This window comes from Triticum aestivum, chromosome 7B, assembly GCF_018294505.1.
Source record: "Triticum aestivum cultivar Chinese Spring chromosome 7B, IWGSC CS RefSeq v2.1, whole genome shotgun sequence".
NCBI lineage: Eukaryota > Viridiplantae > Streptophyta > Magnoliopsida > Poales > Poaceae > Triticum > Triticum aestivum.
Window position 1 is genome coordinate 284,218,656 of NC_057813.1, and position 72,089 is coordinate 284,290,744.

The following is a 72,089-nucleotide window of genomic DNA, read 5'->3' on the forward strand; positions in this document are numbered from 1 at the left end:
CGGTGAGGCACCCAACCATTCCCCTCTCCTTCCCGTGCGGATCCGCTGTCGTATTTGTCACTCTGTTTAAGGTCGAAGCCATCGTCCGCCATGGCCACGAGCTCATCGTGGCCGTGCTTTTTCCCCGCGTCACTGGCCACCCCAGTTCGCCCCCTCGCACGTGTGCGCCTGCCCACGGCCGCGCCCCGCCCGCTGCCTTGCAACAGCTGCTGCTGCGCGCGCCTGTAGCCGCCACTGCCATGGCCCCTATTGCTCCAGTCGCTACTGCCAAGTGCCACAGCCGCTGTTGTTAGACTTTGAATCATGCTGCTTCCTTCTTCGGTTAACCCAAGTGTCAATTTTTTTTCAGTTTCGTCAGAATAAAAATGTACAAGGAGTCATTCTTGTATGTGCTCGTAGTCTTTGTTTTCTGCATGTAGTAGCTAGTGTTGCAGTGTTCGCTCCCATGGAATGGTGCGGCCATTAGCTCAAACATGGCCGGTAGGCCAGGAAGAATGTGTTGCTGTAACAGCAAATAAGTAGAAGAGAAGAAAACACTGCAGTTCCAGAGCGACGAGAGAGTGCGAGAACACCGACTACAACTACAGTTGCTATCTGCCACTGCTCGTCGCCTGCTCGCCGCGCCATTGCTCGCCTGGCCGTGCCCCCCGCGCACGCCCACCCACGCGTGGCCGCGCCACCGCCGCGCCCGTCGTCGCGGTCGCTGCTTCGCTGTTGTGCTGCTCCTTGCGTCGTTGTTGCTGCTGCCGCTAGCCGCTGCTCTGCGTGCCTGCTACTGCGTGGCCGCTGCTCATGCCGCTGCTGCTCAAATACTGCTGCTAGGTGCTGCTGATGATGCTTGGCCATGGCCGCCAGCAGATTATGTATGTGCTCGTGCGTGAGCTTCACGTACAGCCACACAATGAGTTTGCCTAGTGCCATTACCATATGGCCTAATTAGATTACTGTTAGTGCTATCCTACTACTAGTAATCAGTGACGCCGGGCCCAGCTGCCTAAATAAAACAACTAAAATCATCTAATTAAAGTAAAGGGAATGACACACGAGACCCACTTCTACTATTCATATATTGACCGGTCAACCTTTGACTGGGTCAACCCTGGGTCAACACAACCCCACTGGCCCCATTGTCATACAAATGGGCTAGAGAAGCACCAGGTGACAAAAGTATATTTTGCTTTTAATTTGAATTATTAGAATTCTAGAAAATCATTTAAACTTTGGGAAAAATATTATAAAATAATCCGTATGTCGGATGAAAATACTTTGAACACAAAAGTTGCTCAGAATGATGAGACGAATCCGAACACGCGGTCCATTCGTCTGCCACACGTCCCTAGCGTAGCAAACGTTGAATTTTTTCCCTCCGGTTCATCTGTCTGACGGATGTCCGGAACCGGGAAAACTTTCCCGGAAGTTATCCCACTTCACCGATATTGTGTAGCACCGCGTTAGAACACCTCTAGCAATCGCTTATTGTCATGTTGTGCATATATTTGCGTGTACTTACTGTTTTCTCCTCCCTCTTTTCTTCGGTATACCCCGTGACGGCTGCCGATGCCACTGTGATCGACTACGTCGACGACGACCCTCCTTGTCTGAGCAACCAGGCAAGCCCCCCCGTTTTGATCATCCCGATATCGCCCATTCTATACTCTCATGCTTGCATTAGATTTTGCTGCTGTTATTGATTGCTCCTATTCTGATGCATAGCCTGCTTTTGTACCTGCTTATTGTTACCTACCTGATCATCCTAAACTGCTTAGTATAGGTTGGCTAGTGATCCATCAGTGACCCCCACTTGTCCTTGTTGCCCCTGCTTCATCATCGACGCCTCGATCGACGTGATCGACAACCAGAGCCCGACACCTCACATCACATCACGCCCCTTTAGTTGCTCGACTCTGCAGAGCTACTATTGAGTGCCGAGGGTGATCCCTCATAACGCACTCTTGATGATAATTCTGTAGTGTAGCTATTCAGTCGTGGTCATCAAGGGTGATTTCCTCTTTCACCATTCCCGATACGGCTCAGTCGTTCAACACCTCAAGTGTGAACCTCGAGGGTGGTCCCTCTTACGTTCACCTTGATGATTACATTGAGTGGAATCCTCCGTGGGTGATTCCTCGGGTTTTCCCCTTGATGTTTGGACACACAGTTACCTTGACTTTACTTGAGACCTTGGTGGAAGTCGGGCGGGCCCGAAGAGCACCCGCAAGATGGTTACGTGGCACGGCCGGGCATTCTAGGCCCTTGTCGTAAGTCCACGAGACAGGGCGACGGGGTCACTTTCGATCGTGAGTCTCTGCTCGTCTCTGCAAGCTAATAACACACTATGGTTTGGGTATTTGTTCTGAGTTGGCCTCTGGCCTTCACGCACCAACCACCACGTGAGAATAGTTATGGGCGTCGACGTCGCATTATCAGCCGAAGTTTTGTCAGACGTCCAGTTCAGCAGTGCGGCACGGCTGGGCCGGCACCATCCTGTAGTGGTGGAGCCTGGACCTGCCCTGTACGCAACGACCCGGAGTGCAACGGGCGATGGGCCCAGACCCCGGAGTGCTTAGGAGGTAGACCGGCGGGGACCTCTCTGCTGAGCCTAGGTAGGGCCGCGACGTGTTGATCTTCCGAGGCCGGGCATTGACCCCAGAAAGGTGTTTCCGGACAGAGTGATCGAGCGTGTTGGAAAACGTGGTGCACCCCTGCAGGGAAGATTATCTATTAATAGCCATGTCCACGGTAACGGACGTTCAGACTTATATCCTGATCTTATACAACTACAAATGGATACTTGAGATATGTGGCTCCGGGATTGCTTTCTCGCAGGGAGTCGAGGAAGGATCTCTGGGCCTTAATGTTACAACATGCTTGTTAAATATAAACTGCTATTCCTTACTCTTCTACATGCTGCAAGATGCTCGGAGCTGCGTGAAGATGCTAGTCTTCGATAGGCTAGGCTTTCCCCCTCTATTCTGGCATTCTGCAGTTCAGTCCACAGATACAACCCTTCCATTTGATACAAATGCATACTTAGTATAGATCTGATGCTTGCGAGTACTTTGGATGAGTACTCACGGTTGCTTTGCTACCCCTTTTCCCCCTTCTATCTTCTTTCCGGTTGGTGCAACCAGATGGTGGATCCTTGGAGCCAGATGCCACCGCCGATGGATGCTACTACGTGGAGGCCGTCGACGACCAGGAGTAGTTAGGAGGTCCCAGGCAGGAGGCCTTGCCTCTTCGATCGTTGTTGCTTTTGTGCTAGCCTTCTTAAGGCATCCTTGTTTAACTTATGTATGTACTCAGATATTTTTGCTTCCGCTGACTCTTGTGTATCGAGCTATGTATTCGAGACCTCGAGGCCCCTGGCTTGTAATATAAAGCTTGTATTATTTTAATTTGTGTCTAGAGTTGTGTTGTGATATCTTCCTGTGAGTCCCTGATCTTGATCGTACACATTTGCGTGTATGATTAGTGTATGATTGAATCGGGGGCGTCACACGTGGATCCGTCAACGGCCCAGTATGGCCCAGCTTTAGCAACAACAACTCAAGACCCTCGCGAGGGGCCAAGCCTCGTGAGGCGGATGACGCCAAGACCTCCCTGGGGGGCAGCCTCACCAGGCTGGCTCCCGAGGAGCAGAGATATCTATGCAAGGCCCACCTCACGAGGTTCATATGACATGAGCCATGAGGACCAAGGCCAGGCGGGTGCCAGCGGGCGTAGTGTACCAGTTTCCCCTTTGGTGCTAAGGAAGCAAGCGCAGGCATGAAGTCTCGAGGAATCAAGCTAAGGTTTCCATTTCGGTGCAACAAGACTAAGACCGCCAGGATGGCAGGACGGAGATCATCGCCGAGCCCACCGTGGCGTCACGACCAGAAGCTTTTGCAGGCAAAGACTACTTTTGTCAACATAGCATGTACTAGCTGTCCTCCTTCGAATTTGGCCGTTGTGGGATCCCTTCCCGCCTTACATTTGGGAAGAGGACCAAGGCCACTATTAATAGGACTTAGCCACCACCATAGAGGAGGATGGATCATTCAGATCATCCACTCACCCACCAGCTCGTCCGAGCCCAAGAACACCTCTCCTGCTGAGGCTGTTAAACCATTGTACTAGTTCATCCACAGCCCCTCAAGGCCAATAAACCACAAAGCAGGAGTAGGGTTTTACACCGCAAACTGGCTCGAACCTGGGTAAACTGTCATGTCTCTTTTCCATCTGGTTCGTCGAGCTAGGTCGTGAGATTAGCGAGTAGGCAGACTGGGGAGGACAAGTTCTTCGCACGCACCCCAGAGTTCAAACCTCTTAAGGGTCTGTGGAACCCTGAATCCGACATCCGGAGGTAAAGATTGATATATAGGACGATACTATTTGGTCTCCGAAAAGGTTTCGGAATGCACTGAAGTATTATTGGATCATCGGAAGGGGTTCTGGGAGGCCACGGGAGCATATTGGGCCAAACGGTCCAATAGGGGAGAGCACACCAGCCCACATAGTGCTGGCGCGTCCCCACCTCATGGCAGGCAGCCCTAGGGAAGGAAGGGCGAGGGCAATCCCCCTCTTTCCTTCCCTTCCACATGCAGGGAAAGGAAAAGGGGGGCGCCTCCCCTCCTGCCTTCCCCCCCCCCCCCAAGCGCCAGGAAGGAAAGGAAGGGGCCCGGCCAGGGCAAGCGCCTAGGGTAGCCGTCGGCCCCCTTGGGGGCGACCTAGGCTGCCTCCCTCCCCCCTCCACCTATATATATGTGAGAAGGGAGAGGGCAACAGACACCACGATTCCCAAGCCGTGTGCGGCGCCCCTCTCCCTCTAGTTCCTCCTTGGTCATTATTTTCGTAATGCTCTGCGAAGCCCTGCAGAGATAGCTGCACCACCATCGTCACCATGTCGTCATGCCGCCGGAACTCAACTACTACTTCGCCCGTCTTGCTGGATCAAGAAGCCGATGACGTCATCGAGTTGAACGTGTGCTGAACGCGGAGGTGTCGTACGTTCGGTACTTGATCGGTTGGATCGTGAAGGTGTACGACTACATCAACCGCGTTAATAAACGCTTCCGCTAAACGGTCTATGAGGGTACGTAGACATACTCACCCCTCTCGTATCTATGCATCTCCATGGATAGATCTTGCGTGTGCGTAGAAATTTTTTGTTTTTCATGCAATGTTCCCCAACAGTGGTATCATGAGCCATGTCTATGCGTAGATGATATGCACGAGTAGAACACAAAAGAGTTGTGGGCGGTGATGTTAACACTGCTTACCACCAACATCTCATTTTGATTCGGCGGCATTGTGGGATGAAGTGGCCCGGACCAACCTTACATGTCCACGCACTTGAGACCGGTTCCACCGACTGACATGCAACTTGTTTTGCACAAAGGTGGCTGGCAGGTGTCTGTTTCTCCTACTTTGGTTGAATCAAATTTGACTATGGCGGGTCCTTGAAGAAGGTTAAAACAGCAAACTTGATAATCACCATTGTGGTTTTTGCATAGGTAAGAACGATTCTTGCTAGAAGCCCGTAGCAGCCACGTAAAACTTGCAATAACAAAATAGAGGACGTCTAACTTGTTTTTGCAGGGCATGTTGTGATGTGATATGGTCAAGATATGATGTGATATATGTTGATGTATGAGATGATCACATCTTGTAATAAGTTCACGACTTGCATGTAGATGAGTATGACAACCGGCAGGAGCCTTAGGGTCGTCTTTAATTATTGTATGGCATGCGTGTCAATCCCTAAGCGCTTTGTAATTGCTTTACTTTATCGCTATGTGTTAGCAATAGTTGTAGAAGCAATAGTTGGCGAGATGACCCCGACACTACGATGGAGATCAAAGTGTCGAGCCGGTGACGATGGAGATCATGTCGATGCTTTGGAGATGGAGATCAAAAGCACAAGATGATGATGGCAATATCATGTCACATATTTTGATTGCATGTGATGTTTATCCTTTATGCATCTTATTTTGCTTAGAATGACGGTAGCATTATAAGATGATCCCTTCACTTAATTTCAAGATAAAAGTATTCTCCCGTAGTATGCACCATTGCTAAAGTTCGTCGTTCCGAAGCACCTCGTGATGATCGGGTGTGATAGACTCTACGTTCACATACAACGGGTGTAAGACAGTTTTGCACATGTAGAATACTTGGGTTAAACTTGACGAGCCTAGCATGTACAGACATGGTCTCGGAACACTGGAGACTGAAAGGTCGAACATGAGTCATATAGTAGATATGATCAACATAGAGATGTTCACCATTGATGACTACCCCATCTCACGTGATGATCGGACATGGGTTAGTTGATTTGGATCATGTATCACTTAGATAACTTGAGGAATGTTAATTTAAGTTTTATTTCATTAGTAATTTGATTAATTGAACTTAATTTATCATGAACTTAGTCTTAATAGTTTTTGCATATCTATGTTGCAGATCAATGGCATGTGCTACCGTTCCCTTGATTAATGCGTTCCTAGAGAAAGCTAAGTTGAAAGATGTTGATAGCAACTACATGGACTGGATCTATAACCTGAGGATTATCCTCATTGCTGCACAGAAAAGTTATGGCATTGATGCACCGCTAGGTGACAGAACCACTCCCGCTAATCTAGACGATGTGAACGTCTGGCAAACACGGTCTGATGACTACACAATAGTTCAGTATGCCATGCTTTACAGCTTAGAACCGGGACTGCAAAGGTGTTTTGAATGCCACAGAGCATATGAGATGTTCCAAGAGCTGAAGTTGATATTTCAAGCTAACGCTCGGGTTGAGAGATATGAAGTCTCAAACAAGTTCTATAGTTGTAAGATGGAGGAGAATAGTTCTATCAGTGAACACATACTCAAATGTCTGGGTATCATAACTACTTGACTCAGTTGGGAATTGATCTTCTGGTTGAGAGTGTTATTGACAGAGTTCTTCAAGCATTGCCACCAAGCTACAAAGGCTTCATGATGAACTATAATATGCAAGGGATGACGAAAACAATTTCCGAGCTCTTCACAATGCTTAAGGCCGCGGAGGTAGAAATCAAGAAGGAGCATCAAATGTTGATGGTTATCAAGAACACTAGTTTCAAGAAAAGGGTGAGGGAAGAAAGGGAACTTTAAGAAGAATGGTAAGAAAGTTGCCGCTCCCGTGAAAAAACCCAAAAGTGGACCCAAGCCTGAAATTGAGTGCTTCTACTGCAAAGGGAATGGTCACTAGAAGCGGAACTGCCCCAAATACTTGGCGGATAAGAAGGATGGCAAAGTGAACAAAGGTATATTTGATATACATGTTATTGATATATACCTTACTAATGCTCGTAGTAGCCCCTGGGTATTTGATACTGGTTCGGTTGCTCATGTTTGTAACTCGAAACAGGAGTTGCAGAATAACCAAAGATTGGCTAAGGACAAGGTGACAATGCGCGTCGGGAATGGTTCCAAGGTCGATGCGATCGCCGTCGGCACGCTACCTCTACATCTACCTTCGGGATTAGTTTTAGACCTCAATAATTGTTATATGGTGCCAGCGTTGAGCATGAACATTATATCTGGATCTTGTTTAATGCGAGATGGTTATTCATTTAAATCATAGAATAATGGTTGTTCTATTTATATGAGTAATATATTTTATGGTCATGCACCTTTGATGAATGGTCTATTCTTGTTGAATCTCGATCGCAGTGATACACATATTTATAATGTTGATGCCAAAAGATGCAAAGTTGATAATGATAGTGCAACATACTTGCGGCACTGTCGTTTAGGTCATATTGATGTAAAGCGCATGAAGAAACTCCATGCGGATGGACTTTTGGAATCACTTGATTTTGAATCATTTGATACTTGCGAAGCATGCCTCATGGGAAAGATGACTAAAACTCCGTTCTCCGGAACAATTGAGCGAGCTAATAACTTATTGGGAATAATACATAACAATGTATGCGGTCTGATTAGTGTTGAGGCACGCGGCGGGTATCGTTATTTTCTAACCTTCACAGATGATTTAAGTAGGTATGGGTATGTCTACTTGATGAAACACAAGTCTGGAACATTTGAAAAGTTCAAAGAATTTCAGAGTGCAGTGGAGAATCATCATAACAAGAAAATAAAGTTTCTACAATCTGATCGCGGAGGCAGATATTTGAGTTACGAGTTTGGCCTTCATTTAAAACAATGTAGAATTGTTTCACAACTCACGCCACCTCGAACACAATAGCGTAATGGTGTGTCCGAACATCGTAACCGTACTTTATTAGATATGGTCCATTCTATGATGTCTCTTACCGATTTGCCTTTATCGTTTTGGGGTTATGCATTAGAGACAGCCGCATTCACGCTAAATAGGGCGCCGTCTAAATCCGTTGAGACGACACCGTATGAACTTTGGTTTGGCAAGAAATCTAAGTTGTCATTTCTTAAAGTTTGGGATACGACACTTATGTCAAAAGGCTTCAGCCTGATAAGCTTGAACCCAAATCGAAGAAGTGCGTCTTCATAGGATACCCTAAAGACACTATTGGGTACACCTTCTACCATAGATCCCAAGGCAAAATCTTTGTTGCTAAAAATGGGTCCTTTCTAGAGGAGTTTCTCTCCAAAGAAGTGAGTGGGGGGGAAGTAGAACTTGATGAGGTAATTGTACCTTCTCTCGAATTGGAAAGTAGAACATTAGAGAAAATCGTTGTCGTGATGCCTACACCAACTAGAGAGGAAGCTAATGATGATGATCATGAAACTTCATATAAAGTTACTACTAAACTTCATAGGTCGACCAGAACATGTTTCGCACCATAGTGGTACAGTAATCCTGTCCTGGAAGTCATGTTGTTAGACAACGGCGAACCTACGAACTATGAAGAAGCTACGATTAGCCCAGATTCCGACAAATGGCTTGAGGCCATGAAATCTGAGATAGGATCCATATATGAGAACAAAGTGTGGACTTTAGTGGACTTGCCTGATGATCGGCAAACCATTGAAAATAAATGGATCTTCAAGAGGAAGACAGACGCTTATGGTAATATCACTATCTACAAAGCTCAACTTGTCGTGAAAAGTTTTCGACAAGTTCAAGGGGTTGACTATGATGAGACTTTTCTCACCCATAGTGATGCTTAAATCTGTCAGAATCATGTTAGCAATTGCCACATTTTATGATTATGAAACCTGGCAAATGGACGTCAAAACTGCATTCCTTAGCAGATTTCTTAAAGAAGAATTGTATATGATGCAACCAGAAGGTTTTGTCGATTCTAAAAGTACTAACAAAGTGTGCAAGCTCCAGCGATCCATCTATGGACTGGTGCAAGCATCTCGGAGTTGGAATATACCCTTTGATGAGGTGATCAAAGCATATGGTTTTACACAGACTTATGGTGAAGCCTGTATTTACAAGAAAGTGAGTGGGAGCTCTGTAGCATTTCTGATATTATATGTGGATGACATATTGCTGATTGGAAACGATATAGAATTTCTGGATAGCATAAAAGGATACTTGAAGAATTTTTCAATAAAAGACATCGGTGAAGCTGCTTACATATTGGACATCAAGATCTATAGGGATAGATCAACATGCTTAATAGGACTTTCATAAAGCACATACCTTGGCAAAGTTTTGAAGAAGTTCAAAATGGATCAGTCAAAGAAAGGGTTCTTGCCTGTGTTGCAAGGTTTGAAGTTGAGTAAAGACTCAAAGCCCGACCACGGCAAAAGATAGAGAGAGAATGAAAGTCATTCCCTATGCCATAGTCATAGGTTCTATAAAGTATGCCATGTTGTGTATCAGACCTGTTGTGTGCCTTGCCATGAGTTTGGCAAGGGGGTACAATAGTGGTCTAGGAGTGGATCACTGGACAGCGGTCAAATTTATCCTTAGTTACCTAAGAGGACTAAGGAAATGTTTCTCGGTTATGGAGGTGATAAAGAGTTCGTCATAAAAGGGTTACGTCGATGCAAGCTTTGATACCGATTCAGATGACTCTGAGTCTCAATCTAGATATGTATTGAAAGTGGGAGCAATTAGCTAGAGTAGCTCCATGCAGAGCATTGTAGACATAGAAATTTGCAAAATACATACGGATCTGAATATGGTAGACCCGTTGGCTAAACCTCTCTCACAAGCAAAACATGATCACACCATAGTACTCTTTGGGTATTAATCACATGGCGATGTGAACTAGATTATTGACTCTTGTAAACTCTTTGGGTGTTAGTCACATGGCGATGTGAATTATGGGCGTTAATCACATGGCGATGTGAACTAGATTATTGACTCTAGTGCAAGTGGGAGACCGATGGAAATATTCCCTAGAGGCAATAATAAAGTTGTTATTATTATATTTCCTTAATCATGATAAAGGTTTATTATTCATGCTAGAATTGTATTGACCAGAAACTTAAATACATGTGCGGATACATAAACAAATATCGTGTCCCTATTGAGCCTCTACTAGACTAGCTCGTTGACCAAACATGTGTTGTCATTTGATAACGGGATCACATCATTAGGTGAATGATGTGATGGACAAGACCCATCCGTTAGCTTGGCATATGATCGTTCAGTTTATTGCTACTGCTTTCTTAATGTCAAATACATATTCCTTCGACCATGAGATCATGCAACTCCTGAATATCGGAGGAATACTTTGTGTGCTATCAAACATCACAATGTAACTGGGTGATCATAAAGATGCTCTGCAGGTATCTCCGAAGGTGTCTGTCGAGTTGGCATGAATCGAGATTGGGATTTGTCACTCCGTATATTGGAGAGGTATCTCTGGGCCCTCTCGGTAATACACATCACAAGAATCTTGAAAGCAAAGTTACTAAGGTGTTAGTTAAGAGATGATGTATTAGGGAAGGAGTAAAGAGACTTGCCGGTAACGAGATTAAACTAGGTATGAAGATACCGGCGATCGAATCTCGGGCAAGTAACATACCGACAAACAAAGGGAATTACATATGTTGTCATAAAGGCTCGACCGATAAAGATCTTCATAGAATATGCAGGAACCAATATGGGCATCTAGGTCCCGCTATTGGTTATGTCATGTCTACATAATTCTCGAACCCGTAGGGTCCGCACGCTTAACGTTTGTTGACGATATAGTACTATATGAGTTATGTGAGTTGGTGATTGAATGTTGTTCGGAGTCCCGGATGAGATCATGGACATGACGAGGAGCTCCTGAATGGTCCCGAGGTAAAAATTGATATATAGGACGATACTATTTGTTCTCCGAAAAGATTTCGGAATGCACCGGAGTATTATCGGATCACCGGAAAGGATTCCGGGAGGCCACGGGAGCATATTGGGCCAAACGGGCCAATGAGGGAGAGCACACCAGCCCACTAGGGTTGGCGCACCCCCACCTCATGGCAGGCAGCCCTAGGGAAGAAAGGGAGAGGGCTAGCCCCCTCTTTCCTTCTCTTCCACATGCAGGGAAAGGAAAAGGGGGGGGGCACCTCCCCTCCTGCCTCCCCCCCCCCCAAGCACTAGGAAGGAAAGGAAGGGGAGCGGCCAGCGCAGCCGCCGGCCCCCTTAGGGGCGCCCTAGGCTACCTCCCCCCCCCCCTCCCCTCCCCTCCACCTATATATATGTGAGGAGGGAGAGGGGCAACAGACATCACGATTCCCAAGCCGTGTGCGGCGCGCCTCTCCCTCTAGTTCGTCCTGGGTCATTATTTTCGTAGTGCTCGGCGAAGCCCTGCAGAGATAGCTGCACCACCACCATCACTATGTCGTCGTGATGCCGGAACTCATCTACTAATTCGCTCGTCTTGCTAGATCAAGAAGGCGAGGACGTCATCGAGCTGAACATGTGCCGAACACGGAGGTGCATACGTTCGATACTTGATTGGTTGGATCCTAAAGGTGTACGACTACATCAATTGTGTTGATAAACGCTTCCGCTAAACGGTCTACGAGGGTACGTAGACATACTCACCCCTCTCGTAGCTATGCATCTCCATGGATAGATCTTGCTTGTGCATAGAAAATTTTTGTTTTCCCTGCAACGTTCCCCAACACTTTTCTCCGCCACACGACGACAGATGCACAGGCCTTCCGGTCTACGGTGTCACCGACACGCAAGGTATATCCTGAACCATGAATCGGTCGTGCTATACTTTTTCCGATTTGGGTTAACTTGGATTCACAAATCTACGCTATTGTTGTTTGGTGGCTTGCTTGCAATACGCGTGGGTACCTTTAGACAGGAACATATGCAGTTTCTTTGGTATCACATGAGGAAATTTAAAAACGCCTGATTCACTAATATGTGTGTGTTCCCAATGAGTATACTCTTGATGGAAAGTTATGTCTTTTTTATTCGTCCTGCAGCTTTATCAATGCCAGGCCTTGAATTGGATTTTTTAGAACATGTTTCATTTGGCTTAAAAATATATCTGCAATGACATGCTATTGTTACTTTGTTAGCAATCATCTAAATGCTCCACATTTCCTGTGATAAATATATTAGTCTATAAAACATGCACTGCTTTATGTGTTGCCTGCCCCTCTTCGATTATGCCTTCTGTTGTACTGAATAAGTTTTCTCCTGTTCCAATGGTGTGTTTGAATATCACTTCCTAAGGTTAACTCATGTTTAGTCTGCTTCGATTGATAGGAATATTATTTGACCAGCAATAACCAAGCAATGGTGTTTTTTAGCAGGTCGTATGACATTGTTTGATCGCTCAGGAAAAGGATCTCCAACCAGGATATGCATCAAGGCATATTCTAGCGTCGTGGGGAAGCAAATTGCGAAGCTTGGTGAACTGGCCACGGAGGAGGTCGCCCGGCAGTGGACGTTCAAAGACGATGTTGATGCCATGGTGGACGTTCAAAATATGGTATCCACGTCTAAAACCTATCTTAAATTTCATATCTTATTGGTTTGGTCATTTACTATGGTAAAAAAAGTGTTAATGATGGAGAAATGTGCTGAGTCTAAAATAATGCAAACCAGCAAACAGAAATTTTGGTGGTTTTCATACACAAAAAGAGGCTGTTTTTATAAATAAGATCCAGTCCTCTTCCCCCCTCCCCTCCCCGCGTCGCTCACGTGTGGCGACCGGGGGGAACCCTAGCCGCCGGCTTCGGGCCTCCCCTCGTCCCTTCCCTCCCTCGCCGCCGCCGGACCACGCTGCCGGGCAAAGCCCGCCGGCGCCGGTGGCGACGGGGCTCTTCTTCATCCTGCTCGAAGGCTGTTGGCGCAGGGCGGCGGCGGACGACGGTGCTTCGCGCTGGTGCGAGGCGCGGAGGCGCGGCGGCATGCCCTGGCGGCGGGGTAGAGAGGGCTTGGTGGCGGCGCGGTGGGCTGCACGGGGTGGCTCGCGCTCGTGGCTGCGGTGGCGGCCAGATCTGGCGGTCCGGCGGGCGCGGGCGACGCGCGGCGCCTTGCCGGCAGGTGCGGGCGCTTCTGCTGCTGCGTGCAGTGCGGTGGTTGGGCTCGCGGCGGGAGCGCATGCTGGTGGTGCGTGCTGGCCGAGCTCCATTCGGGCCTCCCCTGTTTCGGCCCCTGGACAACGGCGAGCGGCGCGAGATGGCTCTCCGGTGAGTGCTCTTGGCTGAGGGTGAGGGGTGGCTTCATGCTCCTTGTCGATGGCTGGGCAGGCTGTTTTTGGTGGCCTCACGTCGGCCGCCACGGTGAGGCGACACGGGGTGTGTCCGGTGGGGAGTTTTTAGGAGGGATGGGAGGCCCCGATGTCGGGCCACTCGTCGCCGGTGCGGGGGTGCACCGGTCCGGACGTGTCCGCTCCTCCTCCCCCTTTCCTCGGTCGTGTGCCCTCTGGCGATGTTCAAGGCAGGGCGGCTGTTGGCTGCTCCATTGGCGGATGCTGCGAGTCAGGCCAAAGCCAAGGCCTTTGGGCGTTCTCATAGTTGCTTGGATGCAGGGCGGCGGCCCTGGCGGCGGGAGACGCGGTGTTCATGGGCGGAGCGCGTGTCTTGGGTGCGGTCGGGCAGCCATGGTCATGCGGGTGGCATGGTTGGTGATGTTTGGCGTAGCATGGTGGTTTGGCGGAGGGTTAACACCACAGTGCATAACTTGCCCGGTCTTCTTCGGCCGACGGTGGCGGCGGCCACGGGCGTCGTTTCTTTCATGAAAGCTCCGTCGTGGTGTTCTCTTCTCTCCACGTTGCTCCGGGTGAAAACTTGATCCTCAGGGTCGGGCGGTGGCGGCTACCGGTGTCGTGCCCTTCTTGAAGGCACCGCCTTGGACTCCATGCTTCGTCACTGTCCCGCTTCACTTCTCGGTGGCTAGGTCTCGGGAGGTCCTCGTCGGCCCCAAGTAGTTCCTTTTGGCCCATCTGTAGTATGCTTGGTGGTCGATTGGATAGTGTTGCGGTGCATCCGCACCCTTGTATATTGTCTTGGATGTGTGTGTTGTGTGGGGTGGTAGCGTGTTGTATCCGGATTTGTATCTCTGGTCGTGGCTTTATATATAAAGCGGAGCGAAAGCCTTTTTCGGTCATACACAAAAAAGACGCTTTGCATTAAACTTTTGCTTTGTGTATCTCCGGTGCTTGGATAGTTATGTGTGCATATAATTGATGTTTGTATATCGTGATGATCATCACTTCCAAGTGAAAATTGTCTATCACCAGTCAAATATACCTATCTCTTCGCTTTGCATTTTCACCCGCCTTTATATAATGTTTGCTACCGGGTTAGCTAAAACGGGGATGTATGGGGTGCGGCTGGACGCACTTCTTATCTGGCTGGGCGCACTTCCTATCTGGTCAGTTCATGGATAATGATTTTGTGTATGGCATTGTACTGAACCAATATCATTGTAATTTTTTGTACTTGCGATGGTCCAGTGACTATTACTGGGTTGGATACGACTGTACCCGGCAGCAACGGCAAGCCGCACTTCCTACCTAGTAGTAAGGATGATGACAGCAGAGAACCAATCAAGCTGATACAACTGCATTACAACAGTTGCTTCATACGAACTCATAGGTTCACTCATTCATTACAAAACAGACATGGGCAAACAGTTAGCAGCAGCTACTCTAGTTTGTTCTTTGCTGCAGCGCTATCTACCTGGCCATCTCAAATCTTCACCCAGGCTCCTAACCAAAAATATTTCAACGCTGAGCAATTACCAAGTGTAGAATAAACTTACAATCTGCTCACCGCAGACCAACATAGAAAAGCTTTCGGTTTCCCTTTCGCCGTCACTTTGGACAAAACAACAACTTGTTACATGAATGCTAATTCACATTTCATTCTACAACACATCAACATCACAATTCCCCACCAATTAGCTGGCTACACCGCCCCATCAAGCTGCTGCACCTGTCATACCCTCCTGTAATTCGGATTGATTCCGTAAGGTAACCAGCTATTGTCATCATACAGGACCTCATGTGCCCCGTTGAAACCATGGGGGTGGAACGACCTATTAATCGCTGGCTGGTGGACTGGCAAAGGAACAAACATATGCCGGGCTTGCTGCTGCAGTTGAATCCCAGGATCCGTCGAGTAGATGAAACTACCATGAGGTTGTCCTATCATATGAGGACCTGGATGAAAGTGTGCTTGTGGCAACCCATAGGAAAGCCGAGGAGGAATCGGAAGCTGAGATGGATGCACAATCTGATTAAATGGTTGGGTAGAACCTACTTGATGCACATGAGGCATAAATACAGTGGGAGTTGGTAAAATAGAATCAGTCCTGTTAGCAGCGCGGCCACGTTGTGCAGCGTGCTTCACTTTCTTTTGCTGCTTCTCACTGTTTCCGGGGTCATGTCGCAACTCCCTCTTCCTCTTGCTCTTAACATGTTTTGGACTGGGGTGACTGACTGGCACATCCTGATTTAACGCCCCAAAAATGAGGATCTTCAGTGTCGGTGCATCAATTTTACCCCTAAAGAAATCAGTCAATTTGGAAACAGTATCCTTTAGGCATTCACAGATGTTCTGCATCTCCACCTTCCCTACTGATCTGGCAAAATTCTGAGATCTGTCCAAGAAGTCTTCCACCTGCAAAAATGAACGTATCAAATCAAATAAACAATGCTCTGCAGGATTTATTGAGAAGTCACAATCCGAATTCACACAAAACTTACACTCAAGTTACCAATTCCTCTGTTCCAGGTCTTTGAGATCCAGAATCCATCAAAATTGCTGGCACAAAGCCCTTGCTCCCATAAATCCTTTACTGCTAGTAGCTGCACAAGAGAAGACAGAGTATATTTGAGCATGTTGACCATTGAAAAGTCAAGATGAGGCCACGATGAAACTAGGATGCGAGCTATGTGGCATGAATGAACAATTGCATTTATTTTATTTATTTTTGCAAGGTGCCCATACGTAGCCACATGCACATAGCCAGAAAAAAGGAGCTAAAAACAGCTGTGCGTTAAACGAGGACAAGCTATACACTGCACAATGGAATCAGGTGGTTTAATCATGTTCTCTGAGGAAACAGGGTCACTATATTGAATAATCAGGTTACTTGATCACCATATTTCACAGGAAAATGTTCTGAAGGGCAAATGACAACAATGTCATAGCTCAACTGAACAATGTCATCCCATTCCCGCCCAAAAAAAAAATGTCATCCCATTCCAGCAGGGTCAGGTAGGCTGAACATGTGCTGAAGTTAAGATCAAGTGGAGATGTTTGCAGCAGGAGGCTAAGGCTACATTAACTGGAAGTGTAATAGGAACATTGTCAAAAGTACATTCATCGACAAAAAAACAAGGGTGCACCAAATTGTGCTTTTGCACCTGATATCTTCCTATCAAAAATTGAAGCAAACTATAAAGAACTCACTTTACTCATTAGTGATACAAAAAGTTCAGCAACGGATTCTTTATTAGTGCTCCCAAACCCCTTGAATAGCACAACGTTTCTCTGGACACTTGCAAAGTCTGCACCATCTATAAATGGGTATAAAATATCTTACTGTTAGTTTTTAATCAGTAATCAGATGATAAAAATATGACAACAGCAAATGTAGTTGCAAAGAGCCAAAAAGAATGACATGTACATCAATAGAGGAGGTACCTTTCAGTAAGCCGGAAAATGCAGGTAATATTGGAGGATGCCGGGTCTGCCCTCCACATTTACAATTCATAAGTGCACTCATTTATTTTTGTTCAAAAAGAAAAATAATTAAGCCTCAAGTCTCAGCCTGGGCCCCTCTAATGGAAAATTCTATACAACAGCTAAGCTATATCCAATGTACTCCGATCGTGAAGTTTGAACAGAAAATCAAATAAAGGTAACAATCTCAATTTACCTGTAAATGGAAAGCAACTAAGGAGATAATTGCCATCGAGCTCATCGTTCGATCTTTGGGACAATTAACATCATGTGTCTTAGCCCAGAACTTCATCTGCAGAATAAACAGAAAATAATTGTCATATCTTTTAGGTAGATAACTTCAAGGGGAGTATAATGCTAGTTATACTTTCCAAAAATAAACAACAAGACAGGATTGAAATACCAGATAACAAAGTATCTGAAATCTTTCATCAATTGAAGAAACAAGTTTAAATATCATCGATCTTGACATGCCATCTTTGTTTTCGACTGAAATATCACATTCAACCCCAGTTCCCTTATCAGTAACCTTCAGTACAGGAACTATAGCACTTAAAACAGGTAAAACCCCATAACAACGACCACGGCCTGAAATTGACAATACAAGAAAGATAAGAAGTAAGGAAGACATCGACAGTAGCAACAAAAGGCTTCTACTAAGCAGTTGGTTATATGCCCAACACGAAATGGACTACACAGTTTGCGGACATCTATCCAAGCAATGCTGATGCTATTGAATTGTAAATGACAGGCAGCCTTGCCTCGAATGAAACTTGTTCAATATAGCCAATTATAATTCTTCCGATTTTACATGTTTGGTACATGTCATATCTTGCAGTTTATACAAAGAGACAACACAAGAAATGGATAAAATTTTAAATCTTTGTTTTTTTACATAAACTGGACATTATAAAATAACTAGCACACATGTCCGTGCATTGCAACGGTAGAAAAAAATGATATATACTTATATTTAGTGAGACATGTATGTGTAAACACAACGCCTTATGCCACACTACAAAGAAAACGGTAGTTGCAACGGGAGAAAAAAATTGATGTATAACGGTAGTTGCAACGGGAGAAAAAAATGATGTATACTTGTATATACTTATATTTAGTGAGACACGTATGTGCAAACACAACGCCTTATGCCACACTACGAAGAAAACGGTAGTTGCGCAGTCCACCAAAACGGCCAACAACGCCACAGAACAACAACCAGATGGTGCCACTCGGTGGCAAGGAGGTTCACCTACCGAGGTTTATCAACCACTCATCATTCGTGAAATAGCGCCGACAGCAAAAATAAGATGCAATCCATTATAGAGGCTATATCTATATAAATATTTAACACATACTACCTCCGTCCGGAAATACTTGTCGCTCAACGGATGTATCTAGACGTGCTAGATACATCCGTTTGAGCGACAAGTGTTTCCAGACAGAGGGAGTATGATATAACCTAAGATGTAATGCACTGGGGAGCACTCTTAGGTCTACTCAAATTTAGTGATAATTGTATGTGAAAGCACAACGCCAAAGGGACCCTCAATACAACCCTCAAGCTGTTTAATTCGCCAACATCATCATGCATGTGCATCGATCTCCTTTAATTATGTCGTTAATTAGTTAGCCATATCAGCCTAGTCACTCATACGAACCAATGTGATCCTTTAATTATGCATGTCTCCTGTTTATTTAGCACACAACCAGCACACATCATGCACGTGCATTGTGCTCAATTAATTGCATGTCTCATAGAATTCCGTTTAATTAGCCCACGAGCGCCGATGCATGACCGATTTATAGGTTCTCAGCACGACTCGTTGCCTAGCATGCACACGGCAAGCCACATCCTATCCATCGTCACAAGGTTGTGACTCTTTTTCTTTTGCTCATTCACGGTGGCCGCTATGATTGGCGCTGCTGGTTGTAACGCCTCATTATCTTTATCTCTCTCCCATTGGCCCATGCAAAGCCCATTATCCTTGTATTGCAGCGACTGCTTGTTGATGATTACGAATTAAGACGTATATAAATTGGTAGGAAAGGATGCAAGGAAGCGAGGTGGTATTTTTAATAAGCAAAAGAACCATTACTTGTACACATAGTATGGGGTAGCTCAGTTGGATGTACCCTTTGGGCTCCACACCCACGCCAATTTTTTTTGACTGGGCCGGCCGCCACCTCAAGCAAGAAAACAGGGCACCTCATGTGAGAGGATCGGGAGAACAACCCACGAAACGTTTTTTCACTTACAATGAACGTGGCCCAATAACGGCACTGATCAATTTATAAATCAAAAATAATAATATGGGTGAACGGATCAAAAATTCGGAGAAACGCACCTTGCTTTATTAGTAGAGAAGATATAGAGGTATAGATATAGATATAGATAGATAAATTATGACCCCAGGTATTGGTGGAACTAGATGATACCCGCCACATTGTTGGGGGAATTATTTGCTATATATTTGATCAAGTTGGAACAATATTTGATTATTGTATACATTTAAGATAGTTATGGAATATAATTAGTGTAATAATATTCACATGCATGGGTGCATGTTGTGGTGGATCATTCCTCATGGATGTTAGCATGTTGAGGTGGCCTTTTTTGCATGCACGGTTGGATGTTGAGGTGGCATAGTTGCATCTTGAGATAAATAGAAGAAATGGGGATCACTCTCTCAGGTATATAGGATTCTATGAAAAAAATGCCCCTCGAATTAGCAAAACTGTAGGCTTACTGCATATAACGATTTCGCATTTAGAACATTTTGGCTTTCAACGGGATGAATCCAGATTAACATTCTGCAGGGCTAAATATGAAACTCGCGTAGACACCAAACTAAGGTTGTCAATAATATGCATTACATGATACAGTTCTTGTTAAGAGTACGTAATGGGCCTAATGGGCCTGGGCTGGCAGTATAGCCCGTTAGTCTTAGGGTTTATTAGAGATAAGTATCGCTTGCTTAGGGGTCAAGTAAGCCTTGCTTGGGAGTCAAGTAAGCCTCTCTATATAAAGAGAGGAGATGTATCAATCTAATCAAGCAAGAATTAAGAAGGAAATCCCTTCCCTCTTGCCCGGCCGTGGGCAAAAAGGCCCCCGGCCGGCCCTCTCGCGCCCTCCTTCTAGCAGCGCCATAACAGTTTGGTATCAGCTAGCTTCGGTTCGATCATGTCTTCACCGCCGCCCAAACCCGTCTCTTCCGCTGCCGGTCACCTCGCGCCCGCTCCCGCCGTCCTCACCCCGGAGGAGGTGTCCGGGGCGCTGCAGGACCTAACCCTGGCGGTCCAGGAGATCCGCATGTTCTTGGCCGGGTCCTACGGGCCGCACCCGGCTGCACCGCCGTGGCTGCCGTGGCAGCCGCCACACCCAGCGGCATCCGCCGCGCTCGCCAGGCCGCTGCAGCTGCCATCCACCGCCCCGCCCTGGCTGCAGTGGCAGCCGCCGCTCCTAGCGGCCTCCGTCGCGCCCGGCGCTCTGCCGCTGCAGTTGCAGCAGCCACCGCCGGTCAGCTCCGTCCCCGCATCGACCGCAACCACGGCGCCGGTCATCTCGTACCAGTATGGGATGCCCTACGACGGGACTGCGACAACCTCGTTCCCATCAGCGCCGCCGCCGTCCCAGGGCGTCCCCATCCAACAGATCAAGTTCCCACCATCGCTGTCACCGCTTCCGTCTTGGATCGCTACCCACCACGTGTCGGCGGCGATGAGGCTGCAGGCTGCTGCGCGTGGCCTCCTAGCGCGTCGGCGTGTGCGGGAGATGCGTGGTCTGCAGCTGCCGCTCCTCCAAGTTGCCCTTCGCTGCGCAAAGGACCTCGATCTCGTCCACTGCGTCGGGGATCTTGGGCATGCAGTTTCCCCCATGGGCGGTGGGCATGCTGTTTTTCCGGCGGGGAGAAGCCAGGGTATCACCGACAGGAGCGCACCACGTAGCACCACTGCATTCCGCCGGCCGCCGCGAGGGCGCCTCTGCTGGTCGCTCTTGCGACCACTTCCAGGTGGCCATACACATGCACTCCTTTTGTCCAGATGGTGTCCATGGGATCCAGGTGGCTGTACGCGTGCACGTCCGACGTGCGGATGGTGTCCACTTTTTGTTAAGGGCTCCAAAATAAAGCATCCCTGTCCATTTCAGGTTGAGAGTAATAAAACAAGCCGAGATGTAAAAGGCTTGTTTTTAGGTGTTAGGTTTGTGTTGCGTCGAGTCATGGTTATAAGTTGGTTAGGCTGCAGCTCGAGGACAAGCTGCATGTCCAGGTGGGGTGTAGTGTTAGAGTACGTAATGGGCGTAATGGGTCTGGGCTGGCGGTATAGCCCGTTAGTCTTAGGGTTTATTAGAGATAAGGATCGCTTGCTTAGGGGTCAAGTAAGCCTTGCTTGGGAGTCAAGTAAACCTCTCTATATAAAGAGAGGAGATGTATCCCTTGCTTGGGAGTCAAGTAAACCTCTCTATATAAAGAGAGGAGATGTATCAATCTAATCAAGCAAGAATTAAGAAGGAAATCCCTTCCCTCTTGCCCGGCCGTGGGCAAAAAGGCCCCCGGCCAGCCCTCTCGCGCCCTCCTTCTAGCAGCGCCATAACAGTTCTGAACTTTTCTTTCAAAACGATTTTGGCATGCACCTAATAGTGTTTATGTGTCGGTGTTTTCAGCAAATGTTATATTGCAGTGCCATAACGCATCATAAAACTGTTGCCTACACATGCGGTGCAAGCTAAGTAGAAGATGAGCATCATTTTATTGCATGAGCAGTTTCTCTTACGGTTACTTCTGTAGCTATGTACTTTTAGAAAAAATTATGGTAACCTCAAGATCTTCACACATGATGTATGCAATCGCTATGCCAGTCTACGTCCCTTCTTTAAATCTATCAGGTCCAATATATAATTTTGTAAATAAGATGGAATGACAATTTATGAATGTGTGTTTAATGAACTTGAATCTCCAATGAAAGATGAGTGGACATACAAATGCTAGGAGAGATATGAAGATAAGACAGTAGTAATTACTCTGATGCTTATGTAGGACTTTTGCGAACTTTCTAATAACAGAAATCTTGTCCTTGCGAGCAAATTGACCATCCATATCATTGCTAAAGTTGACAGAGAGATCAAGATCACTTTTAGTAGTAAATAGATCCATTGTGAATGACCCAAACGGTTCCACAACTGGAAAATCATCTTTTTTACCTGAAATCAAACATCACAAGAAATAGGTCACACCATCACGCAAATTTCATATATTCATATGGGAGACAAAACCTTCCTAGTAAAAATAATATCAGGATAGTGATAGCCTGTTACATATAAAAATTTGGAGAACATGTACTGGCATTAACTAATCAACTACCTCAAAGAAGAGGTTGACTCCGTTGGAATTTAATACACTTAAAAAATCAAAACCAAATACCACTAACCCAACAGGCACAAAAGATGTATGCTCAGATTTCAGAATGTACTTTTTCCCTCATGCTCTATAATGTACTCCCTAAATGCTCTTATATTTCTTTACAGAATACAACAAAAGGACTCTTTATGTCCTACCAATATATTCCTAGTACATCAACTCATCAAGGCATAAGCTTCCATAAATGAAGTGCATGGTGAAATCTGCAGTTGTCACATATTCATCTTAGCTGGCAGGTATCTGAAATAGTGAGACACTGTTACTTAAGTATTTGCATCTTTGCTTGACTGCCAGTGAACTCACATACTTGAACATCTGCATGTAATCTATAAGATCACAGGTGTTCTAAAACCAGGCATGAATGTGATGATTTCAATCCGTATACATATCTATAAAATTTTACTGTACATGTTAACAACAATTAGGCATAATAATTGAAAATACAGAAAGTTCGATAGTATAATTTCTTGACCCAAATGGTAACAGACAGGAACATCTCTTACCAAAAATATCTTTGGCAATTTTGTTGAAGACGTCTATCATAGTACGTCGTTGCTCATACTCAACTGGCTTTGGGCGCAACATCGCATATGTTTCTAGAAGTAGACCTTCTAGAGTTGGAAGCAGAGCAGGATCAATCAGGAATGCCTCTGATCCCAACTCGCAGGTTTCCGCATGCTTGCATAGAGCTGCACGTAATCCAAAATTGAAATCAGACAGTACCACACCTAATGTAAATGGCAACAGCAAATCATGCAGCTGAAGCCCAATTGCAGGTCACAAGTATGCTAAAAGACACCACCCCAACTGTTTGGGAATTTCAAAGCTCAGCGAGGTTATATTTGTGCTTTAAACGGAAAGACGTTACATTTGTACACCTTTGGAAAGTCTACAGAAGCGACAAGGAAAATAACTTCGCCAAAGGAAAATAGAGAATTAAAATAAGTGCACAACGAACCTACTATGGCTCGTTAGATCCCACAAGATTTAATGAGCTACTTTAGTATACACTATTGGATCCAACACACAATTCAAAGGATATAGCATACGTCAGCCCGCACTTTACCATCCAATAGAATTGGGGTTCATGACCGACCAACCGACTACCAGAACTTTCTACAGTAGCAGAAGGAAGGTCCTTCCAAACTGCATCACAGTTGGTACAGCTCCATGTAATAATTCTACACGATGGATTACATGCCCACATTGCTCTCCACCGCGGTCTACTCCATAAATAGAGAATAAAGGATGAACACTGAATAGAATCTTCCGTTTGCTAAGCTTCAGAGAGCCACCAGAAAGAGAGACGGTACCTTGGGTATCCCATGAAATTGCCACGCTGGGCCTGCAGGATTCCAGAGAAAAGGAAGTTCGCGTTACACATCACAGAACAGAAAATTTCTTCATCACCAGCCTAGTACATATTCATATATGAACAGTAACACGTGGCAGCAATTTCTCAAGCGCAAGCACACATCTTTTTTTCAACTAATAACAGACTGTATCTAAAGTCCACCCAAAATCTGACTTCGAATTTAATCGAACAAGTAAAAAAACATCTTTTCGACCAACCAAATAAAATCCTGCCTTCCTGTGGCTACAGTTTGGTCTCGGCTATAATTCAATCTAACAAACGGAAACCTCATCAGAATTCAATCTAGAATATGAACGGCAATAAAACAGCTCTAAGCAAGGGGAGGAAGAGGGGAGCGAAGCTGACCGGGGAAGGTTGTCGGGGCGAGCTGAGGGCTCGGGTTCGGGCGCGGAAAGAGGCGTAACGGTCACCAACGCCATGGAGTGGGACGGAGAGAGCCGGCGGCCGGAAGCCGGCGGGATCGGCGACGCTGGCGAGCCGGCAGGGTAAGGAGGTCACCGGTGGAAAGGTCAACAAAACCGCAAAGCCTACGAATAGCCAGCAAGTCGCTGACGGGTGGACCCCACGGCTCCGGTCACATAGGGTTTTTTTTTCTTTTTTGTGGATTCATATGGTTTTTTTTTCTTGAGATGATTTTGAGGATTCATAGGGTTTTTTTTTTTGAGACAATCTCGCGAAGCTTTTATTAAACCGTCACAATGTTTACAGGGACGAACGGAAGATCTCCGGGCTGGCCTAACCAAACATGGCGGCCAACCCCTAGAGAAAGTGCATGCTTCGCTAAATTGTGAGCCTCATAATTTGAGCTCCTAAATTCATGGCTAAGCTTACAAAAATCAAAAAACGACGAGTGATCTATTATTTCATGTATGGTTGCTCCATACCGAGATGCATTCTCCTTCGTAATGTCCTCAACCACCACTTTGCAGTCAGACGCCACATGGATCCTCCGCAAGTATAGATCATCTGATAGTGCAAGGGCTTCTCGAATGGCTAATGCTTCCAACGTCTCCGGTTCTGAAACATGTCTGAACACTAGGGCTGAGGCTCCCAGGAACGATCCATCCGCGCTCCTGCTTATCGCACCCACGGCTCCATATCTTCTGTTTTGAGATACTGCAGCATCCACATTTACTTTTGCACTGTCCGCTACCGGCGGTTGCCAGATAGTCGATCTAACGGGCTTTGCTACCGCCGGCTTCGACGATACAGTATTCAACACTTGAAGCTCAGCCAGGTATCGCGTGATGAAACCATGTATAGATAATGGTGACTGGAATATGGCCTCGTGGATTGCTTTCCTTCTCGCTCCCCAAATTGCCCACAACGTGACAACAAGCCGAACAAAATCTCCCTTACTCAGTATATCATGTAGCACAAAAAGCCAGTCCTTTGGGCTCTCCTCTTGGCGATCAACAAGGTGTTGCACCAGATGTTCAGGGGCCAGCGCCCATACACTGCTGGACATCGGACATGTCAGTAACGCATGCTTCCATGTGTCTCTTGCCCCGCAGAGATTGCATGTATCTTCTGTCGACATATGGCGACGCATAAACAACTCACCGCAGGGCATAGACTGTCTAGCTAACCTCCAAACGAACATCCTAAGCTTTGAAGGTACTTGGATGTGCCAAATGCTGCTCCAATCCTTGCTTTCATGCTGAACAAATGATGATCCTTCCGTTTCATGCAGCCATGCCTCTTGATTGATTTTTGTTCTCAAAATCATACGGTGTGCCGAGCCAACACTGAAAATACCACGTCGTTCCTCGTGCCATGCCCAGAAGTCTGAAACTGTACGCATACACAGTGGTATCTTTAGGATTTCCTCAGAATCAAAGGGAGTGAAAATGGACCGGACTAGTCCTTCATCCCAAGACGCAGAAGATGCACTGATGAGTTGCGCCACTCTAGTAGGAGGATGCTGCACCAGAGAAGTTATAGGTCTTTTGAAACTCTCCCTCGGTATCCAGTTGTGTTCCCAAATGTCTGTGGTTTCTCCATCTCCAATCCTCCTAATCAAGCCTTGTGCCAAAATGTCTCGGCCATCCAAAATGGCCCTCCAAATCTGCGATGGGTGAGCCCCCAGCTCTGCGTCTAGCAATGAACAGTTTGGGAAATAAACTGATTTTAGGATCCTGGAGCTTAATGAGGACTCCAAAACCATTGTGCGCCAAGCCTGCCGTGCAAGAAGTGCTAGGTTAAATATCTCCATGTCTCTGAATCCGAGGCCCCCCATATATTTCGGTCTCGTCATGACATCCCATGACACCCAACTGGGCTTCCTTCTGCCCTGCTTACTCTCCCACCAGAATTGCCTTATGATCGATGTGATGTTCTCGCAGAGCCCCCGCGGCAACCGGAAGCATGCCATGGAATAAACAGGTATCGCTTGTGCAACAGACTTAATCAAAACTTCTTTGCCCGCCGAGGACAGCAGCTTCTCCATCCACCCTTTGATCTTTTCCCATACTCTATCTCTCAGGTATTTAAACGTTCCATTCTTTGACTAACCCACATCAGTTGGCATTCCCAGATACCGTTCAGACAAGGACTCGTTTTGGACCTGCAAAGTATTCTTCACCTCTGTTCTGGTGGGACCCGGACACCCCTTGCTGAAAAATATGGAGGATTTATCATGGTTTATCCTTTGCCCCGAAGCATCACAATATTTCTCTAGCAGGTTTGACACTGCAACTGCTCCCTCTACACTCGCCTTGAAAAGCAACAGGCTGTCATCTGCAAATAGAAGGTGGTTAATGGTTGGAGCCGTGGGGGCCACCTTGATACCTGCTAGTGATGACTGAGAACTGGATTTCAGGAGGCACGAAAGGCCCTCTGCTGCAATCAAGAATAAGTAGGGGGAGATTGAGTCTCCCTGCCGGATTCCTCTGGTTGGTTTGAAAGGATCAAGCTTCTCACCATTGAAAAGAACTGAAAAAGAGACCGATGAAACCATAGCCATGACTGTGTTTATCCACTATTCTGCAAAACCAAGTTTAGTCATGATAGCTCTCAAATATGTCCACTCTAGCCTATCATAGGCCTTCATCATATCCAACTTCAGTGCATAAAAACTGTTTGACTTCGCCCTGGACCGCTTCATAAAATGCAAACATTCATACGCACAAATGATGTTATCCGTAATTTGCCTCCCTGGCACAAATGCAGACTGCTCCTCTAAAATAATCTCAGGTAATATGACCTTCAACCTATTGGCGACCACCTTGGATGCGATTTTGTACAATACATTGCAAAGACTAATAGGTCGAAACTGAGACAAAGCAGTGGGATTTGTTACCTTCGGAATAAGAACCAACACTATGGCATTGATGCATTCAGGACTTTCTTCCCCACGGACTATGCTTAGGACGACCTTGGTAACCTCGTCACCACATACATCCCAATGTCGCTGATAAAAGTGTGCGGGAAAGCCATCTGGGCCCGGCGCCTTGGTAGGAAACATTTGAAACAAAGCATTTTTTACCTCTTCGTTTGTGTATGGAGCACAAAGTGATGCGTTCATCGCCTCCTTCACCTTCTGCGGGACCTTATCCAGCACTTCTTCCATATTACTAACACCCTCCGTAGTGTACAGATTTTTGTAGAACATGTTTGCCATGTCCCGGAGTTCAGCCGGATCCGAGATAACAGCACCCAGGGAGTTTTGTAAGGCTTTCACCATATTTTTCTTTCTGCAGAGGCTAGCGCGAAGGTGAAAGAATTTGGTATTCTTGTCTCCCGCCGAAAGCCACTCGACCCTTGCCCGCTGTCTCCACATGATCTCCTCTCTGTGATACATCTCGATCAGCTGCTCGTTGATCTTTAGTTCAACATGAGAAGGTCCAGCTCTTAGTGGGTCGCCCCTGAGCTCCTCTAGCATTTGCTTAAGCTTCTTAATTTCCTTCCTAACACTTCTGAAAGTGTCCTTGCTCCATCTAATCAGCCCGCCTGCAAGGTTCCGCAGCTTGTCACGCATCTGTTCCACGCTACTGCATGGTGGTTCCCTGGCCCATCCTTCTGACAAGATCGTTTTGAGCCCCTCATGTGTCTCCCACATTAGCTCATATTTGAAAGATCTCTTCCCCCTTTCAGTTGTTCTGTTTCCATAATCAAGCAAGATTGGAGAGTGGTCTGATGTGGCACACGTAATGTGTGATATTGATGCCAAAGGGAACCTCGCTAGCCATTCCGCATTCGCCATTGCTCTATCGAGACGACACCGTGTGTAGGTACCCCCCACAACCTTTTTTCAAAAGTCCAAAAATTGCCCTTATAGCCTAAGTCCAGCAGCATGCAAACATCCGTAGCGTCCCTGAAGGCTTGGATTTGAGCGTTACTACGCTGTCCAACCCCCTCATGTTCATTCAGACGTAAAACTTCGTTGAAATCGCCTATGCAGAGCCAAGGGAGTGTACTCAAAGTACTGATGTTCTTCAGAACCTGCCATGTTTGGTGACGAAGGTGTGTCTGAGCCTCACCGTACACACAAGTCATCCGCCATATTTCTTGTTCATCTTCCTCTACCGACACATCTAAATGATAGTCAGAATAGCCAAGAATCTCCACTTTTATTGAATCATTCCAAAACAGTCCAATACCACCGCTTCTACCGCGGCTATCAACAGCATATGATTTATCATATCCAAGAGTACTAGCTAAAGCTTCTACCCTAGATCCTTCAATTTGTGTCTCAACTATACACAGTAGGGTAGGGGCAAACTGCCTCGCGAAGTCGCGAAGCTCACGAACTGTCGCAGCGTTGCCCGCGCCACGACAGTTCCAACATAAGGTACTCATTGGCCTCGGCGGCGCCCCTCGAGGCCCGCCAGTATTATGTCACCCTTGCCTTGCACTCCAGTTTTGTCCATGTTGTTCTTGCCATCATCTTTCTACATCTTTGTCCTCTTGGTCTCCTTCTTACTACTCGGGCTGGGAGGGACAGCGGGAGATGGGAGTGCCAACGTAGCTTGCTGTCCATTGCTTATCGCTGCATGATTTCCTGCAGGCACCACAGTCTTCCCCACTGCTAGGTCTGACCCCCTCTTTCTGTTATTCTCAGCCTCCTTCATCACAACATCACTATCGTCCTCTAGATCCTCCTCCGAACCATCATTGCCATGGTAAGGCTGGTACTGAGCGCTTTTTCCTTGGCCATCAGATCGGCCACCCCTTTTGCCTCCTCTCCGGCCTCGTCCCTCACCAGGACCCCGGCCAGTACGCATAAACCAGCCTGCCCTCAGATCCTTAAAAACTAAAGCTGAAGGAGGGTGTATCCCATTGCCATGCTCCTTGTATTGGTGGCCAAGCATCCCGCAGACCGCACACCAATCCGGAAGCTTTTCATATCTGACCCTGTAAATCTACCTTTTGCCATCACGAATCATGGATACAGCATTCTTGAGAGGTTTAGAGACATTGACCCTCACCCAAACACGATGAAAGTTACCCTTGAAATCTTGCGACTGTGGCTCCGTGAACAGCACCTCTCCAAGCTTAGCGCCAAGTGACGGCACCACACTAGTAGAAAAAGGGTCAAACGTGAAGCACATTAGTGCCGGTTTGTATTTGAGCCGGCACAAATGTATACATTAGTGCCGGTTCCAACGGCTAGCCGGGCCGCTCTCATTAGTACCGGTTCGTGGCTAACCTTTAGCACCGGTTCGTGCCACGAACCGGTACTAATGAGAGTGGTGGCAGGATGTTGTCAGTCTGGGCCCCCTCCAGCACCTTTAGTACTGGTTCTTGGCACGAACCGGTACTAAAGGTCGTCCTACATAAACCCTTCGTCCACCCGAGCTCGCTCTATTCTTCCCCTTTCCCCTCTCCTCTCTGTTCTTCCCCTCTTCCTCTCGAGCTCATCACACATTTTGCCCAAAATTTGTCAAGATTTGAAGGCCCCCATCCATTCAAATGATCACAAAGGTTAGCAACTTTGTCCTTTCATCTCTCATTGCTAGATTAGCTCTTGCAATGCTTTATATAGTTATTAATTTGTGAGTTTAGTAATTTGGGAGGAAATATATATATATGTGCTAGTATTTGATTTATATGTAATTTGAGGTTAAAATAACACTTAGTTTGCATATGTAGGTGTGGTTTACTTAGTGCCTTCTAAATCTCCGTCGTAACCACCGTCGATCGCCCGCACCGTCCCGTCGCCGGCACCACCTTGTGGTGAGCCTCTTGTTCATGAATTTTTATATAAAAAAATTGATGTTTGTGTGATTTGGATATATAGTTACTCGTATAATAATTATCTTACCCGTACGTTGTTTGTTATACATAGTGCCATGGTTTTGATATCCGTCCCCGTCGGCCCTCGTCCTTGTTATGATTCGGATGTGGTATATTCTCTTTTAAAACTATTTGTTGCATTTCGTCTTTATGACAAATTATGCCCATCAAGTTGACATAGATATTTTTATCTAGGAGGTATGTGAACCGGAAATTCCAACCGACCCTATTGTCGAGAGGTTAAATTTAGTTGAAAGAGAAAACGAGTACTTGAAAGAAAAATTGAAAAGAATTGAGGGGGAGAAGATGGAATTGGAGTTGCATGTTACCGATGTCGTCGATGATCACAAGATCAAGAAGGAAAAAATGCGCTTGAAGATTAGAAAGATTAGAAAGAACTCTTACAACTGTGGAATGGAACAGGTGTACGTGCATGGGATGAGCACAAACAGGAAGAATTTGACCTAAAGGCATTGTTGTTCGTGACCATCAATGATTGGCCTGCTCTCAGTAACCTTTCAGGACAGACAAACAAGGGATACCACGGATGCACGCACTGTTTGGATGATACCGACAGTATATATTTGAATAGTTGTAAGAAGAATGTGTACCTGGGACATCGTCGATTTCTTCCGAGCAGGCATCCCATAAGAAAGAAAGGCAAGCATTTCAAAGGTGAGGCGGATCACCGGACGAAGCCTCGTCACCGTACTGGTGCTGATGTACATGATATGGTCAAGGATTTGAAAGTGATATTTGGAAAGGGTCCTGGCGGACAATCTGTTCCAAAGGACGCTGACGGACGCGCACCCATGTGGAAGAAGAAATCTATATTTTGGGACCTGCCATATTGGAAAGACCTAGAGGTCCGCTCCGCAATCGACGTGATGCACGTGACGAAGAATCTTTGCGTGACCCTGCTTGGCTTCTTGGGCGTGTATGGGAAGACAAAAGATACACCTGAGGCACGGGAGGACCAGCAACGTATGCACGGAGAAGACGACATACATCAGGGTCATGCAAGCTACGCTCTTACCAAAGAAGAGAAGGAAATCTTCTTTGAATGCCTGCTCAGTATTAAGGTACCGTCTGGCTTCTTGTCGAATATAAAGGGAATAATGAACATGGCAGAGAAAAAGTTTCAGAACCTAAAGTCTCATGACTGCCATGTGATTATGACGCAACTGCTTCCGATTGCATTGAGGGGGCTTCTACCGAAAAACGTTCGATTAGCCATTGTGAAGCTATGTGCATTTCTCAATGCAATCTCTCAGAAGGTAATCGATCCAGAAATCATACCAAGGTTACAGAATGATTTGATGCAATGTCTTGTCAGTTTCGAGTTGGTGTTCCCACCATCCTTCTTCAACATCATGACACACGTCCTAGTTCACCTGTGCCAAGAGATTAATGTTTTGGGTCCTGTATTTCTACACAATATGTTCCCCTTTGAGAGGTTCATGGAAGTCTTAAATAAATATGTTCATAACCGTGCTAGGCCAGAAGGAAGCATCTCCAAGGGCCATCAAAATGAGGAGGTCATTGAGTTTTGTATTGACTTTATTCCTGACCTTAAGCCGATTGGTGTTCCTGAATCGCGGCATAAGGGCAGACTGGATGGAAAAGGCACGCTAGGAGGGGAACAAATAATATGTATGGACGGACATTCTCTCACTGAAGCACACTACACAGTTCTACAGAATTCCGCCTTGGTGGCTCCGTATATGGATGAACACAAGAATTTGCTACGCTCCAAACACCCGGAGCGGTCTGATGACTGGATTACACGTGAACAAACCAGGAGTTTCGCCAGCTGGTTGCAGACACGTACCATGCATGACACCTCTATTGAAGATGACCTGTACTTGCTGTCCCAGTTACCATCTTCGAATATAATGACTTTCAAAGGGTACGAGATAAATGGTAATACATTTTACACGATCGCCCAAGATAAGAAGAGCACCAACCAAAACAGTGGTGTCCGCTTTGATGCAGAAACCAAGACGGGAAAGGAAACATATTATGGTTATATACAGGACATATGGGAACTTGACTATCGACGTGGTTTAAAGGTCCCTTTGTTTCGGTGCAAATGGGTCAATATGACACGAGGCGGGGTAACGGAAGACCCGCAGTACGGAATGACAACAGTGGATCTCAACAATCTTGCGTATGCAGACGAACCATTCGTCCTAGCCAATGATGTGGCACAGGTTTTCTATGTGAAGGACATGTCTACCAAGCCAAGAAAAAGAAAAGATAAGGAAGCGAATGCATCGTACGATGAGCCAAAGCGGCACATAGTTCTTTCTGGGAAGAGAAACATCGTGGGAGTGGATGACAAGACAGACAAGTCAGAAGATTATGAAAAGTTTGATGAAATTGCTCCATTCACAGTGAATATTGACCCGAGCATCCCGTTAAATGATGAAGATTTTCCATGGTTACGGCGCAAAGGGACACACGCGAAGAAAAAGTTTCACACCCAAAGATCTGGGATGTGATCGGCTTCACTAGCTATCATCACTTTCTTCTGTGTTTCGCACCGAGAGGGGAATCTCTGTAATAGTTAGGGTAGTTATGTGTTTTGGCATTTGAAACGCGAAGAAATTTTATGTGCAAACAAATTCTTTCATGCCTTTACTGATTTTTAAAGTTAAGTTATTCACAAACTAGTGATTCACACTAATTTCAAATAATTCAAAATTTAAACTATTCAAATTTGAAAACTACGGGCACTAACAGAAAGTTTGTAATTTTTTGTACCTAAAACAAAAATGTTCACAAAGAAACTCTAAATACACAAAAAAACAACACAAAAATAAATAAAGCAAAAAATAAAATAAAAAGCCCTAACAGAAAGTTTGTAATTTTTTGTACCTAAAACAAAAATGTTCACAAAGAAACTCTAAATACACAAAAAAACAACACAAAAATAAATAAAGCAAAAAATAAAATAAAAAAAGCCCGCCTACTAGGCCAGAGCGGCCTGCATACGACTAGAAACCCAATCTGTCGTTGGGCCAGGATGCTGGCCCGCAAAGGCCAAGTGGGCCCACAGGGCTGCAAAGAACACGTAGGCCCAGTAAGCCTGCTTTGTAGAGGAGCTCGAGAGAGCGACCGCACGGGGGTTTATAAACCAGTGCGGTCGCCTCTCGGCTAGCGAGGTGGGACTAAACTTCCACACCGCACCTGCGCCAGCGCACCCCCTTTAGTATCGGGTCGTGGCACAAACCTGTACTAAAGGGGGGGCCTTTAGTACCGGTTTGTGCCACCACCCGGTACTAAAGGGGGTCGCTTCCCGCCGCTTGGCCTGGCCAAAGCAGGCCTTTAGTACCGGTTGGTGGCTCCAACCGGTACTAAAGGTGCCTTCTATATATACAACGGCTACGAAAATTTCAGTTTCCCTCTCTGTTCGTTCCTTTGTCTCCGTCTCCGTCTCCGTCGCCGCCGCCCTCGATCGTCTCTGTCGCCGCTCGTCTCCGTCGCCGCCCCCGTCCCCGTCGCTGCCCCCGTCCCCGTCGCCGCCCTCATCTTCGTCGCCGCCCCGGGCCCGTCCCCGTCGCGCCGTCCCCGTCCCCGTCGCGCCGTCCCCACCGTCGCCGCCCCGGCCGTCGCCTCGCCGTCGCCTCGCCTCGCCGTCGCCTCGCCGCTGTGAGCCCTCCCCGAGCCCGTACACACACACACAAGCATGTTTAATTAGTTTAGATAATTAGTCTTTAATTAGTTTAGATTATTTAGATTATTATTTTGTATGTTTAATTAGTTTAGATAATTAGTGTTTAATTAGTACACACACACGTATTTTGTATGTTTAATTAGTTTAGATTATTTAGATTATTATTTTTTCACTATTATATATGTATGAATGCATGTTAGATGGATATAATTAGTGTTTAATCAGTTAGAAATTAGTGTTATATAGAAATGTTAGAAATTAGTGTTATATAGAAATGTTAGAAATGTTAGAAATTTTAGTGTTATTTAGATTATTTAGATTAGCATAATTAGTGTTATATAGAAATGTTAGAAATTTTAGTTATCAAAATCCAATCATTAAAAAATGTTACTTTTTGCGGGCATATAGCTAGTATTTGTTCTCGACGATGCCCGGCCCGCATCCTCGCCGTCGACCCGTCCGCGACGACGTCCAGCCGACCCATGTCCGGGACTGGGCTCCGCCGGGCTGGCACTGGGAGGTGCTGCCTGGAGGGGCGCGCCGCTTGATGAGGAACCCGGCCCCGGGTCCCGTCGTCGACCCTGATCTCGTTTGGTGGCGTTCGCGTGGGCCAGTTTCGGTGCGGAGGGACCCGGCCCCGCCGGAGGTGGTACGTCGCCGTGTCAGGGAGGAGGACGAGCACGTCCATCGCTACATGGTTGCGTTAGAGGGCGGCAGGTTCTCCAATACCTGGCAGTATCTTCGGGGATCTCACTTCAGCTATGATCCTGTGAGGGTTCCTTCTCTTTGGGTGTCCACCGCCCGCGCCGCAGGAACCGCGAGTGTCCTAGATTCTTCTGTAGTATTCGATCTTTAATTAGCTAGCCAGTGATGTACTATTCAATATTATATATTATTCGAGACGATGTATTCGAGATTATATCTATTATTCTAGACGAAGTATTCGAGATTATATCTATTATTCGAGACGATGTAATTTGAATACTAAATTGTTTTATATTTCTTTTGAATTAGTTAAATAAAAGCTATGGCAGACAATACCGACAGAGAGGGAGAACAGACCATGTTCGATATGATACGCGGGCCAGATGATGATCAGAATGAAGAAGATTATGACGGCTCCGAATTTCTAAACAACACCGGAGAGGGTGATATGATATTCGATCGCGACGACCGAATTGATGAAGTCATGAACTACGATTATGACGATGACGAAGAACATGTTGATCCTGAAACAACAAAGACCGGCGAGGTATATATATTTATATAAGCAGGTATCTGGTGATCATCACATGTTTTAAATGACTTGAAGATATATTAACGAATCGATCTTTGTTCTTTCAGCCATCCGGATCGAGCAAATCTTCAGGCAAAAGGACGAAACGAGGCCCGAACAAAAAGTTGAAGGAGGGCGTAAAGTACAATATCGAGGCAGTCAGACCTAATGGCGAACCATTAGCGCCTAAGAAGATTGCGGACAAGTTCATTCGTCAGTGCGGAGTTCTTGTGAAGGACCAACTCCCGATCTCCCTTCAAGAATGGAGAGAGCCAGCAAAAGACAAAAGACAAAAAGGCAAAGAGGACGCTGCTCCACGTCCAGATGTTACTTTTGTCGACAAGAATCAAAAAGATCTGCTTTGGGATACTCTCATGGAACATTTCACCCTACCAGATCATTTCACAGAAGCAGATGTGCAGAAAGTCAAGGACGCTGCTCTTAGGAAGATGGCGGTTGCATTCAAGAACCACAAGAATCGTGAATGGGACAAGTACGTCAAGGGAGGAAGGAAGACTCCAGTATTCGAGGGAACACTAGAGAACCAACGTGCTCATTGGGACGATTTCGTGAAATTCAAGGATTCGGAATTAGCTAAGGAACGGTCGAGAATAAACAAGAAGAATGCCGAAAAAAGGATAAGTTCCATAAGCTGGGGCCAGGTGGCTATGCGGTGGCAATGCCTAAGTGGGATAAGTCTGAGAAAGAGATGGAGGATGCAGGTGCCACTCCGGTTACTAAGAGCTGGCCCCCCAGGGTCAGGACTTGGTTCTATGCGCATGGGGGGAGTTGGACCCGAAGACAGGCAATGTTTCGACGAGGGCAAGTCTGAAGGGAGCCGACGATGCGATACTTGTTGCAATAGAAGAGGCACGATCGGGGGTGTTCCAGCCCAACAGAGAGAACGACGAGCTTACGCGTGCCCTGGGAAATCCTGAACACCCGGGAAGAACACGAGGCAAGGGCGCTATTCCGTGGTATGAGGGGTTTTCAGACTGGAACACCGACTACAGAACCCGTGCGAGAAAGAAGATTGCGGAGGAGAAGAAGAGGAAGATGGAGGAGGAGCAGAGGAAGCGGGACTATGAACGCCTTCAAGGCCTAGAAGCAAGTCAAGCGGAATTGGTAGTCAAATTCCAGCGGCAGCAGGAGCAGATCGACTCACTTACCCAGCAAAGGGGGTCTCAGCAGCTGCAGCAGCTAGCGAATGATCCAGCATTGGATAGCACCGCCCCATCCATGCCGAGAAGCAGCGTGGGTTCCGCCCCGGACGACGCAATGCTGGGTAGATACCCCGTGGATGACATCACGGAGAACACTAGCTGCGAGCTACACGTCAAAATGAAGAACATATCCATGAAGGTGGCGGACGCCGTTGCTTTTACAAATCCCCCCGAGGCAACCTTCCATTGCAACCCGATTCCAGCGGGCTATGCTCGTGTCTTGGTTGATGAGGTGGTGGACCCATATTCGGAGCTAGAGCTTGACTATCCTGGAGGTGACGACGAGCGCTTTCTCGGAGACGCCAAACATCGTATCATCCTATGGAAAAAGGATTGCATCATCTTTCGAAGGCCACCGACACCGCGTCAGCCGACTCCTCGTCGAAGTCCGCCACCGAGTCAGCAGTCTCCCGCTCCTGCAAGTCCACCAAGTCCGGCAAAGTGTCAGGCCACTCCTCCTCCAAGTCCGGCAAAGTGTCAGGCCACTCCTCCTCCTCCAAGTCCGCCACAGCGTCAGACGTCCACTCCTCCTCCAAGTCCGGCACAACCTCAGGCCACTCCTCCTCCAAGTCCGGCACAGCTTCAGGCGGCCACTCCTCCTCGTCCAACTCAGCCCCGTCAGCCGTCTCCGCCGCCTCAGCAATCACAGAAGAGACACCCCGCAGCTATGGTGCGTAGCGGTACGAGTCGAGGTAGTACAGGAAGTACAGGCGGAGGCAAGCGATATAAATATGGTCCAAGCCTCACGCCTCTTCCGCAGAGGGCTTATGACAGGTCCGAGGAGGAAATCGCAGCCATATCGAAGTCCGAGGTGGAAGCCCATTTTGCACCGAAACCGCCACCGCCGCCAAGGGAGAAAGTGCCTGAGAAAACGATTGACCACTTCATTCGTATGGCTCAACCACCAGCTCCCAAGCCTGTTGACACAGACTATGAGCGCCACATCAGGAAGTTAAATCGAGCACGTCTACATAAGGAGGCGAGCTCGGGATCGAGCAAACAAGAAGCAGCTGTCAAAAAATGCGGGAAAACCATTCCCCAGCTGGGAGAACAGGCGGCGCAATCGATCCCCTCGCTTGTTGTGCCAACAACACGTGACAGTACGCGCGCCCAATATTATTGTGGGCAAACAGTTTACGTTCCTGAGGTGGGCAATGTGGTAATAACGGAGGAGCATATAATGCAGGCTGAAGTTCTCAAAATCACTGTTGGACAACTCCTCGAGATCGAGCCCATGCCTGTGCTTAGAGAGGATGAAATAAAACGGAAATATGTCCGGGGCCAACCTTTGGTCGAGCCAGACAAGGTCAAGAACCTCCCAACGAGAATGTATGAATTGCATCAATGGTACATGAACATTACCAAGATTTCCGATCGATTGTCCCTCATGGTGAATGTCAAGAAGGAGCATTACTACCATGAGAAAGCTGTGTCCGTTGAGTATTCTGAACTGTTTCAGTTATACAATCAAGACGCACTCGACAAATCTATCGTCAGTTGCTATTGTCTGTAAGTGATTTCTTTCTGTAATTTAAGTCTCAAGCTAGCTGTAGTGATCCTTTTGATCAATCATTACCTGTAATTATCCTCACTATATTCTTTTCTGTGGTATTATATGCAGGATGAAGATGTATGAAATGAGAAAAGGTGGACGCTATGGCATTGGGTTCATTGACCCAAACACCGTTAATGAATACACATGGAAAATAGATGCACGTCATCAAAAGGCCGTAGAGGACAGCATGCTAGAGTTCTTGAAGCGCCTCAAATACAATGAAGATATACTACTTCCTTACAACTTCCAGTGAGTCACACTGTCTTGTACTACAAATTCTCTGTTTTTGCCTACTAGCTAGCTACATGTTTTTGCTTACATATGCCCGCTTAATTAAGACATGCAAACGTGTGTGCATGCAGATATCACTGGGTCTTGTGTATCATTAAAGTTGACGCCGGAACAGTTGAAATACTGGACTCACTACTCAAAGAAAAAACTGACTATAACATCTTGTTTGGGATAGTCAACAGGTAATTTCAATCATTATTAACTATATATCTCGGCCTATTTAGTTCGTCATTTCATGATATGAACTATTTAATAACCCCTTTATTCATTTTCTTTGTCGGCGGGCAGGGCTTGGGCAAGGTTCATCAGCGTCACGGAAGGCGAATGGAAAGAAAAGCTTAAATGGGGAAGACCCAAGGTAAGTAATTAAGTAGTACTAGCTAGCTAGCTAGCTGCCATCTCTTTAATTATCATGCTTGATTAATTATTATCTGATCAAATTCCATTCTCGTAAAGGCCCTGAAGCAGGCGCAGGGGACTGATCTGTGTGCATTCTGCGTTTGCGAGAACATTCGCATGATGGCGTCCGAAAGGAGCAGATCTCAAAGACAGGAATGGGTACGCTTGTCAAAACACTATTCACAATTTTTACACCATTATCGATATCTAGTCACACAACTAATACACATGCATATTGATCTCCTTCTTAACAGTTCAGAGAGGTGCGGGAGAAGCTTCTAGAAACAGAGCGCGTAGAAGCACTTCAAGAGGAAATAGCGGGATTTTTGCTCGACCAGGTCATAAATCCGAAGGGAGAATACTATTACCCGCTACCGCCCTCATGAAAACCACTTCCAATTGTTATCGTGCTCCGAAGGCACCAATTAGGCTAATGCCACTGGCTCCGAAGGCAACATGCATATGTAGGAGAAATTGTATATAGCTATACATGTGTGTATGTGTGAATTAATTAATATGATGGTTTGTGAGACATTAATTGATGATATATATATGCATGATTGGTTCTACTAGAAATTCTATATATATATATATATATATATGCATAACGTGTACAATGTGTAGTATCGTAAAATACCAGCAAACGAAAAAGAATTAAAATGGAAACACAAAATTAAATGAAAAAGAAATCATAAAACTAAAAAAACCCCAAACCTTATAGTACCGGTTGGTCTTACCAACCGGTACTAAAGGGCTCCAGGCCCCTGGAGCTGGCTCGTGCCACGTGGTTTCCCTTTAGCACCGGTTCGTGCTGAACCGGTACTAAAGGGGGGGGGGGCTTTAGTGCCCACACTTTAGTGCCGGTTATGGAACCGGCACTAAAGGGCCTTACGAACCGGTGCTATTGCCCGGTTCTGCACTAGTGCCAGGTAAGCATATAGCTGTGGTACATCATGGATTTGTGCCCATATCTTTATGGTGTCTAGCTGAACTGTGGACGGCTTCGTGATCCCATCATAAGGCTTGATGATCACCGCATCCCCCCTAAGTGCCAAGGTCCATCATGCATGACTCTCTCCCAATCCCCCAAGCACGAGAATTGGATGGTATACAGATTATCCTCTAGAGGTTTGAAATTTTCCTCCTGTGCCAGATCCCACGCTGATCTCATATTCTTGAAAAACCAGTATTGGCTATATGTCTTCTCGGAGTGCACCCTCGCTATGGCGATCCATCTGGCTGCTTCAGGCGGCACCTCCTTCTCATCAACGATCACATCATCGAGGTCTTCCTCTCGAAGCCCCAATTCCTTCATCATCTTGTCCACATCATCTGTCCCCGATGAGCCTGCGGCAGTCGCATCCTGAGCCGCGCTCGAAGACATCTCCTCTGGAACCCTAACCCGATTGAAAACAGAATCGGGCCTTGTAGCAGCAGCCCCAACCCCCAATCTCCCCCCGCCTCGCGCAAAGCCCAGGAGAAGCTCCTGAAGCGATCGCAAAGTGCGGCGGCCGGTGATCGGGGCGGGGAAAACAAGATCTCGACGGCGGCGACTATAGTCGCCCCGGGAGGACTAAAACCCTAACGAGAGGGAAAAAACTATCTGCTTTGAGGATTCATAGGTGCACAGCCCAGTCCAACTCTACTCCCAACACGAGAGAAGGCAAGCCTGGAACGGTGCACTATAGGCGAAATGAAAAAACAAACAACACAATATTAGGACCAAATAGCCACGCATGAGCCGGCCCTAGTAGCCCTATTTGTTCTTTGAGGGAAGCATTCTTTTCTTGAAAGCAACTAGTCAAGGGGAAACCCCTATTTGCCGCACTTTGCGGGAAACAGTCTGGCTACCGCACAGGTATCGACCGAGAGCTGGTGGCTGTGGGCCGGCCTGTTAGCGTTCCAACCATACCGCTTTTGGGAACCTTCTATAGATGTTCCCAGCCGGTTTTTTTCCGATTTTGGGAACCTTCTAGAAGGTTTCTGAACCGGTTTTTCTTTTCATATTTCTTTTTTCGTTTTTACTTTTGATTAATCTTTCCTTTTTAGTCTTTTATCTATCTTTTCTTCTGTTCTTTTATTTCTGTCTGTTTTTTATTTTCTTTCTTCTTGCTCTTTTTTTTGAACTTTTTCTATTTTTAACGAATGTTTCAGAAATTTAGGAAAAATTGAAAATTTCAAATTTTGTTTGATTTTTCAGAAAATGTTCCTGCCTTCAAAGTTTTTGTTCAGAAATTTCGAAAAAGTTTAGAATTTCAAAATTGTTCTCTTATTTTCGAAAAATGTTCCAAATTTCAAAAGTGTTTGTCCTTTTAATTTTTTGTTCACAAACTAAAAAATGTTCAGTTTACGAAATATGTTTTTGTCTTCCATATTTGTTCAAAAATTCAGAAAATATTCATGTTATAAATTTGTTCATAAATGAAAAAATGTTCGCATTTTTAATTTTTTTTCATGAATTAGATAATATTCTTGTTTTTGAAATTGTGTCCGTTTTCAAAAATTGTTCACAAAATCCAAAAGATGTTCCTGTTTTCAAAAATTGTTCGCAAATTCAGAAAACTTTCACATTTTTCAAGTGTGTTCACATAATCAAAAAAAATCTAGAAATTTAAGAAAATGTTCCTTTTTCCCATATGTTTTCACAAATTCAATTGTTGAAATTTATTCAGAAATTAAGATCTGTTTGGGAATTTCAGAAAATGTTCCGGTTTTCAAAATTTGTTCAAAAATTTAGAAAATGTTATGTTTTTGGAAATGTTTCTGTTTGTAAATAATTCTTTTTACAAAGTTGAAAAGTGTTTGTGTTACATAAACACTCAGGCTTTTTTCCAAAAAATGTTCTATATGTTCAAAAAATGTTCGTGTTTCTAATTTTGGTTTGGACTTTCAAAAAAATGTTCCTGTTTTGAAAAAAATGTTCATGTTTTCAAATTTTGTTCTAGATGTTTAAAAAATGTTCGTGTTACAAGTTTTTATGGAGTTTTAAAAAAATCGCATTTTGAATTTTTTTCGAGAGTTTAGGAAAAAAATCATTATCTTCGAAAAAACTTCGTTTTTTTAAAATGCCTGATCTTTCTAAAATTTCTTCACAAATTTGGAATGTGTTTGTGTTTAGTAAAAATTCGTATTTTTTCAAACAAAATTGTTTTGCGTTTGAAATTTCAAAACAATAGTATCAACACTAGTTTTTTTTCTTTTTTGAGAAGGGTATCGGCGCTATTTACGGTTTGTAAGCATTTCGCGCAGCCAAATATACAACAGCTCAACTGGTAATGTAGCACCTCTTTGCGAGCATGAGATCCAGGGTTTAATTCTTACAAAAAAGCCTCGAAAACATTTTAGTACGACTGCTGTTCTCTAGTTTTTTTTTGAGACAATTGCTGCTCGCTAGCTTGGGCTGGCCCAATCGCGTCGGCGCCCTGTTTTCTACTATTGTTCGCTAGTTTGGGCTGGCCCAGTCGCGTCACCCCCTGTGCGTCGACGTCCTGTTGGACGCAAAGAGCGTACAGTAGGAGCTCCCAGTCAAGGGTACCCCAGGAGCCCCGCAAGGTCATTTTTTGTAGGCTAAGGGCGTGCCAGGTGGTGCAGCCAGCGCCATCATGTGTCATGTGTTGGGTGCTCCTTCAGAAAAAAAAAATTCTATACACGCATTTAGGTTTTAGATAGTTTATTTTTATTTTTATGGGTTTTCAGTTTTCGTCCGGTTTTCCCTAGGTTTTCGAGAGAAGAAAATAAATTTTTTGCATGTTGTGCTTTTTGAAAAGGGAAAAAAATGCTTGCGGAAGATGCACAGATTTGCTTCTAATGAAGGTGCATGTTTGCTTTCACGAGCTGTGCTTCTCAGAAAATGAAAAAAAATCATGATTTTTTTTTGCTTCCACGAGAAGCACAGTTCGAAAAGGGAAAAAAATATTTTGTGGTTTTTTTCACGAGAAACATAGACCTTCTCCAAAAGAAAAAAAATGTTTTGAGTTTTTTTTTCACATATTAGCTTCCCCGAAAAAGCACAATTGTCCTTCTCCAAAAAGGAAAAAAAAGTGAAAACAAAAACCGTGCTTCTGACGAGTTTTTTTCTCTGATTTTTTTTTGGGGGGGGGGGGGGAGGGGGTTCGCTAAAAAATCGTCAAAACCTATTAAAATGGGATCAAATTTCAAAGATCTCGACGCGAGAAATGGAATGGTGAAAACGGTTTGGGGGTTGGACGCACGGTTCAGATATAAAACGTTCTGAATAAATGAATCTATGAAAAAAAAGGGAAACTCATAGGTTGCGACAAGTATCAGCGCTTGAGAAGGTGAGAGTGAACCTTTGCAAGGGGTGCCCTTTATTTAGGGATTTCATTTTTTTCTTGGATTGACAAATCAGCAGGTGCCTTGTGAGCCCTTCACGGTGGGTGCGTCGCGTGGTCCATCCAGCCGCCGCCGCCGCTTATCGCGTGTTGGACGCACTGGTGGATATAAGGTTTTTTTTTGTTTTGGGGTTTTTTCTAGGTTTTCTGAGTTCTTGGATTTTACTTGGTTTTTTCTTGGCTTTCTAGAAAAGAAAATTGTTTCCTTTTTTCTCTGTGTGAAGCACATCATGTGAAAACATAGTTGTTCTTCATTGTGAGAGCACGGTTGTGCTTCCGCGTGAACCATGGTTGTGCTTCCTGAAAAATGAAAAACACAGTTGTTCTTCGCGGTGAAGCAAAGTTGTGTTGTGCTTCACAGAAAGTTAAAAGCACAGTTCTGGGTGCTGGGTTGGTTGAAAAATCCAACCTCTCCCGAGATTCCCAGATCTGCTCGTGTATCAAGACCTAGTTATCAGAGATTGTGAGCTTATGAATCCGATCTAACGTCTCATTCAGGAGTGACTTCTTGCACTCTTCTTCGACATGATCTAACTCTCAGACCAGAGGAGTTTTCTCCAATATCTGATCTAACCTGAATCTTGGCCGAAAATAAATGGAGGAATAGTGGGAGAATACATCAGCAACTTGGGGAGGCTTAGATCCATGGGTTTTGGCGGTCAAAAGAGTGGATTTGAGGAGGATTTGGTGGAGAGGGGAGAGAGGGCGCCTCCTCTTATCATCCTAGTCTCGCGCTGGAAGAAGATCTCGTGGTGGCTGTGAGTGGGTTGGATCCCACTCGCGGCCACTTACCTCTTCAGGTAAGCAACCCCAGCAGCAGGGGCGTTCCTAGCAACACATGGCAGTTCGTCATTTCTGCCTGCCACGTAGGCAAAGAATGCCAACTCGGCTTGGTTGTGGGATAGGCCAGAAACGCCCCGCGGTTCAGCGTTTCTATGTGGACCAGAAACGTCACAAGTGATGCCGTTGGATTAGACTCCCTTTCTTTTCAGGGTTTGTATTAAAAATGCAACACCCTGTTTTGACCATATTGCACTATGTATCATCATTCGATAAACCAAGAAATGCTTCTTCTTTCTGATTCAAGTAGAAATATAAATGGAAAATGAAGGGATATTCAGCAAAACATAATCCTCATCTACAATACTTCACGTAAGGACTCCGAGAATACCAGGTCCCCGCCTACACAAGCAGATTGTTGATAAAACTCCAAAATAGCTTTTTATTTTGACCAATCATCTACTTCTCCTTAGCATTCGGGAAAGACAAGAAAATTACAGGGTAGGAAACATTATCTAGAATTTCTCTTAGATTTGAACCCATAGTTGATGATGGAACTAGAATAGATGTGGAATCAACAAGAGAAAAACTTTGTTAGAAATTACCTCTTTCCTGATTGGTATCAGGGTTGTGAAGAATGGTTGGGATAACAAACAACTGTTGGAAATATGCCCTAGAGGCAATAATAAAAGTATTATTATATTTCATTGTTCATGATAATTGTCTTGTATTCATGCTATAACTGTATTATCCGGAAATCGTAATACATGTGTGAATACTTAGACCACACTATGTCCCTGGTAAGCCTCTAGTTGACCAGCTCGTTGTGATCAACAGATAGTCATGGTTTCCCGACTATGGACATTGGATGTCGTTGATAACGGGATCACATCATTAGGAGAATGATGTGATGGACAAGACCCAATCCTAAGCATAGCATAAAAGATCGTGTAGTTCGTTTTGCTAGAGCTTTGCAAGTGTCAAGTATCTCTTCCTTCAACCATGAGATCGTGTAACTCCCGGATACCGAAAGAGTGCCTTGGGTGTATCAAACGTCACAACGTAACTGGGTGACTATAAAGGTGCATTACAGGTATCTCCGAAAGTAGCTGTTGGGTTGACACGGATCGAGACTGGGATTTGTCACTCCGTATGACGGAGAGGTATCTCTGGGCCCACTCGGTAATGCATCATCATATTGAGCTCAATGTGACCAAGGTGTTGGACACGGGATCATGCATTACGGTACGAGTAAAGTGACTTGCCGGAAACGAGACTGAACAAGGTATTGGGATACCGACGATCGAGTCTCGGGCAAGTAACGTACCGATTGACAAAGGGAATTGCATACAGGGTTTGATCGAATCCTCGACATAGTGGTTCATCCGATGACAACATCGAGGAGCATGTGGGAGCCATCATGGGTATCCAGATCCCGCTGATGGTTATTGACTGAGAGAGTCTCGGTCATGTCTGCATGTCTCCCGAACCCGTAGGGTCTACACACTTAAGGTTCAGTTGCGCTAGGGTTATAGGGATATGTATATGCAGTAACCCGAATGTTGTTCGGAGTCCCGGATGAGATCCCGGACGTCACGAGGAGTTCCGGAATGGTCCGGAGGTAAAGATTTATATATGGGAAGTCCTGTTTCGGGCATCGGGACAAGTTTCGGGGTTATCGGTATTGTACCGGGACCACCGGAAGGGTCCCGGGGGTCCACCGGGTGGGTCCACCTGTCCCGGGGGGCCACATGGGCTGTGTGGGGGTGCGCCTTGGCCTAATGGGCCAAGGGCACCAGCCCCACATAGGCCCATGCGCCTAGGGTTCAAGGGGGCAAGAGTCCTAGGAGGGTAAGGCACCTCCTAGGTGCCTTGGGGGGAGGGAAAACCCCCCTTGGCCGCCGCACCCCCTAGGAGATTTGATCTCCTAGGGCCGGCCACCCCCCCTTGGCACCCCTATATATAGTGGGGGAGAGGAGGGACTTCATACCTGAACGCCCTGGCCTTTGGTTGCCTCCTTCTCCCTCCCCAACACCTCCTCCACCTCCATAGTGCTTAGCGAAGCTCTGCCGGAGTACTGCAGCTCCATCAACACCACGCCGTCGTGCTGCTGCTGGTGCCATCTCCCTCAACCTCTCCTCCCTTCCTTGCTGGATCAAGAAGGAGGAGACGTGGCTGTTCCGTACGTGTGTTGAACGCGGAGGTGCCGTCCGTTCGGCGCAGGTCATCGGTGATTTGGATCACGTCGAGTACGACTACATCATCACCTTGCAAGCTTCCGCACGCGATCTACAAGTGGTATGTAGATGCAAACTCTCTCCCTAGACTCGTTGCTTAGATGAACTCATAGATGGATCTTGGTGAAACCGTAGGAAAAATTTTAATTTTCTGCAACGTTCCCCAACAGTGGCATCATGAGCTAGGTCTATGCGTAGTTCTCTTTGCACGAGTAGAACACAACTTTGTTGTGGGCGTGGATTTTGTCATCTTACTTGCCTCTACTAGTCTTTTCTTGCTCAACGGTATTGTGGGATGAAGCGGCCCGGACCAACCTTACACGTACGCTTACGTGAGACCGGTTCCACCGACTGACATGCACAAGTTGCATAAGGTGGCTGGCGGGTGTCTGTCTCTCCCACCTTAGTTGGAGCGGAATCGATGAACAGGGCCCTTATGAAGGGTAAATAGAAGTTGACAAAATCACGTTGTGGTGATTCGTAGGTAAGAAAACGTTCTTGCTAGAACCCAATTGCAGCCACGTAAAAGATGCAACAACAATTAGAGGACGTCTAACTTGTTTTTGCAGCGATTGATCATGTGATGTGATATGGCCAGAAGTTGTGATGAATGATGAATTGTGATGTATGAGATCATGTTCTTTGTAATAGGATTCACGACTTGCATGTCGATGAGTATGACAACCGGCAGGAGCCATAGGAGTTGTCATTATTTTTTGTATGACCTGCGTGTCATTGAATAACGTCATGTAAACTACTTTACTTTATTGCTAAACGTTAGTCATAGAAGTAGAAGTAGTCGTTGGCGTGACAACTTCATGAAGACACGATGATGGAGATCATGATGATGGAGATCATGGTGTCAAGCCGGTGACAAGATGATCATGGAGCCCCGAAGATGAAGATCAATGGAGCTATATGATATTGGCCATATCATGTCACAACTATATAATTGCATGTGATGTTTATTATGTATTATGCATCTTGTTTACTTAGGACGACGGTAGTAAATAAGATGATCCCTTATAAAATTTCAAGAAGTGTTCTCCCCTAACTGTGCACCGTTGCTACAGTTCGTCGTTTCTAAGCACCACGTGATGATCGGGTGTGATGGATTCTTACGTTCACATACAACGGGTGTAAGACAGTTTTACACAGCGAAAACACTTAGGGTTAACTTGACGAGCCTAGCATGTGCAGACATGGCCTCGGAACACGGAGACCGAAAGGTCGAACACGAATCGTATGGAAGATACGATCAACATGAAAATGTTCACCGACGATGACTAGTCCGTCTCACGTGATGATCGGACACGGGCTAGTCGACTCGGATCGTGTAACACTTAGATGACTAAAGGGATGTCTAATCTAAGTGGGAGTTCATAATTTGATTAGAACTTTATTATCATGAACTTAGTCTAAAACCTTTGCAAATATGTCTTGTAGATCAATGGCCAACGCTAATGTCAACATGAACTTCAACGCGTTCCTAGAGAAAACCAAGCTGAAAGATGATGGCAGCAACTATACGGACTGGGTCCGGAACCTGAGGATCATCCTCATAGCTGCCAGGAAACAATATGTCCTAGAAGGACCGCTAGGTGACGCTCCCGTCCCAGAGAACCAAGACATTATGAATGCTTGGCAGTCTCGCGCTGATGATTACTCCCTCGTTCAGTGCGGCATGCTTTACAGCTTAGAACCGGGGCTCCAAAAGCGTTTTGAGCATCACGGAGCATATGAGATGTTCGAAGAGCTGAAACTAGTTTTTCAAGCTCATGCCCGGGTCGAGAGATATGATGTCTCCGACAAGTTCTACAGTTGTAAGATGGAGGAGAACAGTTCTGTCAGTGAGCACATCCTGAAGATGTCTGGGTTGCACAACCGTATGACCCAGCTGAACATTAACCTCCCAGATGAGGCGGTCATTGACAGAATCCTCCAGTCGCTCCCACCAAGCTACAAGAGCTTTGTGATGAACTACAACATGCAGGGAATGGAAAAGACCATTCCTGAAGTGTTCTCGATGCTGAAGTCAGCAGAGGCTGAAATCAAGAAAGAACATCAAGTGTTGATGGTCAATAAGACCACTAAGTTCAAGAAGGGCAAGGGTAAGAAGAACTTCAAGAAGGACGGCAAAGATGTTGCCGCGCCTGGTAAGCCAGTTACCGGGAAGAAGTCAAAGAATGGACCCAAGCCTGAGACTGAGTGCTTTTATTGCAAGGGGAAGGGTCACTGGAAGCGGAACTGCCCCAAATACTTAGCGGATAAGAAGGCCGGCAACACCAAAGGTATATTTGATATACATGTGATTGATGTGTACCTTACCAGTACTCGTAGTAACTCCTGGGTATTTGATACCGGTGCCGTTGCTCATATTTGTAACTCACAGCAGGAGCTGCGGAATAAACGGAGACTGGCGAAGGACGAGGTGACGATGCGCGTCGGGAATGGTTCCAGAGTCGATGTGATCGCCGTCGGCACGCTGCCTCTACATTTACCTACGGGATTAGTTTTGAACCTTAATAATTGTTATTTAGTGCCAAGTTTGAGCATGAACATTGTATCTGGATCTCGTTTAATACGAGATGGCTACTCATTTAAGTCTGAGAATAATGGTTGTTCGATTTATATGAGAGATATGTTTTATGGTCATGCTCCGATGGTCAATGGTTTATTCTTAATGAATCTCGAGCGTAATATTACACATGTTCATAGTGTAGATGCCAAAAGATGTAAAGTTGATAATGATAGTCCCACATATTTGTGGCACTGCCGCCTTGGTCACATTGGTGTCAAGCGCATGAAGAAGCTCCATGCCGATGGACTTTTAGAGTCTCTTGATTATGAATCGTTTGACACGTGCGAACCATGCCTCTTAGGCAAAATGACCAAGACTCCGTTCTCCGGAACAATGGAGCGAGCAACCAACTTGTTGGAAATCATACATACCGATGTGTGCGGTCCAATGAGCGTTGAGGCTCGCGGAGGATATCGTTATGTTCTCACCCTCACAGATGACTTGAGTAGATATGGGTATGTCTACTTAATGAAACACAAGTCTGAGACCTTTGAAAAGTTCAAGGAATTTCAGAATGAGGTGGAGAATCAACGTGACCGAAAGATAAAATTCTTACGATCAGATCGTGGAGGAGAATACTTAAGTCACGAATTTGGTACACACTTAAAGAAATGTGGAATCGTTTCACAGCTCACGCCGCCTGGAACACCTCAGCGAAACGGTGTGTCCGAACGTCGTAATCGCACTCTATTGGATATGGTGCGGTCTATGATGTCTCTTACCGATTTACCGCTATCATTTTGGGGATACGCTCTAGAGACAGCTACATTCACTTTAAATAGGGCACCGTCTAAATCCGTTGAGACGACACCGTATGAATTATGGTTTGGAAAGAAACCTAAGCTGTCGTTTCTAAAAGTTTGGGGATGCGAAGCTTATGTCAAGAAACTTCAACCTGAAAAGCTCGAACCCAAGTCGGAAAAATGCGTATTCATAGGATACCCTAAGGAAACTATAGGGTATACCTTCTACTTAAGATCCGAAGGCAAGATCTTTGTTGCCAAGAACGGATGCTTTCTGGAAAAAGAGTTTCTCTCGAAAGAAGTAAGTGGGAGGAAAGTAGAACTCGATGAAGTACTACCTCTTGAGCGGGATAGTGACGCAGCACAGGAAACCGTTCCTGTGATGCCCACACCAACTGAAGAGGAAAACCATGATAATGATCAAAGTACTTCGGATCAAGTTACTGCTGAACTTCGTAGGTCCACAAGGACACGTTCCGCACCAGAGTGGTACGGCAACCCTGTCCTGGAAATCATGTTGTTAGACAACAATGAACCTTCGAACTATGAAGAAGCAATGGCGGGCCCGGATTCCAACAAATGGCTTGAAGCCATGAAATCCGAGATAGAATCCATGTATGAAAACAAAGTATGGACTTTGACAGACTTGCCCGATGATCGGCGAGCGATAGAAAACAAATGGATCTTTAAGAAGAAGACGGACGCGGATGGTAATGTTACCATCTATAAAGCTCGACTTGTCGCTAAGGGTTATCGACAGGTTCAAGGGATTGACTACGACGAGACATTCTCTCCCGTAGCGAAGCTAAAGTCCGTCCGAATCATGTTAGCAATTGCCGCATACTATGATTATGAGATATGGCAGATGGACGTCAAAACAGCATTCCTTAACGGGCATCTTAAGGAAGAACTGTATATGATGCAGCCGGAAGGTTTTGTCGATCCTCAGAACGCTAACAAAGTATGCAAGCTCCAGCGATCCATTTATGGACTGGTGCAAGCATCTCGGAGTTGGAACATTCGCTTTGATGAGATGATCAAAGCGTTTGGGTTTATGCAGACTTATGGAGAAGCCTGCGTTTACAAGAAAGTGAGTGGGAGCTCTGTAGCATTTCTCATATTATATGTAGATGACATACTCCTGATGGGAAATAATATAGAATTTCTGGACAGCATTAAGGCCTACTTGAATAAGTGTTTTTCAATGAAGGACCTTGGAGAAGCTGCTTATATATTAGGCATCAAGATCTATAGAGATAGATCGAGACGCCTCATAGGTCTTTCACAAAGCACATACCTTGATAAGATTTTGAAGAGATTCAGAATGGATCAGTCCAAGAAGGGGTTCTTGCCTATGTTACAAGGTATGAGACTGAGCTCAGCTCAGTCACCGACCACGGCAAAAGATAAAGAAGAGATGAGTGTCATCCCCTATGCTTCAGCCATAGGATCTATTATGTATGCCATGCTGTGTACCAGACCCGATGTAAACCTTGCCGTAAGTTTGGTAGCAAGATACCAAAGTAATCCCGGCAAGGAACACTGGACAGCGGTCAAGAATATCCTGAAGTACCTGAAAAGGACAAAGGACATGTTTCTCGTTTATGGAGGAGATGAAGAGCTCGTCGTAAAGGGTTACGTCGACGCTAGCTTCGACTCAGATCTGGATGACTCTAAGTCACAAACCGGATACGTGTATATGTTGAATGGTGGAGCAGTAAGCTGGTGCAGCTGCAAGCAGAGCGTCGTGGCGGGATCTACGTGTGAAGCGGAGTACATGGCAGCCTCGGAGGCAGCACATGAAGCGATTTGGGTGAAGGAGTTCATCACCGACCTAGGAGTCATACCCAATGCGTCGGGGCCGATCAAACTCTTCTGTGACAACACTGGAGCTATTGCCCTCGCAAAGGAGCCCAGGTTTCACAAGAAGACCAGGCACATCAAGCGTCGTTTCAACTCCATCCGTGAAAATGTTCAAGATGGAGACATAGAAATTTGCAAAGTGCACACGGATCTGAATGTCGCAGATCCGCTGACTAAACCTCTCTCGCGTGCAAAACATGATCAACACCAGAACTCTATGGGTGTTCGATTCATCACAATGTAACTAGATTAGTGACTCTAGTGCAAGTGGGAGACTGTTGGAAATATGCCCTAGAGGCAATAATAAAAGTATTATTATATTTCATTGTTCATGATAATTGTCTTGTATTCATGCTATAACTGTATTATCCGGAAATCGTAATACACGTGTGAATACTTAGACCACACTATGTCCCTGGTAAGCCTCTAGTTGACCAGCTCGTTGTGATCAACAGATAGTCATGGTTTCCCGACTATGGACATTGGATGTCGTTGATAACGGGATCACATCATTAGGAGAATGATGTGATGGACAAGACCCAATCCTAAGCATAGCATAAAAGATCGTGTAGTTCGTTTTGCTAGAGCTTTGCAAGTGTCAAGTATCTCTTCCTTCGACCATGAGATCGTGTAACTCCCGGATACCGTAAGAGTGCCTTGGGTGTATCAAACGTCACAACGTAACTGGGTGACTATAAAGGTGCATTACAGGTATCTCCGAAAGTAGCTGTTGGGTTGACACGGATCGAGACTGGGTTTTGTCACTCCGTATGACGGAGAGGTATCTCTGGGCCCACTCGGTAATGCATCATCATATTGAGCTCTATGTGACCAAGGTGTTGGACACGGGATCATGCATTACGGTACGAGTAAAGTGACTTGCCGGAAACGAGACTGAACAAGGTATTGGGATACCGACGATCGAGTCTCGGGCAAGTAACGTACCGATTGACAAAGGGAATTGCATACAGGGTTTGATCGAATCCTCGACATAGTGGTTCATCCGATGACAACATCGAGGAGCATGTGGGAGCCATCATGGGTATCCAGATCCCGCTGATGGTTATTGACTGAGAGAGTCTCGGTCATGTCTGCATGTCTCCCGAACCCGTAGGGTCTACACACTTAAGGTTCAGTTGCGCTAGGGTTATAGGGATATGTATATGCAGTAACCCGAATGTTGTTCGGAGTCCCGGATGAGATCCCGGACGTCACGAGGAGTTCCGGAATGGTCCGGAGGTAAAGATTTATATATGGGAAGTCCTGTTTCGGGCATCGGGACAAGTTTCGGGGTTATCGGTATTGTACCGGGACCACCGGAAGGGTCCCGGGGGTCCACCGGGTGGGTCCACCTGTCCCGGGGGGCCACATGGGCTGTGTGGGGGTGCGCCTTGGCCTAATGGGCCAAGGGCACCAGCCCCACATAGGCCCATGCGCCTAGGGTTCAAGGGGGGCAAGAGTCCTAGGAGGGTAAGGCACCTCCTAGGTGCCTTGGGGGGAGGGAAAACCCCCCTTGGCCGCCGCACCCCCTAGGAGATTTGATCTCCTAGGGCCGGCCACCCCCCCTTGGCACCCCTATATATAGTGGGGGAGAGGAGGGACTTCATACCTGAACGCCCTGGCCTTTGGTTGCCTCCTTCTCCCTCCCCAACACCTCCTCCACCTCCATAGTGCTTAGCGAAGCTCTGCCGGAGTACTGCAGCTCCATCAACACCACGCCGTCGTGCTGCTGCTGGTGCCATCTCCCTCAACCTCTCCTCCCTTCCTTGCTGGATCAAGAAGGAGGAGACGTGGCTGTTCCGTACGTGTGTTGAACGCGGAGGTGCCGTCCGTTCGGCGCAGGTCATCGGTGATTTGGATCACGTCGAGTACGACTACATCATCACCTTGCAAGCTTCCGCACGCGATCTACAAGTGGTATGTAGATGCAAACTCTCTCCCTAGACTCGTTGCTTAGATGAACTCATAGATGGATCTTGGTGAAACCGTAGGAAAAATTTTAATTTTCTGCAACGTTCCCCAACAACAACCATCATGTTTGTAATTTGGATACCCCTATAACTAAAAAAATTATGTCAGGTCCTTATGTGCTAAAGTTTTCTGACAGGGTTAAAACAGTAAGTTTGGCCCAATCTTCGCAGAATGCCAACCTCAGTGGATATGTTGTCCATATTGTTCTCTGCTGCTAATCCAGTTGTGGGTCCCCCTTTCCAAAGCTTTCAAGTTCCATGCACCAAAAGGCTTTGCTACTTCCACTGAGGTGAAAAAAAAGGCTTTGCTACTTCCAGATTCACTATGCACGCATACAGAGGATCACTTTACATCTAGAGTTTAAGGTGCTATGAAAGAGAGGCTCACGGGGACATAAATACATCCCTCGATCGACACTCTATCTCAGGATTTTCACAACAGCTATCTCAGTGGGGTTTAAGGTGTTGTGGAATGCACACTCTGCAGGGAAACAAGCACAACTCATAAGAATCAAGCCTTGACTCGACCGACGCGCTCTCAAGGTTATCATAGAGGTTGCTTAGTTTTTCAGGTCTCTAGAGCTATTTCTTTAGTCTTCGTTCCAATAGTCTTTTGTTGCTTTGTTGTTCTACATGAACAGTTTTAGGTTCCTGCTTCTAGTGGCTAGGTTCATCTCCTGATGTTAGGCTCAGCTTATGCTCTTAGGGCATATCCAATGGCAACCCGCAAAAAACCTCCTGCATCCGTCCGTGGACAGGGGACGACCAGTCTGCAGACACAGATGCGGGAGGTCGACATCCAACGCCAGTCGCATACATTTTCACAACAACTCAAAATCAACTGAACGAAATTTGTGCAAACACAGTGAATTTTGATATAAACATGACAGATTTCATTGAAAGTAGGATAATTTGTACATAAAACCGGATGATATTTCATCTGGTGAACTAAAAACCTAAAACTAAAACCCTAACTAAAACGCTAAACTATCATATACTTCATGGTGACCTTGTAGCCAATGTCGGGCTGGCTGGTTGCTCCTCCTTTGTTATCATCGCCCGACCCGCCATCGGAATCGGAGTCATCGGGCTTGGGACGACGGAAGGTGGTGTGTCGCGACAGGGTTTTTTGGCGGTTGCCTGACGCTCGCGGATGATCCTCTCCTCCTCCTCCTACGCCGTGCGTAGTGCGGCCACGACCATCGAGGACGTGGGCGGGGGGAGAGGATGGCGGTCGTTGGAGGCGTCGTTGATACATCTCCAACGTATCTACTTTTCCAAACACGTTTGCCCTTGTTTTGGACTCTAACTTGCATGATTTGAATGAAACTAACCCGGACTGACGCTGTTTTCAGCAGAACTGCCATAATGTTGTTTTATGTGTAGAAAAGAAAAGTTCTCGGAATGTCCTGAAAATCCACGGAGGCACTTTTTGGAATTAATAAGAATTTCTGGGCGAAAGAAATACGTCATGGGGCCCAGGGCCTGTCCACGAGACAGGGGGGCGCCCCCCCCACCCTAGGGCGCGCCCCCTATCTCGTGGGCCCCCTGGAGCTCCACCGACCTCAACTCCAACTCCATATATTCAGTCTCATGGAGAAAAAAATCAGAGAGAAAGTTTCATCACGTTTTACGACACGGAGCCGCCGCCAAGCCCTAATCTCTCTCGGGAGGGCTGATCTGGAGTCCGTTCGGGGCTCCGGAGAGGGGGGCTCGTCGCCGTCGTCATCATCAACCATCCTCCATCACCAATTTCATGATACTCACCGCCGTGCGTGAGTAATTCCATCGTAGGCTTACTGGACGGTGATGGGTTGGATGAGATTTACCATGTAATCAAGTTAGTTTTGTTAGGGTTTGATCCCTAGTATCCACTATGTTCTGAGATTGATGTTGCTATGACTTTGTTATGCTTAATGCTTGTCACTAGGGCCCGAGTGCCATGATTTCAGATCTGAACCTATTATGTTTTCATGAATATATGTGTGTTCTTGATCCTATCTTGCAAGTCTATAGTCATCTATTATGTGTTATGATCCGACAACCCTGAAGTGACAATAATCGGGATACTTCTCGGTGATGATCGTAGTTTGAGGAGTTCATGTATTCACTATGTGTTAATGCTTTGGTCCGGTCTCTATTAAAAGGAGGCCTTAATATCCCTTAGTTTCCACTAGGACTCCGCTGCCACGGGAGGGTAGGACAAAAGATGACATGCAAGTTCTTTTCCATATGCATGTATGACTATTTACGGAATACATGCCTACATTACATTGATGAATTGGAGCTAGTTCTGTGTTACCCTATATTATAGCTATTACATGAGGAATCGCATCCGGCATAATTATCCATCACTGATCCATTGCCTACGAGCTTTCCATATATTGTTCTTCGCTTATTTACTTTTCCATTGCTACTGTTACAACTACTACAAAAAAAACCAAAAAGATTTATCTTTACTTTTGCTATTGTTACCATTACTATCATACTACTTTGCTACTAAATACTTTGCTGCAGATACTAAGTTATCCAGGTGTGGTTGAATTGACAACTCAACTGCAAATACTCAAGAATATTCTTTGGCTCCCCTTGTGTCGAATCAATAAATTTGGGTTGTACTTCACCCTCGAAAGCTGTTGCGATCCCCTACACTTGTGGGTTATCAAGACTAATTTCTGGCGCTGTTGCCGGGGAGCATAGCTCTATTCTCTGAGTCACTTGGGATTTATATCTATTGATCACTATGAAGAACTTGAAAGACGCTAAAACCAAGATCTATCCCTCAACTACGAGGGGAGGTAAGGAACTGCCATCTAACTCTGCACTAGATTCTCCTTCCGTTATTAGTAGGCTTGCGACACCTAAACCTGCTACTACTATGAATTCTGATATGTCGCATGTTATTGATGACGCCACTTCTGCTATGCATGATGAAACTACTTCTGTGCGTGATACTACTTTGCCATTAGGTGAATTTCTTGATGAACAACTTGCTAGAGTTAGGGGAATGAAAATATTGAAGATGCTATTATTGATGATAGTGATGATGAAGGTTCTCCCAATGATTATGTATTGCCTGTTGTTCCTAAGGGTTATGTTATGAATGAAGAAGCTGCTAGGGAAATTTTTGCTTGCAATGATAGATCTGATCTTAAGAAATTATTAGCTAAATGGAAGCAGCAGTCTCTTAATACTAGAATGAAACCTGACCCTGCTTTTGCTACTTCACCTACCTGTGTTACTGATAAGGATTATGAATTCTCTGTTGATCCTGAAATTATTACTTTAGCTGAATCTGATCCCTTTTATGGCCTTGAATCTGAAACTGTTGTGGCACATCTTACCAACTTGAATGATATAGCTACCCTGTTTACTAATGATGAGAAGTCTCACTATTTTTATATCCTTAAGATATTTCCGTTCTCATTAAAGGGTGATGCTAAGACTTGGTATAATTCTCTTGCTCTTGGTTGTGTGCGTAATCCCTAGGATATGATTTATTACTTCTCTGCTAAATATTTCCCTGCTCATAAGAAACAAGCTGCCTTGTGGGAAATATATAATTTTGTGCAAATCAAAGAAGAGAGTCTCCCACAAGCTTGGGGGAGGCTTCTCCGGTTGCTTAATGCTTTGCCTGATCATCCTCTTAATAAAAATGAAATACTTGATATCTTTTATAGTGGACTAACCGATGCTTCCAAGGACCACTTGGATAGTTGTGCTGGTTGTGTTTTCAGGGAAAGAATAGTCGACGAAGCTGAAATATTATTGAATAATATGTTGACCAATGAAAATAATTAGACTCTTCCTGAGCCAATTCCTGAAGCAATTCTTGAACCAATTGAGCCAACTCTTAAGCCTATTCCTAAACCCACTCCGAAGAAGAGAGGTGTTTTATTTCTCAGTCCTGAAGATATGCAAGAGGCAAAGAAATCAATGAAAGAAAAAGGTATTAAAGCTGAAGATGTTAAGAATTTACCACCTATTGAAGAAATACATGGTCTTAATATACCGCCTCTTGAAGAACCATATTGTCTTGATAACCCGACACAGGTAGTAAAGGTAAATTCTCTCTATAGATATGATAAAGTTGAAATCCCCTCTACTAAATTTCATAGCCCATGCTTAGATGAATTTGATGACTTTATGGCTAGACAAGAAAGTTTTAATGCTTATGTTGGTAGAGAGTTAAAGAATAATGCTTTCGAGATAGGACGTGTAAGTGATAATCTGGCTAGAGTTAAAGATGAACTTCACCTCGTTAGCAAATATGCTTCTATGGTTGCTACTCAAGCTGAGCAAGTACTTAAAGCTCAAAATGATTTGCTTGATGAATTAAATAATAAAAATGACTTTGCTGTTAGAGTGGCTACTAGAACTGGTAGAATGACTCGGGAACCTTTGTATCCTGAAGGCCACCCTAAGAGAGTCGAGCAAGATTCTCAGAGAAATAATTTAGAGGCACCTAGTTGTTCCAAAAAGAAGAAAAAGAAAAATGATAGGACTTTGCATGCTTCTAGTGAACCTACTATAGACACACCTGAGAATCCCAATGATATTTCTATTTCTGATGCTGAAACTCAATCAGGTGATGAACATGAACCTAATGATAATGTTCATGTTGATGCTCAACCTAGCAAAAACAATGATGTAGAGATTGAACCTGCTGTTGATCTTGATAACCCACAATCAAAGAATCAACATTATGATAAGAGAGATTTTGTTGCTAGGAAGCACGGTAAAGAAAGAGAACCATGGGTTCAGAAACCCATGCCCTTTCCTCCTAAACCATCCAAGTCAAAGGATGATGAGGATTTTGAGCGCTTTGCTGAAATGATTAGACCTATTTTCTTACGTATGCGCTTAACTGATATGCTCAAGGCAAACCCTTATGCTAAGTTTATGAAGGATATCATTACAAACAAAAGAAAGATACCGTAAGCTGAAATTTCCACCATGCTGGCTAATTACACTTTTAAGGGTGGAATACCAAAGAAACTTGGAGATTCGGGTGTACCAACTATACCATGCTCCATTAAAAGAAATTATGTTAGAACTGCTTTATGTGATCTTGGAGCCGGTGTTAGTGTTATGCCTCTCTCTTTATATCGTAGACTTGAATTGAATAAGTTGACACCTACTGAAATATCTTTGCAAATGGCTGATAAATCAACTGCTATACCTGTCGGTGTTTGTGAGGATGTGCATGTTGTGGTTGTAAATGTCAATATCTTAACGGGCTTTGTTATTCTTGATATTCCCGAGGACGATAGTGTTGGGGAACGTTGCAGAAAATAAAAAATTTCCTACGGTTTCACCAAGATCCATCTATGAGTTCATCTAAGCAACGAGTGAAAGGGGAGATGCATCTACATACCACTTTGTAGATCGCGAGCGGAAGCGTTCAAAAGAACGGGGTTGAAGTAGTCGTTCTCGTCGTGATCCTATCACCGGAGATCCTAGCGCCGAACGGACGGCACCTCCGCGTTCAACACACGTATGGTCAGCGTGACGTCTCCTCTGTCTTGATCCAGCAAGGGGGAAGGAGAGGTTGATGATGATCCAGCAGCACGACGGTGTGGTGGTGGATGCAACAGAACTCCGGCAGGGCTTCGCCAAGCTGCTGCGGGAGGAGGACGAGGTGTAGCAGGGGGAGGGAGGCGCCAAGACTTGGGTGCGGCTGCCCTCCCCCTTGACCTCCTTTATATAGGCCCCCAGGGGGGGGGCCGGCCCTGGGAGATCAATCTCCCAAGGGGGGAGACAGCCAAGGGGGGTGGAGTGCCCCCCAAGGCAAGTGGTGCGCCCCCCCACCTAGGGTTTCCAACCCTAGGCGCAGGGGGGCAAGGGGGGCACACCAGCCCACTAGGGGCTGGTTCCCCTCCCACTTTAGCCCACGAGGCCCTCCGGGATAGGTGGCCCCACCCGGTGGACCCCCGGGACCCTTCCGGTGGTCCCGGTACAATACCGGGTGACCCCGAAACTTTCCCGATGGCCGAAACAGCACTTCCTATATAGTTTTCTTTACCTCCGGACCATTCCAGAACTCCTCGTGACGTCCGGGATCTCATCCGGGACTTCGAACAACATTCGGTTTGCTGCATACTCATATTCATACAACCCTAGCGTCACCGAACCTTAAGTGTGTAGACCCTACGGGTTCGGGAGACATGCAGACATGACCGAGATGACTCTCCGGTCAATAACCAACAGCGGGATCTGGATACCCATGTTGGCTCCCACATACTCCTCGATGATCTCATTGGATGAAGCATGATGTCGAGGGTTCAAGCAACCCCGTATACTATTCCCTTTGTCAGACGGTATGTTACTTGCCCAAGACTCGATCGTCGGTATCCCAATACCTTGTTCAGTCTCGTTACCGGCAAGTCACTTTACTCATACCGTAATGCATGATCCCATGACCAGACACTTGGTCACTTTGAGCTCATTATGATGATGCACTACCGAGTGGGCCCAGTGATACCTCTCCGTCATACGGAGTGACAAATCCCAGTCTCGATCCGTGTCAACCCAACAGACACTTTTGGAGATACCTGTAGTGCACCTTTATAGTCACCCAGTTACGTTGTGACGTTTGGTACACCCAAAGCACTCCTACGGTATCCGGGAGTTACACGATCTCATGGTCTAAGGAAGAGATACTTGACATTGGAAAAGCTCTAGCAAAACGAACTACACGATTTTGTGCTATGCTTAGGAATGGGTCTTGTCCATCACATCATTCTCCTAATGATGGGATCCCGTTGTCAACGACATCTAATGTCCATAGTCAGGAAACCATGACTATCTGTTGACCAACGAGCTAGTCAACTAGAGGCTTACTAGGGACGTATTGTGGTCTATGTATTCACACGTGTATTACGATTTCCGGATAATACAATTATAGCATGAATAAAAGACAATTATCATGAACAAGGAAATATAATAATAACACTTTTATTATTGCCTCTAGGGCATATTTCCAACAGTCTCCCACTTGCACTAGAGTCAATAATCTAGTTACATTGTGATGAATCGAACACCCATAAGTTCTGGTGTTGACCATGTTTTGCTCGCGAGAGAGGTTTAGTCAACGGATCTGCGACATTCAGATCCGTATGTACTTTGCAAATATCTATGTCTCCATCTTGAACATTTTCACGGATGGAGTTGAAGCGACGCTTGATGTGCCTAGTCTTCTTGTGAAACCTGGGCTCCTTGTCAAGGGCAATAGCTCCAGTGTTGTCACAGAAGAGTTTGATCGGCCCCGACGCATTGGGTATGACTCCTAGGTCGGTGATGAACTCCTTCACCCAAATTGCTTCATGCGCTGCCTCCGAGGCTGCCATGTACTCCGCTTCACATGTAGATCCCGCCACGACGCTCTGCTTGCAGCTGCACCAGCTTACTGCTCCACCATTCAACATATACACGTATCCGGTTTGTGACTTAGAGTCATCCAGATCTGTGTGGAAGCTAGCGTCGACGTAACCCTTTACGACGAGCTCTTCGTCACCTCCATAGACGAGAAACATGTCCTTTGTCCTTTTCAGGTACTTCAGGATATTCTTGACCGCTGTCCAGTGTTCCTTGCCGGGATTACTTTGGTACCTTCCTACCAAACTTACGGCAAGGTTTACATCAGGTCTGGTACACAGCATGGCATACATAATAGATCCTATGGCTGAGGCATAGGGGATGACGCTCAACTCTTCTTTATCTTTTGCCGTGGTCGGGCATTGAGCCGAGCTCAATCTCACACCTTGCAGTACAGGCAAGAACCCTTTCTTGGACTGATCCATTTTGAACTTCTTCAAAATCTTATCAAGGTATGTGCTTTGTGAAAGACCTATGAGGCGTCTCGATCTATCCCTATAGATCTTGATGCCTAATATGTAAGCAGCTTCTCCAAGGTCCTTCATTGAAAAACACTTATTCAAGTAGGCCTTAATGCTGTCCAAGAATTCTATATCATTTCCCATCAAAAGTATGTCATCTACATATAATATGAGAAATGCTACAGAGCTCCCACTCACTTTCTTGTAAACGCAGGCTTCTCCATAAGTCTGCATAAACCCAAACGCCTTGATCATCTCATCAAAGCGAATGTTCCAACTCCGAGATGCTTGCACCAGCCCATAAATGGATCGCTGGAGCTTGCACACTTTGTTAGCATTCTTAGGATCGACAAAACCTTCCGGCTGCATCATATACAGCTCTTCCTTAAGATAACCATTAAGGAATGCCGTTTTGACGTCCATCTGCCATATCTCATAATCATAGTATGCGGCAATTGCTAACATGATTCAGACGGACTTAAGCTTCGCTACGGGAGAGAAAGTCTCATCGTAGTCAATCCCTTGAACTTGCCGATAACCCTTAGCGACAAGTCGAGCTTTATAGATGGTGACATTACCATCCGCGTCCGCCTTCTTCTTAAAGATCCATTTGTTTTCTATCGCCCGCCGATCATCGGGCAAGTCAGTCAAAGTCCATACTTTGTTTTCATACATGGATTCTATCTCGGATTGCATGGCTTCTAGCCATTTGTTGGAATCTGGGCCCGCCATCGCTTCTTCATAGTTCGAAGGTTCACCGTTGTCTAACAACATGATTTCCAGGACAGGGTTGCCATACCACTCTGGTGTGGAACGTGTCCTTGTGGACCTACGAAGTTCAGTAGCAACTTGATCAGAAGTACCTTGATCATCATCATTAATTTCCTCTCCAGTCGGTGTAGGCACCACAGGAACATTTTCCTGAGCTGCACTACTTTCCGGTTCAAGAGGTAGTACTTCATCGAGTTCTACCTTCCTCCCACTTACTCCTTTCGAGAGAAACTCTTTTTCCAGAAAGGATCCGTTCTTGGCAACAAAGATCTTGCCCTCGGATCTTAAGTAGAAGGTATACCCAATGGTTTCCTTAGGGTATCCTATGAAGACGCATTTTTCCGACTTGGGTTCGAGCTTTTCAGGTTGAAGTTTCTTGACATAAGCATCGCATCCCCAAACTTTTAGAAACGACAGCTTAGGTTTCTTCCCAAACCATAATTCATACGGTGTCGTCTCAACGGATTTAGACGGTGCCCTATTTAAAGTGAATGTAGCTGTCTCTAGAGCGTATCCCCAAAATGATAGCGGTAAATCGGTAAGAGACATCATAGATCGCACCATATCCAATAGAGTGCGATTACGACGTTCGGACACACCGTTACGCTGAGGTGTTCCAGGCGGCGTGAGTTGTGAAACGATTCCACATTTTCTTAAGTGTGTACCAAATTCGTGACTTAAATATTCTCCTCCACGATCCGATCGTAAGAATTTTATCTTTCGGTCATGTTGATTCTCTACTTCATTCTGAAATTCCTTGAACTTTTCAAAGGTCTCAGACTTGTGTTTCATCAAGTAGACATACCCATATCTACTCAAGTCATCAGTGAGAGTGAGAACATAACGATATCCTCCGCGAGCCTCAATGCTCATTGGACCGCACACATCGGTATGTATGATTTCCAACAAGTTGGTTGCTCGCTCCATTGTTCCGGAGAACGGAGTCTTGGTCATTTTTCCCATGAGGCATGGTTCGCATGTGTCAAATGATTCATAATCGAGAGACTCTAAAAGTCCATCAGCGTGGAGCTTCTTCATGCGCTTGACACCAATGTGACCAAGGCGGCAGTGCCACAAGTATGTGGGACTATCATTATGAACTTTACATCTTTTGGTATTCACGCTATGAATATGTGTAACATTACGTTCGAGATTCATTAAGAATAAACCATTGACCATCGTGGCATGACCATAAAACATATCTCTCATATAAATAGAACAACCATTATTCTCGGATTTAAATGAGTAGCCATCTCGTATCAAACGAGATCCAGATACAATGTTCATGCTCAAACTTGGCACTAAATAACAATTATTGAGGTTCATAACTAATCCCGTGGGTAAATGTAGAGGTAGTGTGCCGACGGCGATCACATCGACCTTGGAACCATTCCCGACGTGCATTGTCACCTCGTCCTTCGCCAGTCTCCGCTTATTCCGCAGCTCCTGCTGTGAGTTACAAATGTGAGCAACGGTACCGGTATCAAATACCCAGGAGTTACTACGAGTACTGGTAAGGTACACATCAATTACATGTATATCACATATACCTTTAGTGTTGCCGGCCTTCTTGTCCGCTAAGTATTTGGGGCAGTTCCGCTTCCACTGACCCTTCCCCTTGCAATAAAAGCACTCAGTCTCAGGCTTGGGTCCATTCTTTGACTTCTTCCCGGCAACTGGCTTACCGGGCGCGGCAACATCTTTGCCGTCCTTCTTGAAGTTCTTCTTACCCTTGCCCTTCTTGAACTTAGTGGTCTTATTGACCATCAACACTTGATGTTCTTTCTTGATTTCAACCTCTGCTGACTTCAGCATTGAGAATACTTCAGGAATGGTCTTTACCATCCCCTGCATATTGTAGTTCAACACAAAGCTCTTGTAGCTCGGTGGGAGCGACTGAAGGATTCTGTCAATGACCGCCTCTTCCAGGAGGTTGATCTCCAACTGGGACAGGCGGTTGTGCAACCCAGACATTTTGAGTATGTGCTCACTGACATAACTGTTTTCCTCCATCTTACAACTATAGAACTTGTCGGAGACTTCATATCTCTCGACCCGGGCATGAGCTTGGAAAACCATTTTTAGCTCCTCGAACATCTCGTATGCTCCGTGCTTCTCAAAACGCTTTTGGAGCCCCGGTTCTAAGCTGTAAAGCATGCCGCACTGAATGAGGGAGTAATCATCAGCACGTGATTGCCAAGTGTTCATAACGTCTTGGTTCTCTGGGATGGGTGCTTCACCTAGCGGTGCATCTAGGACATAATCTTTCTTGGCTGCTATGAGGATGATCCTCAGGTTCTGGACCCAGTCCGGATAGTTGCTGCCATCATCTTTCAGCTTGGTTTTCTCTAGGAACGCGTTGAAGTTCATGTTGACATGAGCGCTGGCCATTTGATCTACAAGACATATTTTGCAAAAGTTTTAGACTAAGTTCATGATAATTAAGTTCATCTAATCAAATTATTTAATGAACTCCCACTCAGATTAGACATCCCTCTAGTCATCTAAGTGTTACACGATCCGAGTCGACTAGGCCGTGTCCGATCATCACGTGAGACGGACTAGTCATCATCGGTGAACATCTCCATGTTGATCGTATCTTCCATACGACTCATGTTCGACCTTTCGGTCTCTGTGTTCCGAGGCCATGTCTGTACATGCTAGGCTCGTCAAGTTAACCCTAAGTGTTCTGCATGTGTAAATCTGTCTTACACCCGTTGTATGTGAACGTAAGGATCTATCACACCCGATCATCACGTGGTGCTTCGGAACGACGAACTTTAGCAACGGTGCACAGTTAGGGGGAACACTTTCTTGAAATTATTATAAGGGGTCATCTTATTTACTACCGCCGTTCTAAGTAAACAAGATGCATAAAACATAATAAACATCACATGCAATTATATAGCAGTGACATGATATGGACAATATCATATAGCTCCTTCGATCTCCATCTTCGGGGCTCCATGATCATCTTCGTCACCGGCATGACACCATGATCTCCATCATTGTGTCTTCATGAAGTTGTCACGCCAATGACTACTTCTACTTCTATGGCTAACACGTTTAGCAATAAAGTAAAGTAATTTACATGGCATTCTTCAATGACACGCAGGTCATACAAAAATAAAGACAACTCCTGGCATACTCATCGACATGCAAGTCGTGATTCCTATTACAAGAACATGATCTCATACATCACAATATATCATTCATCATTCATCACAACTTCTGGCCATATCACATCACATGACAATTGCTGCAAAAACAAGTTAGACGTCCTCTAATTGTTGTTGCATCTTTTACGTGGCTGCAATTGGGTTCTAGCAAGAACGTTTTCTTACCTACGAATAACCACAACGTGATTTTGTCAACTTCTATTTACCCTTCATAAGGACCCTTTTCATCTAATCCGCTCCAACTAAAGTAGGAGAGACAGACACCTGCTAGCCACCTTATGCAACTAGTGCATGTCAGTCGGTGGAACCTGTCTCACGTAAGCGTACGTGTAAGGTCGGTCCGGGCCGCTTCATCCCACAATACCGCTGAAGCAAGAAAATACAAGTAGCGGCAAGCAAGTTGACAAGATCTACGCCCACAACAAAATTGTGTTCTACTCGTGCAATAGAGAACTACGCATAGACCTAGCTCATGATGCCACTGTTGGGGAACGTTGCAGAAAATAAAAAAATTCCTATGGTTTCACCAAGATCCATATATGAGTTCATCTAAGCAATGAGTGAAAGGGGAGATGCATCTACATACCACTTTGTAGATCGCGAGCGGAAGCGTTCAAAAGAACGGGGTTGAAGTAGTCATTCTCGTCGTGATCCTATCACCGGAGATCCTAGCGCCGAACGGACGGCACCTCCGCGTTCAACACACGTACGGTCAGTGTGACGTCTCCTCCGTCTTGATCCAGCAAGGGGGAAGGAGAGGTTGATGATGATCCAGCAGCACGACGGCGTGGTGGTGGATGCAGCAGAACTCCTGCAGGGCTTCGCCAAGCTGCTGCGGGAGGAGGACGAGGTGTAGCAGGGGGAGGGAGGTGCCAAGACTTGGGTGCGGCTGCCCTCCCCCTTGCCCTCCTTTATATAGGCCCCCAGGGGGGGCGCCGGCCCTGGGAGATCAATCTCCCAAGGGGGGGCGGTGGCCAAGGGGGGTGGAGTGCCCCCCAAGGCAAGTGGTGCGCCCCCCACCTAGGGTTTCCAACCCTAGGTGCAGGGGGGCCCAAGGGGGGCGCACCAGCCCACTAGGGGCTGGTTCCCCTCCCACTTCATCCCACGGGGCCCTCCGGGATAGGTGGCCCCACCCGATGGACCCCCGGGACCCTTCCGGTGGTCCCGGTATAATACAGGGTGACCCCGAAACTTTCCCGATGGCCGAAACAACACTTCCTATATAGTTTTCTTTACCTCCGGACCATTCCGGAACTCCTCGTGATGTCCGGGATCTCATCCGGGACTTAAAACAACATTCGGTTTGCTGCATACTCATATTCATACAACCCTAGCGTCACCGAACCTTAAGTGTGTAGACCCTACGGGTTCGGGAGACATGCAGACATGACCGAGACGGCTCTCCGGTCAATAACCAACAACGGGATCTGGATACCCATGTTGGCTCCCACATACTCCTCGATGATCTCATCGGATGAACCACGATGTCGAGGGTTCAAGCAACCCCGTATACTATTCCCTTTGTCAGACGGTATGTTACTTGCCCGAGACTCGATCGTCGGTATCCCAATACCTCGTTCAGTCTCATTACCGGAAAGTCACTTTACTCGTACCGTAATGCATGATCCCGTGACCAGACACTTGGTCACTTTGAGCTCATTATGATGATGCACTACCGAGTGGGCCCAGTGATACCTCTCCGTCATACGGAGTGACAAATCCCAGTCTCGATCCGTGTCAACCCAACAGACACTTTCGGAGATACCTATAGTGCACCTTTATAGTCACTCAGTTACGTTGTGACATTTGGTACACCCAAAGCACTCCTACGGTATCCGGGAGTTACACGATCTCATGGTCTAAGGAAGAGATACTTGACATTGGAAAAGCTCTAGCAAAACGAACTACCTACACGATTTTGTGCTAGGCTTAGGAATGGGTCTTGTCCATCACATCATTCTCCTAATGATGTGATCCCGTTGTCAACGACATCTAATGTCCATAGTCAGGAAACCATGACTATCTGTTGACCAACGAGCTAGTCAACTAGAGGCTTACTAGGGACGTATTGTGGTCTATGTATTCACACGTGTATTACGATTTCCGGATAATACAATTATAGCATGAATAAAAGACAATTATCATGAACAAGGAAATATAATAATAACACTTTTATTATTGCCTCTAGGGCATATTTCCAACAAATAGTATGTCTATTATCCTTGGTAGACCTTTTCTTAATACTGCAGGGGCTATTATTGATTGCAACAAAGGCAATGTCACTTTTCATGTTAATGGTAATGAGCATACGGTACACTTTTTGAGGAAACAATCTCAAGTTCATAGCATCAATTCTATCGAAAAAGTTCCAACTATTATTTTTGGAGGTTTTGAATTTCCTCTCCCTACTGTCAAGAAAAAGTATAATATTCTTATTGTTGGGGATTTTCATATCCCCGTTGAGTTAACTTAGTGTTATTCAAAATTTCTCCGGTTCCGTGTTATTCGGAATGAGTTTGTTAACAAGACTTGATCAACCTTGTTAGTGGGTTCATTTTGATGATCACGAGATGGATGAAACTAGAAGGCACAACCTTCTGTACCCTCTTTTTACTTCCTGTTATTTAGATTAAATAGAGCAAAAATAGTACTATCCATCTGTTTTCTGATTTATCCGTGCATTAAAAAAATAGTCCAAAAATAAAAGTGCTCCAAATGCCCTGCAAATTTAGTATGATTTTTTCTGGAATATCTGAGGATTTTAGGCACTGAAATCACTGCAGGAGGGGCAAGCACCAGGCCACGAGAGTGGAGGGCGCGCCCCCCCTATAGGGCACACCCCCTGTCTCGTGGGCCCCTGGTGACCCCCCCTCCACTTATGTCAGCACCCACACACTTCATCTTCTACCCAAAAAAATCCCCATCTAGCTCAAGCACGAGTTCTAGCTTGTTTTGCTGCGATTTTCGATCTCCTTGCTCAAAGCTCCATTCACAAAACTGCTTTGGGAGATTCTTGCTTGGTATGTGACTCCTCCATTGGTCCAATTAGTTTTTGTTCTAGTGCTTTATTCATTGCAAATTTTTGCTGCATAGGTGACCATGTTCTTGAGCTTGCATGTTAAATTTCTGAGGTCCCAAGCAATTCCAATGCATGATATAGGCTCTAGGCACTTGTAGGAGTAGTTGCTATCAATCTTGTTTAGTTTTATGCACTTTTATTTTGAAGTTACTAAAATTTCAGAAATTTTCAGAAAATGTTGAGGAAACTTTTGAGGGGCTCTTCTAGCCAAGGCTCTCAGGAAAAACAGGCCAAAGAGAAGGAAAAGGCCAAGTATAATCTTCCTCGCTTAGCGGAAGTACGGTCGTGTGAATGGCCATGCGAGGATTTCTTGAAAGAAGCTGGAATTCATGAAGATTTTTATTCTTTGATCGAGACTGCAGGCCTCACCGATTTCATCAACGACCGAATCGATCAGTATCTCTTACTCACAAATACTTTCGTGCAAAACTTTTATTATTATCCTAAGAAGTCACCGCCTGCAGTATCATTTCATTTATATGATGAATTCGGAGAAATGTCTTTAAGTAATTTTTGCGCGGTGTGTAGGATACCTTATGAGGGAGAATTAGAGGAACCCCATCGTGAAGATGTGGGTGGCTTTGTTAATACTATCGCTGTAGAGGAGCCAAAGAAGGGCTCTGAGGCAAAAGTCTCTAGCATACACTTTCCTGTTTTACGCTACTTTGCCATATTTGCTAGTAGATGCTTGATTGGTCGTGGAAATAGTGGAAACTTGAGCGTTCCTGATATTATCATTATTCAACATGCCTTGCTTGGAGACAATACTTTTAGTATGGGTGCCGTCATTGCTAAACGGCTAGCCCTGAATCGTACAAAAGGCCCCATATTTGGAGGTATCTATGCTGCACGTCTTGCTAGACATTTTCAGATACCCATTAGGCACCTTGAGAAGGGGGAGATAAAATTGCCTCCTCACATTTTAGATTACAAGAGCATGATAGCAGACAAGTTTATTGTTGACGACGAAGATAGAATGCTCTTGTATAAACTTAGATTCAATAAGAAACATTTTGAGATTATTATTTTGCCTGCGCCTCTGTTGTTTGATTTGCTTGCAGAAAATTTTCTCGTCACACCGGAAGCGGTGAACAACCATCGAGCCCAAGCTTTTACTCCAGAACCTGAACCTGAGCCGGAACCTGAGCTGGACCCTTACCGTGCATCATCTGTTCAGTGGGATCCGGAGATGACCAGCCAGCATTATCCTGATTACACCTCTCATTACACCAGAGAGAGTAGCGGCGATCCTTGGTACTAGACCAACTTAGGCCAAAAGCCTAAGCTTGGGGGAGTACGTATTTCTCACCGACTTTACATTCATGTTCACACACTAGTCGTCGGTGCTCATACTCTTTCATTGTATTATCCATGCTAGTCTAAATTCCTTTTTCTAGTTTTCTTCTTGTGTGTTTGATAAACCTTGAGAAAAATCAAAAAAATTAGTTAGTTTAATTTCCATGCTTGTAGTAGAATTAAAATGGAAACCCAAAAAAGATTTCTGGTTCTTCTTCTTTCTTGTTGGGAGCTTTCCCGTGTAAATAGTTTTATTTTATTTTCTTTCCTTTGGGGGTCGAGAAGACCATATTGAAAATGCTTAGTGGCTCTCATATGCAGATTGTTTATTTAACTTAGAGCCCATATTACTTGTCTTCTCTCTTGAGTTGAATGCTTGCAGATTCCAACTTAGTTCAATGCACGTGCACTCTTATTATTATACACATCGTTCGGTCGTGCAAGTGAAAGGCAATAATGACGATATATGATGGACTTATTGGGATGAGAAAAGCTGGTATGAACTCGACCTCTCTTGTTTTTGTAAATATGATGAGTTCATCGTTCCTGATTCAGCTATTATGAGGTAAACATATTTGCAATGACATTTAGAGATTATAGTTGCTTGTGCCATGCTTGATTAGCTATGAGTTATAATGGTTTACCTTGTGTGCCAACATGCTATTAGAATAATTATGATGTGGTATGAGGGATGGTATCCTCCTTTAAATGAATTGAGTGACTCGACTTGGCACATGTTCACGCATGTAGTTGAAACAAATCAACATAGCCTTCATGATATTTATGTTCATGGTGGATTATATCCTACTCATGCTTGTATTCGGTGTGAATTAATTTTAATGCATGTTTATGACTGTTGTCTCTCTCTCAGTTGGTCGCTTCCCAGTCTTTTGCTAGCCTTCACCTGTACTAAGCGGGAATACTGCTTGTGCATCCAAACTCCTTAAACCCCAAAGTTGTTTCATATGAGTCCACTATACCTTCATATATGCGGTATCTACCTGCCGTTCCAAGTAAATTTGTATGTGCCAAACTCCAAACCTTCAAATGAAATTCTGTTTTGTATGCTCGAGCAGCTCATGTTACAACTAGGGCTGCCTATATCTTCCATGCTAGGTGGGTTATTCTCACGAGGAGTGGACTCCGCTCCTCATTCATGAGAAAGGGCCGGTAACCGGGATGCCCAGTCCCATGATCCAAAAAGATCAAGGCAAATCAAAATAATTGAACAAAACTCCCTCAGGGTTGTTGTTAGTTGGAGGCACTCATTGTTTCGAGCAAGCCATGGATTGATGCTTGTTGGTGGTTGGGGGAGTATAAAACTTTACCATTCTGTTTGGGAACTGCCTATAATGCATGTAGTATGGAAGATACAGCCACCTCATAGATGTTGCATTGACAGTGAAAGTATGCCGCTCAAAATGTTATTCAATCTCTATTTTAAAATCGAGCTCTGGCACCTCTACAAATCCCTGCTTCCCTCTGCGAAGGGCCTATCTATTTACTTTTATGTTGAGTCATCACCCTTCTTATTAAAAAGCACCCGCTGGAGAGCACACTGTCATTTGCATTCATTATTGTTAGTTTATATTCGGTATGACTTGACTGGATCTCTTTTACCATGAATTACAATGTTTAGTCAGTCCTTGATCTTTAAAGGTGCTCTGCATTTATGTTTTGCGGTCTCAGAAAGGGCTAGCGAGATACCATTTTGTTATATCATGTTATAATTATTTTGAGAAAGTGTTGTCATCCGAGTTTTATTATTATGGCTCGCTAGCTGATTATGCTATTGATATGAGTAATTGTGAGACCTAAGTGTTATTGTGAGTATGGTTAGTTCATAATATTTGCTGAAACTTGAATGCTGGCTTTTCATGTTTACAACAACAAGAGCAAATAGAGTTTGTAAAAGTTTTTCTTTATCACTTTCAGTTTATCAACTGAATTGCTTGAGGACAAGCGAAGGTTTAAGCTTGTGGGGGTTGATATGTCTCCAACGTATCTACTTTTCCAAACACTTTTGCCCTTGTTTTGGACTATAACTTGCATGATTTGAATGAAACTAACCCGGACTGACGCTGTTTTCAGCAGAACTGCCATGATGTTGTTTTATGTGTAGAAAAGAAAAGTTCTCGGAATGTCCTGGAAATCCACGGAGGCACTTTTTGGAATTAATAAGAATTTCTGGGCGAAAGAAATACGTCAGGGGGCCCAGGGCCTGTCCACGAGACAGGCCCCCCCCCTAGGGCGCGCCCCCCTATCTCGGTTGCCCCCTGGAGCTCCACCGACCTCAACTCCAACTCCATATATTCCGTCTCGCAGAGAAAAAAAACAGAGAGAAAGTTTCATCGCGTTTTACGACATGGAGCCGCCGCCAAGCCCTAATCTCTCTTGGGAGGGCTGATCTGGAGTCCGTTCGGGGCTCCGGAGAGGGGGATTCATCGCCGTCGTCATCATCAACCATCCTCCATCACCAATTTCATGATGCTCACTGCCATGCGTGAGTAATTCCATCATAGGCTTGCTGGACAATGATGGGTTGGATGAGATTTACCATGTAATCAAGTTAGTTTTGTTAGGGTTTGATCCCTAGTATCCACTATGTTCTGAGATTGATGTTGCTATGACTTTGCTATGCTTAATGCTTGTCACTAGGGCCCGAGTGCCATGATTTCAGATCTGAACCTATTATGTTTTCATGAATATATGTGTGTTCTTGATCCTATCTTGCAAGTCTACAGTCATCTATTATGTGTTATGATCCGACAACCCCGAAGTGACAATAATCGGGATACTTCTCGGTGATGACCGTAGTTTGTGGAGTTCATGTATTCACTATGTGTTAATGCTTCGGTCCGGTTCTCTATTAAAAAGAGGCCTT

At 45.4% G+C, this 72,089-nt stretch overlaps 1 protein-coding gene across 1 annotated transcript; it reads right to left on the minus strand.

The window, feature by feature from the left end:
• Positions 1 to 14,924: 14,924 nt before the first annotated feature.
• On the minus strand, positions 14,925 to 24,408 carry LOC123156542 (protein HESO1). The gene is made up of 10 exons (XM_044574692.1): positions 24,202 to 24,408; positions 23,795 to 23,826; positions 22,985 to 23,170; positions 22,085 to 22,264; positions 17,465 to 17,649; positions 17,258 to 17,353; positions 17,023 to 17,068; positions 16,789 to 16,895; positions 16,080 to 16,181; positions 14,925 to 15,993 (listed from the first exon to the last, which is right to left on the minus strand). The coding sequence occupies exons 1-10, from the start codon at positions 24,273 to 24,275 to the stop codon at positions 15,310 to 15,312; spliced, it is 1,692 nt and encodes a 563-aa protein (XP_044430627.1). The 5' UTR covers positions 24,276 to 24,408; the 3' UTR covers positions 14,925 to 15,309.
• Between the last annotated feature and the right edge of the window lie 47,681 nt (positions 24,409 to 72,089).

Excerpts from the sequence above, each read along its gene's own strand:
- LOC123156542 (XM_044574692.1), bottom strand. The coding sequence starts at position 24,275 with ATGGCGTTGGTGACCGTTACGCCTCTTTCCGCGCCCGAACCCGAGCCC. Across the intron at positions 22,265-22,984 it reads AATTGCCAAAGATATTTTTG|GTAAAAAAGATGATTTTCCA; the intron begins GTAAGAGATGTT and ends GTTTGATTTCAG. Across the intron at positions 17,650-22,084 it reads AGTCCTACATAAGCATCAGA|GCCGTGGTCGTTGTTATGGG; the intron begins GTAATTACTACT and ends TGTCAATTTCAG.